Source organism: Aulostomus chinensis, chromosome 1 (assembly GCF_037954235.1).
Source record: "Aulostomus chinensis isolate RoL2024-O1b breed Wild chromosome 1, RoL_Achi_v1.0, whole genome shotgun sequence".
Taxonomy (NCBI): Eukaryota; Metazoa; Chordata; class Actinopteri; order Syngnathiformes; family Aulostomidae; genus Aulostomus; species Aulostomus chinensis.
Genome location: NC_141320.1, coordinates 56625382 through 56697470, shown reverse-complemented (window position 1 = coordinate 56697470; position 72089 = coordinate 56625382). Strand labels below are relative to the sequence as shown.

The 72089-nt window shown below is 44.2% G+C and overlaps 1 protein-coding gene and 2 non-coding genes across 5 annotated transcripts; all 3 read right to left on the bottom strand.

The window, feature by feature from the left end:
* Positions 1 to 15539: 15539 nt before the first annotated feature.
* On the bottom strand, positions 15540 to 15611 carry trnaa-agc (transfer RNA alanine (anticodon AGC)). Its single transcript has one exon. It is a non-coding gene; the product is annotated as a tRNA-Ala (tRNA).
* A 12369-nt stretch (positions 15612 to 27980) lies between these two features.
* Positions 27981 to 33409, bottom strand: LOC147272338 (uncharacterized). 3 transcript variants are annotated; one of them, XM_086209998.1, is made up of 8 exons: positions 33221 to 33409; positions 29821 to 30057; positions 29632 to 29740; positions 29481 to 29551; positions 29285 to 29371; positions 29116 to 29194; positions 28851 to 29009; positions 27981 to 28738 (listed from the first exon to the last, which is right to left on the bottom strand). In XM_086209998.1, exons 1-6 carry the CDS (start codon positions 33302 to 33304, stop codon positions 29141 to 29143), a joined length of 642 nt encoding a protein of 213 aa, XP_086066124.1. In that variant the 5' UTR covers positions 33305 to 33409; the 3' UTR covers positions 27981 to 28738; positions 28851 to 29009; positions 29116 to 29140. The 3 variants fall into 3 exon arrangements, with proteins under 3 accessions (XP_086066124.1, XP_086066130.1, XP_086066123.1); XM_086210004.1 differs by having other exon boundaries at positions 28851 to 28991; XM_086209997.1 differs by having other exon boundaries at positions 27982 to 28738; positions 28851 to 28997; positions 33221 to 33405.
* A 35678-nt stretch (positions 33410 to 69087) lies between these two features.
* trnaa-ugc (transfer RNA alanine (anticodon UGC)) lies at positions 69088 to 69159 on the bottom strand. The gene has a single exon. It is a non-coding gene; the product is annotated as a tRNA-Ala (tRNA).
* Positions 69160 to 72089: the final 2930 nt, after the last annotated feature.

The following is a 72089-nucleotide window of genomic DNA, read 5'->3' as shown; positions in this document are numbered from 1 at the left end:
AGGTTTTTAGCAAGTCTCACCACATCACTGGAGCATCTTTTCTTAGGTTCGTAGCAATTCTTATTACATCACTTTCAGCATCATTTTGAGTTTAGTAGAAACTCACTACATCACTGTAGCATCATTTTGAGGTTATTAGCAAGTCTCACCACATCACTGGAGCATCTTTTCTTAGGTTCGTAGCAATTCTTATTACATCACTTTAGCATCATTTTGAGAGTATTAGCAACTCTCACCAAATTACTGAAACATCATTTTTAGGATCGTTGCAACTCTTACCAAGTTCTTTTCAGCAACACTTTGAGGTTAGTAGCAACTCTCACTACATTACTGACAGCATCATTTTGAGGGTCATAGCAACTCTCACCACATCACTGTAGCATCATTTTGAGGGTCATAGCAACTCTCACCACATCACTGTAGCATCATTTAGAGGTTCGTAGCAACTCTCACTACATTACTGTAGCATTATTTTGAGGATATTAGCAACTCTCACTACATCACTGTAGCATTGTTTTGAGGATAGTAGCAACTCTCACCACATCCCTGTAGCATTGTTTTGAGGTTCGTAGAAATTCTCACTGCATTACTGTCAGCATCATTTTGAGGTTAGTAGCAACTCTCACCACATCACTGGAGCATTATTTTAAGGTTAGCAACAACTCTCACTACATCACTTTAGCATCATTTTGAGGTTAGTAGCAACTCTCACTACATTACTGACAGCATCATTTTGAGGGTCATAGCAACTCTCACCACATCACTGTAGCATCATTTCTTAGGTTAGTAGCAATTCTTATTACATCACTGTAGCATCATTTTGAGGATAGTAGAAACTCTCACTACATCACTGTAGCATCATTTTGAGTTTCGTAGCAACTCTCACTACATCACTGTAGCATCGTTTTGAGGTTTGTCGCAACTCTAACCACATCACTGTAGCATCATTTCTTAGGTTTGTCGCAACTCTCACTACATCACTGTAACATCATTCTGAGGATAGTTGCAACTCTCACTACATCACTGTAGCATCATTTTGAGGTTTTTAGCAATTCTAACCACATCACTGTAGCATCATCTTGAGGTTTTTAGCAACTCTCACCACATCACTGTAGCATCATTTTGGGATGAGTAGCAAGTCTCACTCCATCACTGTAGCATCATTTTGAGGTTTAAAGCCACTCTCACTACATTACTGTCAGCATCCTTTTGAGGTTTTAAGCAACTCTCACTACATCACTGCAGCATCATTTTTGGGATAGGAGCAACTCTCACTACATCACTGCAGCATCGATTTGAGGTTTTTAGCAACTCTCACCACATCACTGTAGCGTCTTTTCTTAGGTCAGTAGCAACTCTCATTACATCACTTTCAGCACCATTTTGAGCTTTTTAGCAACTCTCACCACATCACTGTAGCATCTTTTCTTAGGTTAGTAGCAACTCTAACCACATCACTGTAGTATTATTTATTAGGTTAGTAGCAACTCTCACTACATCACTGTCAGCATCTTTTTGACATTTATTAGAAACTCTCACTACATCACTGTAGCATCATTTTGAGGTTAGTAGCAACTCTCACTACATCACTGTAGCATCATTTTTAGGTTCGTAGCAACTCACATTACATCACTTTAGCATTATTTTGAGGATAGTAGCAACTCTCACTACATCACTGTAACATCATTTTGAGGATAGGAGCAACTCTCAATACATAACTGTAGCATCGTTTTCAGGTTTTTAGCGACTCTAACCACATCACTGTAGCATCATTTTGAGGTTTTTAGCAACTCTCACCACATCACTGGAGCATCATTTTGAGATGAGTAGCAACTCTCACTCCATCACTGTAGCATCATTTTGAGGTTTAAAGCCACGCTCACTACATTACTTTCAGCATCCTTTTGAGGTTTTAAGCAACTCTCACTACATTACTTTAGCATCATTTTGAGATAAGTAGCAACTCTCATTACATCACTTTAGCATCATTTTGACATTAGCATTAACTTTCATGACATCACTTTAGCATCATTTTGAAATTAGTAGCAACTCTCATTACATCACTTTAGCATCATTTTGAAATTGGCATTAACTTTCATGACATCACTTTAGCATCATTTTGAGATTAGAAGCAACTCTCACTACATTACTGTCAGCATCATTTATAGGTTTGTAGCAACTCTCATGACATGACTTTTGCATCAGTTTGAGGTTTTAAGCAACCCTCACTACATCATTTTGCATCATTTTTAGGTTCGTAGCAACTCTCACTACATTACTGTAGCATCATTTTTAGGTTCGTAGCAACTCTCAATGCATTACTGTCAGCATCATTGTGAGGTTCGTAGCAACTCTCACTACATTACTGTAGCATCATTTATAGATTAGTAGCAACTCTCACTACATTTCTGTAGCATCATTTCTTAGGTTAGCAGCAACTCTCACTACATTTCTGTAGCATCATTTCTTAGGTTAGTCGCAATTCTTATTACATCACTGTAGCATCATTTTGAGGTTCGTAGCAACTCTCACTGCATTACTGTAGCATCATTTTGAGGTTTTTAGCAACTCTCACCACATCATTGTAGCATCATTTTGAGGTTTTTGGAAACTCACTACATTATTTTAGCATCATTTATAGATTAGTAGCAACTCTCACTACATTTCTGTAGCATCATTTCTTAGGTTAGTAGCAATTCTTATTACATCACTGTAGCATCATTTTGAGGTTCGTAGCAACTCTCACTGCATTACGGTGGCATTATTTTGAGGATAGGAGCAAGTCCCACTACATCACTGTAGCATCATTTTGAGGTTTTTAGCAACTCTCACCACATCATTGTAGCATCATTTTGAGGTTTTTGGAAACTCTCATTACATTATTTTAGCATCATTTTTTATTCGTAGCAACTCTCACTACATTACTGTCAGCATCCTTTTGACATTAGTAGAAACTCTCACTACATCACTGTAGCATCATTTTGAGTTTCGTAGCAACTCAAACTACATCAATATCAGCATCGTTTTGAGGTAAGCAGAAACTCTCACCACATCACTGGAGCATAATTTCTTAGGTTAGTAGCAATTCTTATTACATCACTTTAGCATTATTTTGAGGTGAGTAGCAACTCTCACTACATTGCTTACCATCACTTTTAGGTTTGTAGCAACTCTAACCACATCACTGTAGCATCATTTCTTAGGTTAGTCGCAACTCTCACTACATCACTGTAGCATCATTTTGAGGATAGGAGCAACTGTCACTGCATCACTAGCTTTATTCTGTGGATAGTTGCAACTCTCACTACATCACTGTAGCATCATTTTGAGGTTTTTTGCAATTCTAACCACGTCACTGTAGCATCATTTTGAGGTTTTTAGCAACTCTCACCACATCACTGTAGCATCATTTTGGGATGAGTAGCAAGTCTCACTCCATCACTGCAGCATCATTTTGAGGTTTAAAGCCACTCTCACTACATTACAGTCAGCATCATTTTTAGGTTTTAAGCAACTCTCACTACATCACTGTAGCATCAGTTTGAGGATAGGAGCAACTCTCACTACATCACTGTAGCATCATTTTGAGGTTCGTAGCAACTCTCACCACATCACTGTAGCGTCTTTTCTTAGGTCAGTAGCAATTCTCATTACATCACTTTCAGCACCATTTTGAGTTTTTTAGCAACTCTCACCACATCACTGTAGCATCATTTCTTAGGTTAGTAGCAACTCTCATTACATCACTTGAGCATCATTTTGAAATTAGAAGCAACTCTCATGACATCACTTTATCATCATTTTGAGATGAGTAGCAACTCTCATTACATCACTTGAGCATCATTTTTAAATTAGTAGCAACTTTCCTGACATCACTTTAGCATCATTTTGAGATTAGTAGCAACTCGCTCTACATTACTGTCACCATTATTTTGAGGTTCGTAGCAACTCTCACGACATCACTTTTTCATCACTTTGAGATTCGTAGCAACTCTTACTCCATCACTGTTGCATCATTTTTAGGTTCGAGGCAACTCTCACTACATTTCTCTAGCATCATTTCTTAGGTTAGTCGCACTTCTTATTACATCACTGTTACATCATTTTGAGGTTCATAGCAACTCTCACTGCATTACTGTAGCATTATTTTGAGGACAGTAGCAACTCCCACTACATCACTGTAGCATCATTTTGAGGTTTTTATCAACTCTCACCACATCATTGTAGCATCATTTTGAGGTTTTTGGAAACACTCACTACTTTATTTTAGCATCATTTTTTTATTCGTAGCAACTCTCAGTACATTACTGTAGCATCATTTTGAGGTTCGTAGCAACTCTCACTATATTACTGTCAGCATCATTTTGACTTTTTTAGCAACTCTCACTACATTACTGTAGCATCATTTATAGATTAGTAGCAACTCTCACTACATTATTTTAGCATCATTTCTTACGTTCGTAGCAATTCTTATTCCATCACTGTCGCATCATTTTGAGGTTTGTAGCAACTCTCACTGCATTACTGTAGCATTATTTTGAGGATAGGAGCAACTCCCACTACATCGCTTCAGCATCGTTTTGAGGTTTTTAGCAACTCTCACCACATCATTGTAGCATCATTTTGAGGTTTTTGGAAACTCTCACTACATTATTTTAGCATCATTTTTTGATTCGTAGCAACTCTCACTGCATTACTGTAGCATCATTTTGAGGTTGGTAGTAACTCGCAATCCATTACTGTCAGCATCATTTTGAGGTTAGTAGCAACTCTCACCTCATCACTAGCATCAGTTTGAGATGAGTAGAAACTCACTACATTACTGTAGCATCAGTTTGAGGTTTTTAGCAACTCTCACCACATCACTGTAGCATCGTTTTGAGGTTTTAAGCAACTCTCACTTCATCACTGGAGCATCAGTTTTAGGTTTTAAGCAACGCTCACTTCATCATTTTATCATCATTTTTTGATTGGTAGCAACTCTCACTACATGACTATAGCATCATTTTTAGGTTAGTAGAGACTCTCACTACATCACTGTAGCATCATTTTGAGGTTCATAGCAACTCTCACCACATCACTGTAGCATCAGTTTGAGGTTTTAAGCAACTCTCACTACATTACAGTCAGCATCATTTTGAGGTTTTAAGCAACTCTCACTACATCACTGTAGCATCAGTTTGAGGTTTTAAGCCACTCTCACTACATCACTGGAGCATCAGTTTGAGGTTTTAAGCAACTCTCACTACATCACTGGAGCATCAGTTTGAGGTTTTAAGCAACTCTCACTACATTATTTTATCATCATTTTTTGATTGGTAGCAACTCTCACTACATGACTATAGCATCATTTTTAGATTAGTAGAGACTCTCATGACATCACTGTAGCATCATTTTGAGGTTTTTAGCAACTCTCACCACATCACTGTAGCATCAGTTTGAGCTACGTAGAAACTCACTACATTACTGTAGCATCAGTTTGAGGTTTTACAGCAACTCTCACTACATCACTGTAGCATCATTTCTTAGGTTTGTAGCAACTTTCACTACATTTCTGTAGCATCATTTTGAGGTTAGTTGCAACTGTCACCACATCACTTTCATGATCATTTTGAGGTTTTGAGCAACTCTCACCACATTACTGTAACATCATTTTGAGATTCGTAGAAACTCTCAATCCATCACTGTAGCATCATTTTGAGGTTTTAAGCAACTCTCACTACATCACTGTAGCATCATTTATAGATCAGTAGCAACTCTCCCTACATTTCTGTAGCATCATTTTGAGATGAGTAGCAACTCATTACATCACTGTCAGCATTATTTTGAGATTAGTAGCAACTCTCACCACATTGCTGAAGCATCAGTTTGAGGATAGGAGCAACTCTCACCACATCACTGTAGCATCTTTTCTTAGGTCAGTAGCAACTCTCATTGCATGACCGTCAGCACCATTTTGAACTTTTTAGCAACTCTCACCACATCACTGGAGCATCATTTCTTAGGTTCGTAGTAACTCTAACCACATCACTGTAGCATCAGTTTGAGGTTTTAAGGAACTCTCTTTACATTACTGCCGCATCATTTTTAGGTTCGTAGCAACTCTCACTACATTTCTGTAGCATAATTTTGAGGTTAGTAGAAACTCTCACTACATTACTGTCAGCATCATTTTTATATTAGTAGAAACTCTCACTACATTACTGTCAGCATCATTTTGACTTTTTTAGCAACTCTCACTACATTACTGTAGCATCATTTATAGATTAGTAGCGACTCTCACTACATTATTTTAGCATCATTTCTTACGTTCGTAGCAATTCTTATTCCATCACTGTAGCATCATTTTGAGGTTCGTAGCAACTCTCACTGCATTACTGTAGCATTATTTTGAGGATAGGAGCAACTCCCAGTACATCGCTTCAGCATCATTTTGAGGTTTTTAGCAACTCTCACCACATCATTGTAGCATCATTTTGAGGTTTTTGGAAACTCTCACTACATTATTTTAGCATCATTTTTTGATTCGTAGCAACTCTCACTGCATTACTGTAGCATCATTTTGAGGTTGGTCGTAACTCTCAATCCATTACTGTCAGCATCATTTTGAGGTTCGTAGCAACTCTCACCACATCACTAGCATCAGTTTGAGATAAGTAGAAACTCACTACATTACTGTAGCATCAGTTTGAGGTTTTTAGCAACTCTCACCACATCACTGTAGCATCGTTTTGAGGTTTTAAGCAACTCTCACTCCATCACTGGAGCATCAGTTTTCGGTTTTAAGCAACGCTCACTTCATCATTTTATCATCATTTTTTGATTGGTAGCAACTCTCACTACATGACTATAGCATCATTTTTAGGTTAGTGGAGACTCTCACTACATCACTGTAGCATCAGTTTTAGGTTTTTAGCAACTCTCACTACATTACTGTAGCATCATTTTGAGGTTCATAGCAACTCCCACTACATCACTGTAGCATCAGTTTGAGGTTTTTAGCAACTCTCACCACATCACTGTAGCATCATTTTGAGGTTTTTATCAACTCTCACCACATCACTGTAGCATCAGTTTGAGGTTTTAAGCAACTCTCACTACATTACAGTCAGCATCATTTTGAGGTTTTAAGCAACTCTCACTACATCACTGTAGCATCAGTTTGAGGTTTTTAGCAACTCTCACCACATCACTGTAGCATCAGTTTGAGGTTTTAAGCAACTCTCACTACATTACAGTCAGCAGCATTTTGAGGTTTTAAGCAACTCTCACTACATCACTCTAGCATCAGTTTGCGGTTTTAAGCCAGTCTCACTACATCACTGGAGCATCAGTTTGAGGTTTTAAGCAACTCTCACTACATTATTTTATCATCATTTTTTGATTGGTAGCAACTCTCACTACATGACTATAGCATCATTTTTAGATTAGTAGAGACTCTCATGACATCACTGTAGCATCATTTTGAGGTTTTTAGCAACTCTCACCACATCACTGTAGCATCAGTTTGAGCTACGTAGAAACTCACTACATTACTGTAGCATCAGTTTGAGGTTTTACAGCAACTCTCACTACATCACTGTAGCATCATTTCTTAGGTTTGTAGCAACTTTCACTACATTTCTGTAGCATCATTTTGAGGTTAGTTGCAACTCTCACCACATCACTTTCAGTATCATTTTGAGGTTTTGAGCAACTCTCACCACATTACTGTAGCATCATTTTGAGATTCGTAGAAACTCTCATCACATCACTGGAGCATCATTCCTTAGATTCGTAGCAAAGCTCATGACATCACTTTTGCATCATTTTGAGATTCGTAGAAACTCTCAATCCATCACTGGAGCATCATTTTGAGGTTTTAAGCAACTCTCACTACATCACTGTAGCATCATTTATAGATCAGTAGCAACTCTCCCTACATTTCTGTAGCATCATTTTGAGATGAGTAGCAACTCATTACATCACTGTCAGCATTATTTTGAGATTAGTAGCAACTCTCACCACATTGCTGAAGCATCAGTTTGAGGATAGGAGCAACTCTCACCACATCACTGTAGCATCTTTTCTTAGGTCAGTAGCAACTCTCACCACATCACTGTAGCATCTTTTCTTAGGTCAGTAGCAACTCTCATTGCATGACTGTCAGCACCATTTTGAACTTTTTAGCAACTCTCACCACATCACTGGAGCATCATTTCTTAGGTTCGTAGTAACTCTAACCACATCACTGTAGCATCAGTTTGAGGTTTTAAGGAACTCTCTTTACATTACTGCCGCATCATTTTGAGGTTCGTAGCAACTCTCACTACATTTCTGTAGCATAATTTTTAGGTTCGTAGCAACTCTCACTACATTTCTGTAGCATCATTTTGAGGTTAGTAGAAACTCTCACTACATTACTGTCGGCATCATTTTTATATTAGTAGAAACTCTCACTACATTACTGTCAGCATCATTTTTATATTAGTAGAAACTCTCACTACATCACTGTCAGCATCATTTTGATATTAGTAGAAACTATCACTACATTGTTGGAGCATCAGTTTGAGGTTTAAAGCAACTTTCACTGCACTATTTTAGCATCATTTTTAGATCCGGAGCAACTCTCACGACATTACTGTCAGCATCATTTCTTAGGTTAGTCGCAACTCTCACTTACATTACTGTCAGCATCATTTTGAGATTAGTTGAAACTCTCACTACATCACTGTCGCATCATTTTGAGGTTCGTAGCAACTCTCACTAAATAAGTGTTAGCATCGTTTTGAGGTAAGCAGAAACTCTCACTACATTACTGTAGCATCATTTTGAGGTTTAAAGCAACTCCCACTACATCACTGTAGCATCATTTTGAGGTGAGTATCAACTCTCACTATCTTACTGTAGCATCATTTTGAAGTTTTGAGCAACTCTCACCACAACACTGTAGCATCATTTTTAGCATCATAGCAACTCTCACGACATGACTGTCAGAATCATTTTTAGGTTCATAGCAACCGTCACCACATCACTGTAGCATCAGTTTTAGGTTTTAAGCAACTCTCACTACATCACTGGAGCGTCATTTTTAGGTTCGTAGCAACTCTCACTACATCACTGGAGCGTCATTTTTAGGTTCGTAGCAACTCTCAATATATTACTGTCAGCATCATTTTGATATTTTTTGCAACTCTCACTACATGATTAGCATCATTTTTAGGTTCGTAGAAACTCTCACCACATCACTGTAGCATCATTTCTTAGTATCGTCGCAACTCTCATTACATCACTTCAGCATCATTTGAGATTTTAAGCAACTCTCACTACATTCCTGTCAGCATCATTTTGAGGATAGTCGCAACTCTCACTACATCACTGTAGCATCATTTTGAGGTTTTAAGCAACTCTCACTACATCACTGTAGCATCATTTTGAGGTTTTAAGCAACTCTCACTACATTACTGTAGCATCATTTTGAGGATAGTAGCAACTCTCACTACATTACTGTAGCATCATTTTGAGGTTCGTAGCAACTCTCACTACATCACTGTAGCATCATTTTGAGGATAGTAGCAACTCTCACTACATTACTGTAGCATCATTTTGAGGTTCGTAGAAACTCTCACCACATCACTGTAGCATCATTTCTTAGTATCGTCGCAACTCTCATTACATCACTTCAGCATCATTTGAGATTTTAAGCAACTCTCACTACATTCCTGTCAGCATCATTTTGAGGATAGTCGCAACTCTCACTACATCACTGTAGCATCATTTTGAGGTTTTCAGCAACTCTCACTACATCACTGTCAGCATCATTTTGAGGTTAGTAGAAACCCTCAATAAATGACTGTAGCATCATTTTAAGGATAGTAGAAACTCTCACTACATAACTGGAGGATCATTTCTTTTTCTTTCTTTCTTTTTTTGGAGCATGATTTCTTAGGTTAGTAGCAATTCTTATTACATCACTTTTGCATCGTTTTGAGGTTTTTAACAACTCATTCTAGATCACTGTAGCTTCATTTTTAGGGAAGCAGAAACTCTCACTACATCACTGTCGCATCATTTCTGAGGTTCATAGCAACTCTCACTACATTACGGTAGCATCATTTTGAGGTTTTTAGCAACTCTCACCACATCACTCTAGCATCATTTCTTAGGGTAAAAGAAACTCTCATTGCATAACTCTAGCATCATTTTGAGGTTTTCAGCAACTCTCACTACATTACTGACAGCATCATTTTGAGGTTAATAGAAACTCTCACTACATCACTGTAGCATCATTTTCAGGTTAGTAGAAACTCTCACTACATCACTGTAGCATCATTTTCAGGTTAGTAGCAACTCTCACCACATCACTGTAGTATCATTTCTTAGTTTCGTCGCAACTCTCACTACATCACTTCAGCATCATTTGAGATTAGTAGCAACTCTCACTTAAATACTGTGACATCAGTTTGAGATTTTAAGCAACTCTCACTACATTACTATAGCATCAGTTTGAGGTTAGCAGCAACTCTCACTACATCACTGTCAGCATCATTTTGAAGTTAGTAGAAACCCTCAATAAATGACTGTAGCATCATTTTAAGGATAGTAGAAACTCTCACTACATGACTGGAGGATCATTTCTTTTTCTTTCTTTTTTTTTTGGAGCATGATTTCTTAGGTTAGTAGCAATTCTTATTACAACACTTTTACATCGTTTTGAGGTTTTTAGCAACTCTCACTACATTACTGGAGCATCATTTTGAGCATCGTAGCAACTCTCGCTACATTATTGTAGCATAATGTTGAGGATACTAGCAACTCTCACGACATCACTGTAGCATCGTTTTGAGGTTATAAGCAACTCTCACCACATCACTAGAGCATCATTTCTTAGGTTAGTAGGAATTCTTATGACATCACTGTGGCATCATTTTGAGGTTTTAAGCCACTGTCATGACATCACTATCAGCATCATTTTGAAGTTTTTAGCAACTCTCACCACATCCATGGAGCATCATTTCTTAGGTTAGGAGCAATTCTTATCACATTATTGGAGCATCATTTTGAGGTTTTTAGCGACACTCACTACATCACTGTAGCATCATTTTTAGCATCATAGCAACTCTCACGACATGACTGTCAGCATTATTTTGAGGTTTTTTCACAACTCTCACCACATCACTTTCAGTATCATTTTGAGGTTTTGAGCAACTCTCACCACATCACTGTAGCATCATTTATAGATCAGTAGCAACTCTCCCTACATTTCTGTCGCATCATTTTGAGATGAGTAGCAACTCTCACTACATCACTGTAGCATCATTTTGAGGTTAGTAGCAACTCTCACTACATCACTGTCGCATCATTTTGAGGTTTTTAGCAACTCTCACTACATCACTGTAGCATCATTTTATCCTTGAGATTGGGGACCAATAATTTTAATGTCCATTTTGGGGACATGTACTGTACACAGACACACAGATTTATGAAAGTCACTTTCAGGTGCCTGAAATTCCTTTGGGGACTAAAGTCTAGAAAAGTAATTTGAACATTTGTGTGTACTTTGTTTTGTGATGATAAGATTTACACCGACCAAGTCAGCCATATTGGCACCACAATCCAATTGGCATGTCAATAAGCATCACCCAATAAACCAAGGTCTTCTGTCTAAATGTATGTCACTGAAACATACTGTATTGTATTGCCTCACACTTACAGCATACAAGGATGCATGGCGTGGGTGGAACTGCCTGAATCTCTTCTGCAATGGAAGTTTGGTCAACCGTGTGGAACATTCCTGCACGATCCCCTTTGAGTGTGAAAGTAGCATCAACACAGCACCACGTGGTCCACCAGCAGCTTGGATTTCTGCTCCTTGTCTTGTAGTTCCACTTGACTTCTCCAAGGGAAGAGACTGCAAATAGTCAAGAACTCTGGGAAATTTGGTGGCTGTGGCCTCCTCAAATTCCACATTGATGTGGACACCAGTTCAAAGTTTGAAGTGCAGTTATCAACTCTGCACTGAAGTTGTTTCGTTAAAGGATAAATGATTTCCATTGTCCAATGATTTGTTACCATTCCAATCCTCTTAAGTGATGGACTGATACTGTAAATATGCAGAAATTCTCTATTGTTCAAAGTACAGATTCTGTGTTTATACATTGTTATAGATTTTATACTTGGAGAAACCAGAATCTAAAAGGAAATAACTGTAGAAAGTTGGCTCAGTTTCATAAAGTAACAACTAAATAGCTTCAATTGACAGTGATTGACCTTAAACTTGGCTATTTTGATGGACTGTGCTTGCTTTTCCACTGTCAAATGAACTTTTTTAATGGGAAATTCCTGCTCATAGACTGGTTTGTTTCATAAATGAACCAGTAAGAGCCCTGAACTTAGAGAAGAACCTGAAAGGTCCTTGTTCTTCATGTGTTTTTCCATGATGGGCCTGTTTTCCTGCAGTTGAATGCACATTTATCAACAATTAAAGGGCACCTAGAATGAAAATCATTGTTTTTGTGTTTTTGGTGTTTCTTCAACATCCCCCAGTTGTGGGGAACACACACCAAGTGTGAGGCAGTGTCATAACCTCTGTTTGAAGTAGCTCCCCTGTTTTGAATCGCCGTGGGAAAATGGTCCAATGCGATTTTGGCTGAAGTGTTACGTCACAGTTCAGTCAGTGCCCCCCCCCCCCCCCCCTCCCACTCACACACACTGAACCCACCCCTTTCACACACACCCCTTTGACATATTTCGGGAGGGGGGGGCGATTATGCGAGCGAGCCGAGTGAGCGCAGCCCTCTTGTGTCGCTCGCTAGCGTGACACAAACTGGAGCCTGCAGCAGCAGCACTGACTGAGCAGATTGATTGAAGGAATGGCCTCGATAGAATTGAGACCTTTGTTTTATCTGTGCTATCTGTCGCTAGCTGGCCTGGCCTGGCTTGAGGGGGAAGGAATCTCGCCAGCCAGGCAGGCTACCAAGGGGCCAGGCCACCGGGAAAACTCCCGGTTGTCCCGACGGCCACCCCGCCACTGCATATACGGCTGGATCCGCGAATGGGCCGTGGCTACTTGGTATCTTATCTTACGAATGTTGTTGTATGATATGGATTGTTGTCAATTGACAGTAGCAGTCACACTTAGCACCGGCAACAATTAGCCAAGAAAGTGCTTTCTTTTCAGTGACAGTGAGGGCAGCCAATCACCGAGTAGTAGTTAAATGAGGTTGCCAGATAAACAACGGCAACTGATCTCCGTCAACTCATGCACTTGCATAAATAATGAGGTTGCCAGATGAGGTCAGAAACGACCCCAATAGGGACAAATGAGGCATTCTAAACCCAACATGGTAACATCGCGGTTTCAGAGAGCCTTTAGGAAGCTTCTGAGCCATCACAGACCCAACCATTTTTTGTGGGGTTACATATCACACCACAGAACAAGAATTAATACCCCCTCAACCTCTCTATGGCACCTTTAATGTACTGTAATTTAATGAGTTGGGACTGTGAAACCTTCTGTGTATTTTTACAGTTTATTCCATGTAATTTTGTGGAACAGTTCATTACTGTAATTTGACGGTGTTCATCTGGAAACTCTGCTGTCAGACTTTTTACTGTTTTTTTACAGTTTTTTTTCTTGACAGTGTACACAGAGGTCTGTTGGTTGAGCCGGGGCATTTTTACAAGCTGCTACCCAAAATGAACGCATTTCTTCATTCAAAAGACAAAACGGTCCCAGAGCTGATTGACCCAGAATGGAAATGGCACCTCGCATTTTGTGTCTGTGTCCCACAACATTGTCTGGCAGACAGTTGACCTGTCAATCACACACAGAGTCCCGCCCCCACACAGCTGAGAAACGCAGCTCTCAGCAGCTGCCTCAGTCACACAGAAGATAGACGCGTTTCCTGGTTGGCGAGTGCAGACACAACTTCTCTGAGTGCAGGATTCACTTCTCTCATTGCTGTTTGTTCACTCTTGAGGTTTTATTCCACCACCAACCTGCTTCTGTCTGGAAAGAAATAACTGGAGTGCACATCAACAGACTCGATGTTTGGACACGGACGAATGAAGTTTGGCTTTTTGTTTCTTCCATCAGATCAGAGCTGATAGGAAAAACAATCAGGTGGTTTATTAAACCAGCAGTGAGCTGGACTTCAGCCCAGGTCCTCAGTCCCACTGTCAGTTCACTTCAACATGAACGAACAAAATCCAACCCTCACCTGGCCTGGAAATAAATAGCAATTACATAACAACCCCTTTATTTCTCTCCTGTTCAGGTCCAGTTGGACTCCATCCATCGTCCATCGTCATCTTCCACTTATTCCTCACTATTAAGGGTCGCGGGGGGGTCTGGAGCCTATCCCAGCATCTACGGGCGAGAGGCGGGGTTCACCTTGGACAGGTCGCCAGTCCCAGTTGGACTCATTCATCTCTATTTGGTAGGATTTCACTTCATGAGTTCAGAAGCATCTTCACATGAGATGCTGGTTCCTCACATTGATTGATCGTTGAATTCTGTGTTTGATGTCTGAATTCTGTGTTTGATGTCTGAATTCAGTCTTTGATCTCTGGGTTCTGAGCATTGATCTCCTGCTTCAGTCTTTGATCTCTGACTGATTCTAAACTCATCAAAGGATCACATCAGCATCTTGGTCCAGACTCCAGATGGTGGTTTTACCAAGTTCACCACAGTCCTTGTTGCTGTCTGCTGTTGGGTCACAGCAAAGTAAGGAAACAGCCTGACGGTCCTCAGGAGGAAAATGAACAACCTCCAAAGATGGAGGTGAATCTAGACCTGCTCATGTTGGCCATCCTTGATGAACTTGGGCGGTACTCTGGTGCAGGGATGAGGTCATGGAGCTGATCTGGGAGCAGTCCTGATGTTAAATGCTGTGATGAAGGACAGTGTGGAGGCAAAATGGACAAAATGAGCCAACATGAAATAAAGTTGTAAACCTGTTTGAAGTCTTATTTTGTGTCTGATGGACATTTTTGAAATCACTAATGATTTTTTGACTGAACATCCTGGATCCTGTGGTGTCTGATGAGGAGACAACTTGAGTACAAAGTTGGAGAAGAGGGTTTTTGGAGGGGAGATGATTTTTGCAGTGCTACAAGTCAATAAAATGTCATCATGTTTCAAAATGTCCTCACTAAGATGGTTATTAATCCCTCATTCTCAGCTGCTACAGCCTTTAAAGAAACCCTTTGACTGGTGGATCTAACAAAGATCAGATGTTGTCTCCTCTAGAACATCAACAGCTTAACGTTGTGGGCAGGACTCCTACCTGAGCAGGGAGACCCCAATGGATTTCTAGTCCTGATAGGGAGAGGGAGCCTCCTGGGTGGGGAACCTGATAGGGAGTTGGACGATCCGCCCATTGTGGGTGATTGACAGGGCAGGTTTGATCCATGTTTTCATTTCAAAAGTAATTTTGAATATTTGTGGAAAGTTCGCCCACCTTGAACATGTAGAAGATGTCTTCTGATAGTTAATCGACTGTTGTCACATTTAAGGATCACTGTAGCAGGTAAGATGAAGGCTACACAGGACCAGCTGGAGATGCCGGGGATTGAACCCAGGGCCTCACACATGCTCAGCATGCGCTCTACCACTGAGCTACATCCCCTCTGGTAGAGTCACTGTTTAACTGGTGAATGAATTTCCAGTTGATTTTAGGAAACCTAGAAGTTCCTCAGGTGCCATCAATCTTAAGTCTCTCCTTCACTTTGTGTGTGGTTCAAAGTCAGTGGTTTCATCAGAGCTCAACAACAGAACAAGCTGAAGTCTTCTGGAGAACGAGGGCACCGATCCCACCACCTCTCACATGCTAAGCTAGCGCTCTACCATTGAGCTCCTTCCTCTGCTCAGCAACATAACAGATAATGCAGGTTGACCTTCAGGCTGCTGGGAGGTCAACACCTGAAATATTTCCAGGATTCTGTCGTGTTGGTAGAAACAGTTTGAGGGAAGAAAACCCTCAAACATGATGATGTCATTATTGAAGGCTTTACTGCTCCAAACCTTTGCTTGTTCTTCTGGGGTTGTGAGAGGTTCTGAGTGATGCATGGAAACTGAAGGTTTAGGCATCAGTTCAAAGTAGCAGGAGCTTAAGGGGACATTTCAGATTTGTTGAAGTTGAGTCCTACTGCCTTCTTGTTCATGACGATGGTGATGTCAGAGTTCTTGCTCAGAACGATCCATGCTGTTCCTCCTATTAGTTCTGGAAAGTTGGAGCAAAACGTCATGCAGGGTCACAGGGTCACGTGTTTTGTGTTATCAGCAGATTTAATCTATAGAGTGAGTGGCGTGTGGTGTGTTTGTCAGGAGCTTAAAGACCAAAGTTGTTGACGTACAAGAGAAGTAAACACGTCAAAGCTGCTTCATTTTAATGAGTGAAACTGAACATTAAGAGAAGAGTGACAACAAAAATGGAGTCAAGAAGTCGTCTTTAAAACACACACACACACACACACACACACACTCTCACAAACACACACACAAACACACACACACAAACACACACACACACACACACTCTCACAAACACACACACACTCAGAAACACACACACACACACACTCACACACACACTCACACACACAAACACACTCACACACACACACACTCACACACACACTCACACACACACAAACACACACACTCACACACACACTCACACACACACACATACTCTCACACTCACACACACACTCTCACACACACACACACACACACACACACACACTCACACACACACTCACACACTCACACACACACAAACACACACACACACACACTCACACACACACAAACACACACACACACACACACACACACACTCTCACACTCACACACACACTCACATAGTCATATACATGCAGTCAAATGCCAGTAAATTCGGAGTATTTTTGAATCCATTTTCATTTCACTCTTCTCTTTATGTTGCCCCCTGCTGGACAATAGTTTTAAGGTTAATGTGGAAAAAAAGCAGACAATAAATACGACTATTATTGAAATGTCGGCGACTTCATTCGATCTGAAAGTTCATTGTCATGTCAACAGGCTTAAAGTCTACCTCCATCAGCTAAAGATGCCCCTGGATCATAAAGCACAGCTCGACTGCTGGCTAACATGCAGGCGTGGGCCCATCACTGAAATCAGCAGTCATGAAAAACTGTGTTGGCCTCCAGACCCAAGCTTGAAGAGGTTTGAAAACTGGACCCAGGAGAATTTTAACTGAAAACCCCTGCTCTGGAGGATCTGAGGGATGCATGACTGCCCTCTGTTGACCTGTTTAATACAGGAATATCTGAGAAGTACTGAGGACGGCAAAGGGTGCTGATTGGCCAGCAGCCCCACACAGGTCAAAGGTCACCCCTCACGGCGGACCAGTTTATTATAATAGTCACGACACCATCCGTTACAGTTGGGTTGGGTTCAGGCTCTTCAGCGCTTCTTATTTTTCCATGAGCTCCTCCAGCTGCTGGTCCGTCTCTCCTCTTTTCTTCCTCTTCTGCTTACTTTTTTGTTTCTTTGTTCTTTAACTTTAAACAGAACTTCTCCTCTCCCCCTTTTCACGGTCACAATACTGTTGACCTCCCGTGAGCCTTGAATCTCCATCCTGACCAGCAGACAGAAGCCACCTTGTGCTTGAGAAGAGCATCGCGAATCCCAGTGGGAGCCACAGTCGTTGAGGTGGAGGCTTGGTAGGCCGTCCCCCCACCAGGTCGTTGGAGAGGTTCCGTACATTGATGAGAACAATCCAGCTGAGAACGTAAGCAGGTCCTGTTGGTTGTTGTGCTGTCACAGTAACAAAGACCAGTGCTGCGTCTGTTCAGGCCTCAACTCCTGTCTCACTGCCAGCTCCACCTGACTCCTCAGACTCTGCTCAACCTCCATTCAGGAGTTTTCTTTGTTTGGAGGTCACTAACCCTTCATCCTGAACACCTTCTCACCTGCTACCTTTGCCGTCCACTTGAGTCTCAGATAAATCTTATGATTCATGTCTGATCCTCCATGTGCCTTCATTGCTTTACTGGTATTATTCCTCTGTCTTACGTGCTTCCTTGTTTGTATTCAATCCTCTTAAAATTCCAGGAAGTGTTTCAACTGGTTTTTATATTTGTATGTAAGCCTCTGACCCTCAAAGAACTCACTGATAAGCTGGAACCTGAGACTGAGCGTTTCTCATTGGACTCTAAATTACAACCAGCGGTGCCCTGAGTAACAACTGTGTTAGCATCCTAAAGCTACATCATCACCACCAGCTGATCAAGTCACTACTCTGTACACAAGTCACTGTAACCTAGCAAAGTTGAACCTAGAGGAAAAGTACAGTTGAAGCCAGATGCAAACAGATGTTGATGTTTACTCTGTAGTCCTGGCAGCAAGTGTCCTTGGAGACGTCACTCCAGACACTCGCAGAGCTGACAGAGATGGTTTGACACAACTCATGATGTTACTGCACTGTAGAGCAGCAAGAAGGGAGAGAGGAGGAACAACTTGATTGAATAAAACAAAGACAAACAATCAAAGAGAGTCAGAGCAGAGGGAGCGGCCCTGAGTCACAGTTAATGGTGGAGTCTGATGATCCATCATTCATCTCCTTTAAATGCTGTCAGGGAGGGAGAGCCGTCTGCTGGTGGTGGTGTTCATTCCTCAGTGGGAGCCTCTATGGTTGATGTTCTACTGCCCTCTGGTGGTGAGGCAGTGGGGATGCAGGTGATCTGCTGGTCTGGTTGAACGTGAGTGGACAGAAACCTTGTTGAGGTGACTGGGAGTTCCTGACTGTGGTGAGCTGCCTTGCTTCTCCTCAGGTCTTCATGGTGGCTTTCTGCTGGACTGTTGTTGAAGGGAACATGGCATCGTCTGATTTTCAGCTCTGACATCTGGACAGTGGACAGATGTGACATCATCATGGTCTCACTGCCTGCTTTGTTCATGGATCAATGGAACGTTGTGTTGGAACCTTTATTGTAGAACTGCTATGAGCTGAGAGCTCAGTGTTGTTGGAACAACGCAGCTCCACATGGGACTGATGTGATGAAGAGGTTTTTATTGAGCTGAAGCTGGAGAGCAACAATCAAAATGGAGCAGCAAACATAATGTCTGGTCTCTCTCTCTTCTCTTCCCCACCTCTCTGTCTCCTCTCCTCCCTCACCTCCATCTCTCTCCAGCCCTTTTTAGACAGAAAATGTACCAAATTTGCGGCCTGGTAGAGGCGGGAATTTGCCGTCTTGTCTGTGTGAAATGGAGGCGTAATATTCCTGTTTTTAAAAAGACACCCTTGGTGGGCATCAGCACTTGATGTGATGTGCAGCTCACACAACCTCAGTCATTAACAACGCAATGACTGAGGTTGGCAGAGCGGGGCAACAACAGACTCTTGAACTGAAACCCAAGATGGAAACCATCTCGGAGCAGTTGGCCGCTCTGCGAAGAGGAGAGTGATGTTGAAGAACAGAAATGTAGCTTTACAATTTGGATTGGACTGAAAGAGAAGACAGATTGGAATGTTTGCTCGTCTGCCCAAACCCACAGCTTCCTTATCGGCTGCCCCATTGTTTATCCTCCAGGAGAACTCCTTCTGCCTTGGTGACGTAAATGGCGCGTACTATCCTCCCCTCCCCTGTGTGTTCTTGACCCCTGCCTCTGCCCTCTCCACCTCCCTCGGGGTGGCAGCGCCGACCTTGTAGTCTGGCTGCAGGCCTCACTCTCACTTGCCTCCATTGGGACAACGGACTGTTCAAGTTTAGCGTACATACACAACAAATGTATATGTGCTGTCGTTAATTCTGAAGTGTACCATTATTACGATTGACCTGTAATAATTGTGACTGTTGTGATCGCTGTATCAGGCATTTGAGTGTGGAAGTGGAATTTCCCCTTGGGGATTAATAAAGTATCAATCTATCTGTCTATCTTTAGTAAATCTGATTCCTCTGTCTGTAGTAACAGGACATGAACCACAGTCCTTGAAGGGAGCTGTCATTAAACCACTGCTTCAGAAGCCTCTTCTAGACCCTGAGGTTCTAGCCAACTATGGACTGACAGCTAACCTCCCCTCCTCTCTAAAATCCTGGAGAAAGCAGCTGCTAATCAGCTGAGTGACTTCCTCCATAACAAGAGTTGATTTGAGGGTTTTAGTCTGGTTTTAGAGCCCAGCCCAGCACAGAGACAGCACTGGTAGAAATGACTGGATATTTGTGTGTAAGCTGTAACTTCAGTCCACTACTATTGACTAGAGGAGAGGTAAAATTACGCCTGTGATCTGAGGTTTGACCCACAAAAAGAAACGCGACACATGAAAAGTTTTTGATCCATAATGATTCTATCAACAACTCACGCCAGCACTAGAATTGCAGATAACGTCAGCAGGACCAGACCCAATGGGTCCAAAACTGTCTCCAGTTGCTGGTAGCACCCTGGGTGAGCTGGGAAGGCCAAAGGTCCAAAAAAGTGAACCTCCCCTTCAAGACTGCAGCTGCTCCAGAATGCAGCTGCATGTGCATGGACAGGAACTAGGAGGAGAGACCACATCACCAATCCAGAACAGCGTTCAAAATCCTTCTCCTCACTCTTAAAGCTCCTAAAGGAAAATTCCAGCTAAAAAGGAACCTCAGGTGTGTTCTTGTGTTTTTGTTATTTCGCACGACTGCAAATGGAACCCAGTTGTGGTGCATACTACTAATTAGCTCCCAACACAGGTCGTGGGGGCAGCAGATAAGCAGACAAATCATAACAATAACATCCACTCAAAATAGCAGAACACCTCTGTGGTGATCAAGTAGGGCCTCTACATGTCAACAAAAGCACTGAGAACTTTGAAAGAGTACAGAAAGTTTATTACATGACGGAGTTATAAGGACAGTTATAAGGTGTGTGGACAGCTGTTACACTTTAATTCACCTGTAGAAGAAGAAGACCTTCACTGTAAAAAAATTAATCCTGTGTGTTACTCCCGGGTGGTCAGGGACTAACGTCAGTCCTGGTCCTGATACATCAGAAATCCAACCAATCCGTCACATAGCAACCGCATATTTGTTTCACTAGTGCCCAGCGGCACAGAATTCTGCCTGAGCCGGACCACTGTCTGTGTGGGTGCCTGTACTTAGCATATACTGCATGTGTACTACTACAAAAAGGTACTTCACCAAAGGCTCCTGCAGTGTCATTTTCAGCAGGCTGCCTCCCACAACCCAAAGACATGCTAGAGACATTATCTGGATACTCTTGATCAACTTTAGAGACAGGGCGGGGCAAATGGTTTCTCCCCATTGTGTGTTCTCATGTGTCTTTTGAGATTTCCATTGTCTGTATATTTTTTGCTGCAAATTGAGCAGGAGAATGGTTTCTCCCCAGTGTGCATTCTCATGTGAGATGCTAGATTTCCCTTTTGTGAACATCTTTTTCCACAAACTGAGCAGGAGAATGGTTTCTCACCAGTGTGTGTTGTCATGTGTGATTTCAGATGTCCCTTTACAGAGAATCTTTTACGACAAACTGAGCAGGGGAATGGTTTCTCCCCAGTATGTGTCCTCGTGTGTGTTTTCAGACATTCCCTAACTGAGAAACTTTTGCCACACACTGAGCAGTGGAATGGTTTCTCCCCAGTATGGGTCCTCATGTGTGTTTTCAGACGTTCCCTAACTGAAAATCTTTTGTTACAAACTGAGCAAGGGAACGGTTTCTCCCCTGTGTGTGTTCTCGTGTGTTTTTTCAGATGTCCCTTGACTGAGAATCTTTTGCCACAAACTGAGCAAGGGAACGGTTTCTCCCCTGTGTGTGTTCTCATGTGTTTTTTCATATGTCCCTTGACTGTGAATCTTTTGCCACAAACTGAGCAGGGGAATGGTTTCTCCCCACTGTGTGTTCTCATGTGTGTACCTAAACCACTTCTAAATCTAAAAACTTTACTGCATGTTGAGCACCTAAAAGGATACTCATCCTCACTGACTTCTGTCTCAGATTCAGAAGGACCAAAGGTCACGTTCCTGATGATTTCTGATTCTCTTTCAGTCTTTACTTCTTGTTCTGTTGAGCTGCAATGAGTCCCTTCCTGTCCTGGGCTCAATTTCTGAAGCAAATTCCTCCTTGAGCCAAAGGGTTCCTTGTGCTCAGAGGAGGCCGTGTTATCAGGTCTGACCCAATCATCCTCACTGACTTCAGTCTCAGCTTCAGAAGAGTCTGACATCTGGTCTTCAGTCTGGGGTTGTACAAGTGGATCTGGATCTACCTTGCTGGCTGGTTCTGGTTCTGGTCCTCCACACTCTTCTCCATCAGCTTCTGTTTTCAGAGGATGAACTGGGCTGCTGCTCAGAGACTCTTCTTTCAAGTTCTCCTCAGTTAGACTCTGGTGAAGCTGTGGGAACTGAGGTTTCTCTTCGTCTCCTTCACTCTTCACAGGGACCAGAGTGAAGGGGAACGTGGTGATATCAGCCTCCTGCTGCCCTTGAAGCTGCCCTCCCTCCTCACTGGTCCAGAGCTCCTCCCACTCCTCTTTAATGTGTGGGGGCTCTGGGTCCTGCAGCTCAGGGGGAACCTCTTCTTTCATCACCAGCAGCTGCTCCACATCTGCAGGACACAAACAGCAACATCAGAAATCTCTTCATTTGACTCTGAAACAGCGGAGCAACAGACAGAAACAGAAATCAACTCAATGAAAAGAGACGTCCTGCTACTGACGACCAGTCAGCAAACTGGACAAAAATCAGAATCGAATCGTGAGAGAGTCAAAGATTCCACCCCTGTTACTTAGTATTGGTGTTTCTCTTCCACACAAATACCCAAAAGCAGTAGCAATCCAGTGAACAGGTTCAAGGGTCTCAGCAAGATGGCGGCGGCAGGGATGCATCCCAGAAACCTGACGGCGCCACCTACATGTTGATTAGGAAGCAGCCAAGATGGCACCCAGCAGGTCCTGAGCCTGGTGAGGTTTCACGGTTCTAAAAACACTATTAAACACTTCCATGTTGTTCCACTCCTGCTCAGTCAGAACACAAGGACCCAGATTATGGACACAACAAGACCAGAGACACTTGCTGGCTAGCATTAGCAGGAGTACCGCCTCCCAGTTTCCTGGTCAGTGTGTGGGGTCCAGGGACGTCCTCTCCACTGGGAAAAGTGGGACAATTCTTTATGGCCGGTCCAGCCCAGGCCAGCTGGGCAGTGAACAAAAATTTTTTTTTAATAGGCCTGTATAGTTTCCATTATAGGAGGAACGGTGGTGCAGTGGTTCAGCCTGTCGCCTCACAGCAACAAGGTTCTGGGTTCAAGCCCCTGCTCAGGCACAGGATCTTTCTGTGTGAGTCTGCATGTTCTCCCTGTTCCTACGTGGGTTCTCTCCAGGTTTTCCGGCTCTGCAAAAAAGAGGTTTAACACAACGCCAACCCTTCAGTTTGGTAAATATCGGCTATATTGAGAGCTCTTATAATTCTGACTTTATTTTGTAAGTTGATCTCAGAATTGGACCGTCCAGTTAAGATCATTTCTGTTGTTGGTTCTCAAGATCTGGATGGATGTTCTATGTTATTGATTTACTTTCTAGTGATCAGTTTTGGTTTTCAAGACTTGGTGAAGGGATTTCTCTTTAAGAACCTGGCCGACCCTTTTTAGTTTTGTTGCTATTGGCAACAGTGACGAGTGTTCTTCTTGGTTTAAATATATTTGATGCAGGCCATCCAATGAAGGCAGATGTCAAGACTTAGTTGTTGTCATCTGATGAGAGATATATTTTTAGTTTTCTTTTTCATTTGGCCCCGACGGACTGCCACCTCCTCCTGGTCAGGGGTTTGGGGCCTCAGGGACCCTCAGAGTTCCACCAGCAGAAGCTAAAGCCCTGTTCAAACTACGCTACTTTTTGTTAGCGACAGGCCCTGCTGTTCACACCATCGACGCTCAATCAGGCTGCTGTTCACACTACAAGATTTGTCGGCGCACAGGAGTGTTCAGACTACAGGATTTTCCCCGTCAGGAGGCGTGGCCAACTGCACAGCTGACCAGGAAACTCTTGGACGCAGCGCACGCCCCTTTCATTGTAAACATGGAGGCGGAGCAGAACGCAGCCCTCCAGGTCCTTAGTGCGCTACCATGGAGCCAAAAATCCTGTGTCCAAGGATGTGGTGAACCCTTCATAGAATCCATGCCCCTCCTCATTGTTGTTGTTGGCTCTGCGTCACTCCCCCACTGCCAGAGCTCCCATGTCTGCTGTCATTGGCTGCAGCTCCGTTTACGTCACTGCCACAAGTCCTGATATCCAGCAGTGCTGGTGTCCACTTTTTGTCACCAACTTCACATGCGACCTCCCAGTCCACTGTCTTGGATCTGTTCACCCTCATTACTGTAGTGTGGTGGTCATTAATGCCTCAGCCTGATTGGGGGAGGGAAGTCACTGACGCCTAAAATCTTGGAGTGAACTGGGCTTTAGCCTTCATGTGGGACCAGGTTGGACCGGTCTGAGGGTGAAGGTCTGACAAAGTGCAATCCAATTACATGACAACAACAGTGATCCAGAGACCCACCTACCCCCCCCCCCCCCCAACACCATCACACCCTTTCCCGCCTCAGTCGCCACCATGTGCCCCCTTACAAATGCCTGTCTAGAACCGGCCCTGCTGCAGCTCCACTTCCTGGGCTGAATGAGGGGCCCAGCAGGTCCCTGGGGGACTCACCTGCTCTGTCCAGCCTGACTCGGGGCTTCAGCACGGCATCGAGCAGCAACCTCTGCCGGCGGTTCTCCCGCTCGTACTCCGCCACGGTTTCCTCCAGCAGAGCCACGATCTGCTCCGCGGCCGCCGCCAGCCGCTCGGTGAGCAGCGCTCTCAGCCCCGGGACTCCAGCCGCTGAGTCTCCTTCTCCCAGCTGCAGCAGGAAGTCTTCGGCGGCGGCGAGGATCCGCTCCTGGACCGACACCCGCAGCAGCTGCGCGGCGCACATGTTGAGGTTCTACCGGCGCCACTCAGCCTTCAGGAGACAAAGACCGAGGCCGGGGGTTCACGGACGTCTCCTTCTTTCCTTGTTGTTTGAAAACGTCCCGCTTCTTCTTTTTCTTCTTCTTCTCCTTCCTATTCTTCTTCTTCGGTTGTCATCCAGCTTATTGGTGCATTACCGCCACCTTCTGTTCCGGAGTGTGGACCACACAGTAACTTCCAGTCTTCCTATCCTAACCAGATCTACTACAATATTCTACCATCATGTCTATCATTAAACTCCTCATCCCACTCCTGTGTCCCCTACTTCCTCCCTGTTCTTCTACCCCCCCCCTCCATCCATTCATTTCTCTCATGACCACCAGTCTCCCTCCAGAAAGCTCTCAGCACCCTAACCTGGGCTCTCACCCAGACTCAGGAATCTTTTTGGTGTAAACTCCTGCACCCCTGAGTCCTTCAGCTTCTTCCTCCTGACTCTCTCTGCTCCTCATCCCTTCTCCACCTCAGAAATCCCTGCTCCACCGACTCCTCCTCCTGACATCCCTCACACAAGCCTGTCTGGTGCTTCCCTATCAGTTTCAGTGGTTTATTTTGTGCTCTGACAAGTCAAGACTAAGGAGATGATTGTGGACATGAGGAGGGAGAGGAGACCTCAGCGGCCACTGCTCATCCAGGAGCTTGAAGAGGAGAGGGTGAGCAACTTCAAGTACCTGGGCGTCCACATCAGCGAGGACCTCACCTGGACACTAAACTCCACACAGCAGGTGAAGAAGGCACAACAGCGGCTGAACGTCCTGAGGAGGCTGAGGAAATCTGGCATGTCACCTAAAAGCCTCAGCAACTTCTGCAGCTGCATCGTTGAGAGCATCTGAGCAGCTGCATCACAGTGTGGTACGGCAGTGCTGCTGCTGTGGACCACAAACGCCTGCAGAGAGTGGTGGAGACTGCTGAGGAGACCACCAGGACTCCACTGCCCCCCCTGCAGAGAGTGGTGGAGACTGCTGAGGAGACCACCAGGACTCCACTGCCCCCCCTGCAGAGTGGTGGAGACTGCTGAGGAGACCACCAGGACTCCACTGCCCCCCCTGCAGAGTGGTGGAGACTGCTGAGGAGACCACCAGGACTCCACTGCCCCCCCTGCAGAGTGGTGGAGACTGCTGAGGAGACCACCAGGACTCCACTGCCCCCCCTGCAGAGTGGTGGAGACTGCTGAGGAGACCACCAGGACTCCACTGCCCACCCTGCAGAGAGTGGTGGAGACTGCTGAGGAGACCACCAGGACTCCACTGCCCGCCCTGCAGAGAGCCAATGAATCTTCTCACTTTGTAACACGTGACACCACATCAGTGCACACCAACAGTGATGCACACAATCCAGACCTGTTCTTTTCAGTCCAGGAGTTTGACAGTTTCCTATTTTCCTAGATTAAAAAAACAAACAAAATACAAACAGTTTTATTTGATTTTTTTTATTTGAAATTCAATGAACACAAAACATTTCATTGAGATCATCAATTTTCAGTGACAAAAAAAAAGGAAAAAAACATTCAGACACATTAAAACAGAGGTTACAAGAAAGAAAATTAACAAAAAACAAAACAGTTAACAGGAAAAAGGAGGCACATTAAAACAAAGGCTGCAATAACAAAAAAAACAAAAACATTTTAAATTCTTATGTATATATTTGACACACACACACACACCTGCAGACTAGAGTCAGGACCTCTTCCCGACCCCAAAGGGCAGGGAAGCAACCCTTTCGTCCACTGGGGTGAACCCCAATGTACAGGCAGAGTCTGGGGGCTATCAGAAAGCCCACCCCGACCCTCTCACCCTGAGCAAAGGAGAGTCCAACGCCTCTCAAGGACTTGGGTTCAGGAGCCGGAGCAATGTGTGGAGGTGAGGCCGACCATGTCTAGCCAGGAACGCTCCACCTCCTCCACCACCTCCAGCTCCAGCTCCTTACCCACCAGAGAGGTGACATTCCATGTCCCAAAAGCCAGCTTCCATCACCAGGGATCAGACCACCAAGGCCCCCACCTTGGTCTGCTGCCCTATCCACACTGCACCAGACTCTTCCGGGTCCTCCTGCAGGTGGTGGGCCCATGGGGGGAAGAGACCATATATGCAGCTCGGGCTGGGCACAGCCCCACCCCATGGGCAAGGGCATGGCCACCAGGAGCTCGCCCATGGGCCACTACCCTGGGGGGGGGGGGGGGGCCCTGTTAACCCTCAGGGCCAGGTACTCAGTCTCTTGGCCCTCTTCCTGTGGGTCTTTTGAACCATTCTTTGTCAGGCCCTTCACCAAGAACCAGTCTGCCTTGGGAGACCCTACCAGGGGCAAAATGCCCCCAACAGCACAGCCCAGATTTCTCTCAGGTGTCCAGTGTCTCTCTCTGTTCATCAGGTGGATATCTTTGTACACGTAGACCATCATCAGGTACACACACACCTCCATCATGTTCCTCAGGTATTTAGCTGGTGATCAGGTATTTGTCTAGAAAGATGATCACCAGGTGAAGATCTAGAAAGACATTCAACAAGTTTACATCTGGATGTAGAGATTTTTGGGACATTGGTCAACATGGTTTTTGGTCCAAGTCAGCAGATATCCCATGATGCTTTTGACTGAGTGTCTCCGCCTGGAGGATTTGGCGTCACCTTTGAGACCTTAAAAAAGAAGCATTTAGATCCGTCCCTGATGGTGGTCCACATTTCTATCTAGATATGTACCTGATGGTGGTCCACATTTCTTTCTAGATCCGTCCCTGATGGTGGTCCACATTTCTATCTAGATATGTACCCGATGGTGGTCCACATTTCTATCCAGATATGTACCCGATGGTGGTCCACATTTCTATCTAGACATGTACCTGATGGTGGTCCACATTTCTATCTAGATATGTACCTGATGGTGGTCCACATTTCTATCTAGATATGTACCCGATGGTGGTCCACATTTCTATCTAGATATGTACCCGATGGTGGTCCACATTTCTATCTAGATATGTACCCGATGGTGGTCCACATTTCTATCTAGATATGTACCCGATGGTGGTCCACATTTCTATCTAGATATGTACCCGATGGTGGTCCACATTTCTATCTAGATATGTACCTGATGAACACATCAAAGTGTGGAGGGATGTATTTAAACTGATTCAGACAGATGAAAACCTGTGGGGACGGTTATTTACCCCAAGAATCTCTGAACAGACACAAACCTAACGCATGTCTGCAAATATCGACATGTGGAACATGAACATCTAAGAACATGTGGATTTCTACCAGGTGAAGGGCTGAGGTTGGAAGAAAACCTGAGAGCAGCCAGACAGACAGTGGACGGGAGCTTTTTTCTAGGTATCAAGGTTATTTTCCCTCAAACAAACTCCCTTAAAAAACCAAAAACAAGCACAAAAAGAAAGAAAAAAACCATCTGGACCCATTAAAACAGAATAAAGTTACAATTGTTGATTAACAAAAAGGACAAAAACTATTTAAAACACAATCAATTGGATTTTTTTTTTAAAATTAGACAAGCATTTAAAAAGATGAAAAGAGGCTCCAGTCGTTCTCATGGTTCACCTCAGTGGTTCAGCCTCTCAGGCCAAACTGTCCTCGGCTCCTTCCAGCAGCCTGTGCAGCCCCTGGGGCCCCGGTGAGGACTTGGGGGGCCATCATCTTCAACTTATCCCAGCCAGGTGAAGAAGAGACGCACGGATTCCAAGGCTCACTGCTCTGCACGTCACTTCCCCGCCACTTGAGGAAGACCTCGGTGTACATGACATCTTCTTCAAAGAGGACATCAAAGACCGACAGGAGCAGCACTGCGGGGACGCAGCAACAGAGCAGCTTTTATCATGGACTGATTTAGGGGCTTTGGAGCCAAAACACAAGACTCATCCCACCCTCCAGGGAGGTCAGGAGGTCAACACTCACTTTTGGGGTGATGCATCTCTGCCATCAGCTGCTAGAGGGCCAAGAGGGCCTGAAGTTGTTTGGGTCCATCGGTCAGAAACCTCTTGAGAAGCCTGACTCTCTTAGTCAGCCGTCCTGCATCCAGACAGTTGCGGTGCTCGCCTGAAACTAGCAGATAAACTGGTGGAAAACTTCTGAGTATTCAATTCCATGTCAGCAGGGTCACGACCCAGAACCAAATGAGGACAGTCAAAAAAAACAAACAAAACACATGAGTCCCACGTACCGACGACGGCAGACCTGCACAGTCGTCAGCAAAGCTCTGAGGAACTCCACAGAAGCGGTCTGGCTTTCATCCAGGTTGGCTTGAAAAAGAGAGGAGGACAATCCAGGTTCACCATGATTGACCAACAGACCGATGTGGTCCCGTCACCCCACAACCAGAAAACACACACCTGCACCCAGTCCCAGATCTGCTTGTTGCTGGCCACGTCCCGCAGCAGCCTGTCCAGATGCTGCCTCATCTCTCTGGTGGTGAGGCTCTGAAAGACCATTAAAAACAGTTTCAAAATGCTCTTCAGCAACTCGCCGATTCAACAAACCGTCAACAACTGAAGTAATCAGAGCATGAACCCCAGACAGCCTGCTGACCTGCTTCCTGACACACTTGGTCAGGTCCCTGGATGAAGCAGCAGGGGACAGGTGGCCACGTCCACGCTTGACTGGAGGGAAAGAAAGACAATAAGGGGTTGAAGTTCAGTCCCGATCCTGTGAGATAGAGGCTTTAGCTGAAAGTTCCTACCTGTGACGTCGGCGCTACGACGCCCGTCCCTCCAGCTGGACACTCGGCGGGAGGGTCGCCAGCGGCCCCACGTGTCCCCTCGGCTCCTCGAATGGTCCCCTGCAGCAGGCTAGCAAAACAACATGAGATTTCAAGTCCAGTCACCAAGACTTCAGCCAGGACGGGCGGTGACAATGACTGGGACTTTACTGTTGGGATACTGTGTGCGGCGTCCTCTCCCTTTTGGGGCTCCTGCCTCTCATCATGAGGTGGGCTGCACCACCGATTTCCATTTTTGGAAGGGTTCCCCATGGCTCCTCCCCGTCTGCCTCCACCCTGTTGCTGCTGGATCTTGGAGCGGTCCCTCAAGGTCTCTCTCTCCTGCTCCTGGTGGATTGGACCAGTTCTCTTTGGCCCCTGGACCTCTTGAGGGGGAGTCAAGTTCACCTGCAGCACAGAGGAGGAGCAGGTTATTAACCATGTCATGTCTGTCCAAGCAGCCATGTTGGTTTTTCCTTTAACTTGTCACCCGTTGATATTTACTGCTAAACGGGTCAGCATCAACCTTTCTAGGGTGCACAACACCTCACTTGAATTATTAGAACAAACAAGAGCTGATCCACTGAGGGATGATCCCTTGATAGTGATTCACAGGGTTGTTTGGAGCTTCAGGAAACTAAGCCTTCATCATCACATCTCAACTTTTACCACCCAGTTAAATTAAAAGGATTCTCAATGCAGACGTTCACTTTCCTAAATGTTCTGCTGCTAATCTTCACAATTCACTCTCCAGGTCAAAGGACAGGAAAACCAAAAAACAAAGAGGTTCAAACTTTGAGTGGTGTATTATGTTAATGTTAAAAGCTATATAACAGGTGGCGTGTATTCCAGAGTTAGATTAGTGCAAGTTAACATAATTGTTCACATAGGTTAGATTAGCGCAGTTTAGCATAATTGTTCACATAGGTTAGATTAGCGCAGGTTAACATAATTGTTCACACAGGTTAGATTAGCGCAGGTTATCATAATTGTTCACACAGGTTAGATTAGCGCAGGTTAACATAATTGTTCACACAGGTTAGATTAGCGCAGGTTAACATAATTGTTCACACAGGTTAGATTAGCGCAGGTTAACATAATTGTTCACATAGGTTAGATTAGGGCAGGTTAACATAATTGTTCACATAGGTTAGATTAGCAAGGTTAACATAATTGTTCACATAGGTTAGATTAGGGCAGGTTAACATAATTGTTCACACAGGTTAGATTAGCACAGGTTAACATAACTGTTCACATAGGTTAGATTAGTGAGGTTAACATAATTGTTCACATAGGTTAGATTAGCGAGGTTAACATAATTGTTCACATAGGTAAGATTAGCGCAGGTTAACATAATTGTTCACATAGGTTAGATTAGCGAGGTTAACATAATTGTTCACACAGGTTAGATTAGGTCAGGTTAACATAATTGTTCACACAGGTTAGATTAGCGCAGGTTAACATAATTGTTCACATTGGTTAGATCAGCGCAGGTTAAAATAATTGTTCACATAGGTTAGATTAGGGCAGGTTAACATAATTGTTCACATAGGTTAGATTAGCGCAGGTTAGCATAATTGTTCACATAGGTTAGATTAGCGCAGGTTAACATAAGTGTTCACATAGGTTAGATTAACGCAGGTTAGCATAATTGTTCACATAGGTAAGATTAGCGCAGGTTAACATGATTGTTCAAATAGATTAGATTAGCGCAGGTTAGCATAATTGTTCACATAGGTTACATTAGCGCAGGTTAACATAAGTGTTCACATAGGTTAGATTAACGCAGGTTAGCATAATTGTTCACATAGGTTAGATTAGCACAGGTTAACATAATTGTTCACATAGGTTAGATTAGCGCAGGTGAACATAATTGTTCAAATAGATTAGATTAGCGCAGGTTAACATAATTGTTCACATAGGTTAGCTTAGCGCAGGTTAGCATAATTGTTCACATAGGTTAGATTAGCGCAGGTTAACATAATTGTTCACATGGGTTAGATTAGCGCAGGTTATCATAATTGTTCACATTGGTTAGATTAGCGCAGGTAAACATAATTGTTCACATAGGTTAGCTTAGCGCAGGTTAACATAATTGTTCACATAGGTTAGATTAGCGCAGGTTGAAATAATTGTTCATAGGTTAGATTAGCGAGGTTAACATAATTGTTCACACAGGTTATATTAGCACAGGTTAACATAATTGTTCATAGGTTACATTAGCGAGGTTAACATAATTGTTCACATAGGTTAGATTAGCGAGGTTAACATAATTGTTCACATAGGTTAGATTAGCGCAGGTTAACATAATTGTTCACATAGGTTAGATTAGCGCAGGTTAGCATAATTGTTCACATAGGTTAGATTAGCGAGGTTAACATAATTGTTCACATAGGTTAGATTAGCGCAGGTTAACATAATTGTTCACACAGGTTAGATTAGCGCAGGTTAGCATAATTGTTCACATAGATTAGATTAGCGCAGGTTAGCATAATTGTTCACATAGGTTAGATTAGCGCAGGTTAGCATAATTGTTCACATAGGTTAGATTAGCGCAGGTTAACATAATTGTTCACATAGGTTAGATTAGCGCAGGTTAACATAATTGTTCACATAGGTTAGCTTAGCGCAGGTTAACATAATTGTTCACATAGGTTAGATTAGCACAGGTTCACATAATTGTTCACATTGGTTAGATTAGCACAGGTTCACATAATTGTTCACATAGGTTAGATTAGCGCAGGTTAACATAATTGTTCACATAGGTTAGATTAGCGCAGGTTAACATAATTGTTCAAATAGATTAGATTAGCGCAGGTTAACATAATTGTTCACATAGGTTAGATTAGCGCAGGTTAACATAATTGTTCACATAGGTTAGATTAGCGCAGGTTAACATAATTGTTCACATAGGTTAGATTAGCGCAGGTTAACATAATTGTTCACATAGGTTAGATTAGCGCAGGTTAACATAATTGTTCACATAGGTTAGATTAGCACAGGTTAGCATAATTGTTCACATAGGTTACATTAGCGCATGGTAGCATAATTGTTCACATAGGTTAGCTTAGCGCAGGTTAGCATAATTGTTCACATAGGTTAGATTAGCGCAGGTTAACATAATTGTTCACATAGGTTAGATTAGCGCAGGTTAGCATAATTGTTCACATAGGTTAGATTAGCGCAGGTTAGCATAATTGTTCACATAGGTTAGATTAGCGCAGGTTAACATAATTGTTCACATAGGTTAGATTAGCGCAGGTTAACATAATTGTTCACATAGGTTAGATTAGCGCAGGTTAGCATAATTGTTCACATAGGTTAGATTAGCGCAGGTTAACATAATTGTTCACATAGGTTAGATTAGCGCAGGTTATCATAATTGTTCACATAGGTTAGCTTAGCGCAGGTTAGCATAACTTTAACTGACTAATAATCCTATATTTTCCCCCTGAAACCATGCAGTGTTTTCCTCCACCTTCATTTCATTGACAATTCTTGAACTTTAAGGTTGTTCGAATTGTTGCGTCACCTTCAAAGGTACAAGCTCCTACATTTGCGGTCGACTCACCTGGACGCGCTCTCCCGCCTTGTATCGGAGCAGAGACACATTCTGGTTGGTCCTCAGACGGAAATCAGTGCAGGAAAAAGCCATTAATGGTCCAAAATTAAGTGCAGACCGGTGCTGACGACAGTGTTTGGTTGTCACTGCCGCCAGCAACGGCCGACTGAGGAATGCTGCGTCACTTCCGGGTCTTATACTCTCGATTTCGAACGCAGACGCATCAAAGGAATGATGAGAATTAAAACATTTGAATGATACCCGCGGAGTGGGCGGGGCTTAACATCAAAGAGGCTCAGATTCTGAACAGCACCATCTGCTGGACGACTTTAAAAGTGCAACTTGAAACTCTGGACTCAACTCAATGTGTGGGAGATTTGAGAGCGTCTGCAAGTCAATGTTTACTTTGATATCCTCGCTTTATTGTGTGATTCTACTGATTCTACACTGAATTTAGTAGAATAACCACCTAAAGTGAGTAGATGGAACAATACAGCGAAATGAAGACAAATACATTTGAATGGACCGCTCAGCACCACAGTCCTGTCCTTTTGATACCATCATCAGAGACCGGCTCATTCAGGTTTGATGTGGGTTTTCCACACCTTCAGGAACATTTTTGAATCACCAAACATTCACTGAAACGTCTGTTTAGACAAGAGAACAAACCTAGAAACCTGGTCTCTTGCTGCCCTCTACTGGCGAGATACCCCAGGAGAGGAGAACATCAGAAATATTTGCTCAGGTTGTGTTTGCTTTGACATGATTGAGATTTATTGAACATCAATCAAAATTGCTGGTTTCAACCAGATCCCTATTGAAAATCCACCTTTTCTTCTCCCTCTGATGGCACTGCTTTTTTTCCAATTTATTGAGATCTTGACATGAAATTTGAAGTCAAAAGAAAACTTGTCTGACTTCAAATAAAATCCTCTTCTGAGTCGAGAACCTGTAGCGTTGCGCCTCTGTCCGGCTGGTGAAACTTTTATTACTTTTTGAGAACATAGAACTTGAAGAGAACAATGACAGCAAGGACCCAAACTCACAATGTCATTCCAAAAGGATCAAATCGTGGATCTTTTCTCTGGAACCTCAGAGTTCTCCAGACTGACACTGTTGAGATGTGCTCTCGTTTCATTTTGGTTGTTAAATATGTTGTGATTTTTTGGGTTTATTAATTTACCCCAGTTTGTTCATTCTGACGTCATACGTCACGTGACCCCAATCAGGAACTTGCCCACAGGTCTGCTGTGTCCCTCACCAATAAAACAGGTGAGCCCGTGCGTGCAGGTGTTCTCTCAGCATGGTACAAGTTGGTGGTGTGCAATGAGTGTCCTCCGTTTGACGTAAACCACTCTGCTAACAGGTTACGGGCCCAGAATGATCCCAGGACACACAATTTGAGTGACTTGCCAGGTGAAAGTCGCAACTTGTCCTGCATGCACCTGAGCAGAAAGGACACAACACTGTTAGTGTGAAACAAGGACAAACAAAAGGACAACAACAGCACGCTGGCTGAGCGCAAAAGGGAGACAGATGTCTGGGAAGGTGGGGTTAAACAGGTCTCACTGGGAACACTGGCCTGGTGCTCCCAGTTAGTGGTCAATGACCAGGCTGCTTCAGACCTGCAAAGACACAAACACACCCACCTAAAAATAATTGCTCACCTGAGAGGATTCTAAAAAGTCAGACTTTTCAAAGTCAGATTCTCTTCTCAGGCTCATCAATCCTGAGACTCAGACTCAGACAGGAAATGGAGTTCCTTCTTCTTCTACCATCTTCAAGGAGTTCTGGCTCCAATCCAGGTGGAGGTTCTCCTCCATGAGTTCTGGAGGTGAGGGATTAAAGGTCAGAACCTGTGTTTTAGAATGGAGAATTTATATCCAGCAGAGCTTCTCAGTGTTTCAAAGAGTTTTATTAATGCAGGTCATGTGTTAGGGGCTCACTTCAACATGTTAAAACATCATCAGTGTCCAGCGCCACCTTGTGTTCTTCTCCATTTATGTGGACACCTTTAATATTTGTGGTCTCTGAACCACTGTAGGAGGGGCTCGATATAAAGAGCTGGAAGCAGCAGGGAGGGGTGTCATGTCTCAGAGTCTGTCTTTTATTTTGTGTCCTGGTCCTGGTCTGGGGGGACCAGGGCCACACACGATAGAGAGAGAGCTCCCTCACCTTCCACTCTCAAGAAAACCAGCAAACTTGACGGTCCAAAGACAAAGTAGCAGTTGATTTAGCTTCGGAGGTGAGCAGAGCCAACACAACAAACCAAACTAACCAAGATCCCTGCCTGTCCTGAAGACATAAATGTAAACCAAAAGACAGTGAAGAACCGAACTCCTGATCCAAGAACAGAGAACAATGACAGGAAATAACAAAGCTCCTCCCTCCTGCTTCTGCCACTGGAAGCCAAAGTACAATCAACAATTCTTTACTCATGACTGACTTCTCCAGAGGGTTCACAAATGGCTCACAGCACACTAGGCTGCTCCAGGAGGTCCAGACATGTCCCTGAGCTAGAAAACACTTGACACATGGGAGGGGGGTCATGTCTCATGGTCTGTCTTATTTTGATATCCCATTTGTGTCCTGTTCTTCCTGTTTTAGTTTGATGTCGAACCTCCCCTCTCATTTTCAGGTGACTTCACTTCCCCTTGTCTTCTGTTTGCCTGAGTCTCTGGGTGCATCCCAAGAGACGTCAGGACTCTGACAGGGACGACCTCAGCAGAGACTCCTCTGTTCAGAGGAAAGGAGAGCTGAGAGAAGACTTTTTGACATCACTCTACATCCTGAGGGACGATCGTTTACAAAGTTCTATTTAATATAGGACACATAAAATCAAACAATGTGAAGCAGGCTGATGAACAATAAATCAAATATAAAAATGCTTTATTTTAAGATCTAGAATATCTTGTGAATATCTGGAGCTTCATTCCAGCAGCAGACCTCCTCAGGTGATGACTTCATATTTGACATGTTTACCATTCAATGAGACTCATTGTCAGTCCATTGAAATCTACTGGTGTTCCTGGTGAGTTGATTTAACAACATGAGCTGACAGAACCTACGTTCAGGTAGGAACCACCACATCCAGGGGTCTGGACCTTTGAGCAGGCAGAGCCATCAAAGTAGCAGACTAAGCTAGCAGACGTTAGCATTGAGAAGAAACTGATACCTGAGCCTACTTTTGGGTCTGGACCTTTGAGCAGGCAGAGCCATCAAAGTAGCAGACTAAGCTAGCAGACGTTAGCATTGAGAAGAAACTGATACCTGAGCCTACTTTTGGGTCTGGTCAGGTGATGACACAATAAAATTACATTGTTGTCAGACTGACGCCTGCTCAACACTGACCAAACACCACCCTATTGCATTGTGGGATATTTCTGCTTGGTTTGTGTCCATCAATACACACAAAGAAGTTTGACTCATGCTGCCGTGACCCGGATTCGAACCAGGGTTGCTGCGGCCACAACGCAGAGTACTGACCACTACAGGATCAGGGCCTCCTCAACAACAGCTTGAGCTTCTATGTCTTTGTCTCAGGTGAGATCAAAGAAAGAATGCTAAGATCAAACACAAAACTCTGAGATCAAAGATTGAAGTTCCCCAAGGTTCAGTTTTAGCTCAGACCCTCTTCAAGGTGGAACCAGCAGAGGAGCTCAGTAGAGACCACTGGACAGCAGCAGGACAGAACACAGGCTCTCCACAATGGCAGGAGACAGGAAACAGGTTTGGACCATCTGGGCTTCTGTCCACTTTGATGTTTTTCAAACATTGAAGGAAATTGTAAAAATCAACATTGTGGTAAATGTTGGTTTGCCAGTGTGTTTACATCAGGATTTCTATTTGAGAGTGTTTGCTCATCTGTTCCAGAAGCTTCTTCTAGAGTTGACCCTGGATGAGTGGAGGGACCTTTTTGACCATCAGGACTGGTTTTTGATGGCCTGATGGTGCATCGGGGTCATCATGGTCCTCCACCATCTGCAGGGGTTCCTGGACTGTTGTGGTGTTTGTGGGAACTGCAGGGGGGAGCCCTCAGACCTGGAGAGGAAGTCCTGACACCAGCAGACCCCTCACCACCTGCAGCCTTTTTCCAGCTCCACCAAACCTACCATTCACTGCCTCCTCATCATCTGGGCATCAAAAGCAGCTCAGACCTGCTGCAGCTCAGAGACCTCAGCCATTTTTAGGATGTCTCCATGATTCTCCTTCACAGGATTTTCATTCACAAACAAGAGAACTGTCAAATACCACAACAGTTTTCAGCTTGCTGCTAAACAGTACTTCAACTACCATTCCACTGTGTAATGGCAGTGACTGATGTGTACTATATGCAGTACTAATCAAGTACAGCCCTGACTGATACTTTATCTCCAGTGAGAGGAAGGATAAGAATGTTGAAATGGACCCAGCAGGAAGAGAATCTCAAGTCATGGCAACTTTACTGAGCAGCACTCAGTTAAGTTCAGGAAACACCAGACAGTTTTACCACCTGTCAATGAAGTAGTCAGTAAAATAAATACTCCACTGAACAGTAGTGGAGGGAGAGCAGAGCTGGAAATGAGACCTTACTGGAGGGAATTAATCTAGAAATGTTAGAGTTCTTTCAGTTGAAGACATCAGAATTGGGAGGGATGTTCTGGACGTTTTCATCCATTTTTATTTCATCCAGATAAACAAATCATGTCTTCTACTTGGGCAGAACACGCCTTTAAAAAGTATTTAGAAAGAATCAGTTTGTTTTAGGAGATATTCAAGCTACAGCTCCTCGTTCAGAATATAATATTTAGGTGTTGTTAGCAATAATACTGCAGGTTATCGGTGATGACGGCCATATTGTTGATCATATTCATCTGGACTCTACCAGGAGTTGGGGCACCAATCAAGATGAGCTCTCATGAGACTAAAGACGTCCTCACAGTCCTGCTCCAAATGGCTGTTCTGACCCTCCAGTCCTTCAGGACCACTGGACCCACGAGTCCTGATTCCAGATGATAGCTGATCAAATGAAGCAAGAGCTTCCAGCTGTTATGAAGGTTCATTCACTTCAGTGAGAACCAGCAGTGCAGTGAGTCCAGACTGATTTGACCAAATCCACCGTCTTGGAGACCCTTTGAGATCAACGTGTCCGATAGCATCAGTTTATCAGCTCAGTGGATGAGGGCATGGGGCTCATTCAGGTTTCCAGTGGTCAGCAACCATCTGGTTCTGTCAGTGAGAGATTTGTTGTTGAAATGTTTCAAAGAGTCTTGAACCAGCTGGTGTTTGGCTCCACCCTCATAGATCCCAGGGAGAACAAGGGGCCCAATCTGCTTCTAGAAGATGGTGCTGACAATGAAACCATGCTCAGGTAGCAGGTTTAGATCTGATACAGGTGCTTCAAGAAGTCCTGAACCTCTGCTCTCAGAGGACAAACTGGTTTGAGGACTCACCTGGTGGTCCAGAGCTTGAGATGAAGCTGCAGCTGCTTCACTAGAGGAACACACAGAACATGAAGGTGGAGCAGTTTGCTGAACATTGCTAGGAACGCTATGAAGGTGCTTGTGAGAACCTGCAGATGTGAGGAACCGATGCCTCCAGCCTTGCTGGTACAGAACAATCAGAACTTGGGTCCAGGACAGGAACCAGGTTCAACTCTGTATCAGAACTTGGGTCCAGGACAGGAACCAGGTTCAACTCTGCTGACTGCTGCATGGAGTTTCTGACACATGAAACAACTCAGCCTGGTTGGGCCTCCCAGGGTGAGAGTGCTGCTGGCTGCTTCAGCAGTCGGGCTCTCAAGCCCCTCCCTCTGGGACTCCTTCATTTCCATCAATGTTCTCCTCTGTTGTTGCAGAAATGAGGAAGAATTCACCACGGCAGCATCAGGAGACAAAAGAAACCAGAATGAGCTTTGAGAAGTTGGTCACACGCAGCAAGGGAGGGGTCTTCCTGAGATGGGAGGAGCTGCTCATCCACCCAGATGGAGAAGCAGTTGATCCTGCTCTTCTGACGCCAGAAGGAAGAGAGTGAGGTGAGCTGACCCTGCTGTCATGGCAACGTGGAAACATTCCACTCCATCAGCGGTGCCTCCATCAGATGCACTCGTCTGTAGGAAGATAGAAGTGAAGACAAAATAATAGAATAAAACAATAAAGTCTACATGAATGGAGTGATGAAATGATCACATGACATCATCAGCTGAATGTATGATGTCATGCTGCTTCTGTGGTGAGGTCACTGCCAGGAGAGAGAACAAACGACTGATGAGATGGAGAAAACCGACACATGAAACAGGAAATGATGTCACTCACATCAGGCTTTGAGAAATCTGAGTAGTAGAAGTCAGTTTTCTATGGAACGTTTCCACACAAGAAAAATATCCAACATTCATGAAATCATCTGCTGTTCTCCATTGGGTCACTAGGGGACAGCACCTACCTGCAACTCCTGGGAGCCCTCAGTCTCACCTCATTTTCAGGCTCCAACTAAAATGAAGCTTCAACTCTTCTGAATCCTCTCCACCTGTCAGATCTGTTTGAAACTTCCAGGTTTGATCAACATCCCAGTCTGAACACATCTACAGGTCAGTAGTGACCACAGCGCCACCTACTGGCAGCAGGAAATGACAGATTTGACACTGAGATGTCCTCATTTAGCCTGTTCATGGTGTCCTGCTCAGATGTGGTCAGACCCACCCTGAGAGTTTGGGGAGAACCCTTGAAGCCTGGGACTTCAGGTCAAACGCTGAGACCACGGCGTGATGAAGAGTTCTGATGATTCATCAGCACAATCAGACTCTGAGAACTCCTCCCTCCCTGGTTGATCTGAGTCAAAGTTCCCATGTCTGATCAACTTCCTGTCCTGATGACATCACTGCTGCAGGTGAACAGTTAGCATTGCTCTGTTTGATGAAGCTGCGTTCAGGGAATGAGGAAGTTTCCCTTTGTGTCACTGCTTCTCTACTAATCTGATCTCTGATCAGTTCACCAAGAAGAGTCTGGGGTCAGGGGCTTGATGAGTAGAGCTGTCAGGAGGAGGCTGCTCTGATTGGTTCCTGACACTGAAACAAGGCCTTCATATATTTATGATGACATCACCAATAGGAGCCTTCCCAGTCTGTCAGGGGGTAGAATTCAGTCAGCACCAATGACATCAGAGTCAGAGTTTAGACATCAGAGACAGACATCAAAGCCTCTCCTTTAATACAACAAATATACTGTCATATTTTGGAAACTCTACTGCAATTAATGGTGGGAATCTTTGGACACCTCACGATTCGATAATTAAAATTCAGGGGCTACGATTCAATCACAAAATGATTATTGATGCATCTTAAATTTATGTTTATTGATGCACTTTTTCACATTTTTGCAACAATTTTCTAAAAACAATATATTTGGAATAAAAACAAGAGTTGAACTCATTTCTATTGTATTTTATTTTGCTGTTGAAAAAAAACACATTGGTACCTTTTGGGAAGCCTGGAAATGAGAGGAAAACGTAGCTCATTCCCACCTCACCCGTCAAGAGGGTCCCCAGAGACGGAGAGGTGGAGAACTACAGTACTTCTTAACTTCTTCCTGAGCCCTGGCACAGGCAGACCTGCAGGGCTGTTGCACTTGAGCATCAGTAAAGTTCTGTCCCAGCAGGCTCTCCAGCCGAGATGACGACAAAGTCCTTCTTTTGGGAGCTCGGTGGTCCTCCTCCCTCACAGCAGGGTTTGTTCCTGGTCCTCTTGCTCATCTTGCTGTGGGTAAATACACAATGAGAGCAATTGTAGTTCTTTATGATCAGGCTGCACTGACAAGTGGTGAAAGACTCTGCAGCTGCTCCAGGATGCAGCTGCACACATATTGACAGGAAATAGGAAGAGAGACCATATCACCCAGTCTTAGCTTCGCTGCACCGGCTTCCAATAAAATCCATCTTTTCTAGCTCTTAAAGGAAAATTCAGGCACAAAATGAACCTTAGGTGTGTTCTTGTATCATTATTATTATTATTATTATTATTGTTATTATTATTATTGACAATTGCAGGGATTTGGTTATACTGGTACTGGTTTTCGGTGCATACCGCTAATTATCTCCTAATGCAAGTTGTGGGGGCAGCAGATAAACACACAAATTAACAATAACATACACTTAAAGCAGCATAAAGCCTCAGTAGTGATAAAGTAGAGCCTTGATGTGGAAACAAAATCACTGAGAACTTTCAGTGTACAGAACGTTTAATACAAGACAAGTCTATAAAGAACAGTTAAAAGGAGTGTGGATGGCTGTTTACACTTTAATTCAGCTGTAGAAGAAGAAGAAGAAGAACTTCAGTGTGAAAATTCATCCTGTATGTTACAGCCGGCCCTCCCGGACATCGGAAGTCCAACTAGTCCGTTGCATAGCAACCGTGTATTTGCTTCAGTGGTGCCCAGCAGCCGGCCTGAGCAGGACCACTCTGTCTGTGTAGGAGCAGGCATGGGCAGAATGGGCAAAGAAGTTTTTCCATTGTGTCGTCTCAAGTTTCCTGATCTGAGGAGCTTTAGCAACTAACTCAGCAAAATTAATGTCTCTAAAATGTGTGTTTTCATGTGTGTTCTCATAATTATTTGCTGTGTAAACACATTGTCTACACAGACCATAATCCACTCACTTTCCTTCAGGGTTCAGTGCCAGGTCGTGACAAATGGTTTCTCTCAAGTGTGCAATTTCATGTGTCTTTTCAGATTTCCTTTTTCTGAGAATCTTTTGTCACAAAATGAGCAGGGGAATGGTTTCTCTCCAGTGTGCAATCTCATGTGTTTTTTCAGACTTCCCTGAACAGGGAATCTTTTCCCACAAACTGAGCAGGGGAATGGTTTCTCCCCAGTATGCGTTCTCATGTGTCTTTTCAGACATCCCTTTTCTGAAAATTTTGTGCCACAAACTGAGCAGGGGAATGGTTTCTCTGCAGTATGTGTTCTCATGTGTCTTTTCAGACATCCCTTGTCTGAGAGTCCTTTGCCACAAACCGAGCAGGGGAACGGTTTCTCTCCAGTGTGCATTCTCATGTGTCTTTTCCGATGTCGCTTTTCTGAGAATATTGAGCCACAAACTGAGCAGGGGAATGGTTTCTCCCCAGTGTGTGTTCTAATGTGTAAAACCAAACTCTTTCTGTAATTAAAACCTTGAGTGCATGTTGAGCACCTAAAGGGACGCTCATCCTTACTGACTTCTGTCTGAGATTCAGAAGGACCAAAGTTCACGTTCCTGATGATTTCTGATTCTCTTTCAGTCTTGCTGGCTGGTTCTGGTCCTCCACTCTCTTCTCCATCAGCTTCTGTTTTCAGAGGATGAACTGGGCTGCTGCTCAGAGACTCTTCTTTCAAGTTCTCCTCAGTTAGACTCTGGTGAAGCTGTGGGAACTGAGGTTTCTCTTCGTCCCCTTCACTCTTCACAGGGACCAGAGTGAAGGGGAACGTGGTGATATCAGCCTCCTGCTGCCCTTGAAGCTGCCCTCCCTCCTCACTGGTCCAGAGCTCCTCCCACTCCTCTTTAATGTGGGGGGGCTCTGGGTCCTGCAGCTCAGGGGGAACCTCTTCTTTAATCACCAGCAGCTGCTCCACATCTGCAGGACACAAACAGCAACATCATAAATCTCTTCATTTGACTCTGAAACAGTGGAGCAACAGACAGAAACAGAAATCAACTAAGATCTGTTATCACGTAACTTCAAACTGAACATACTTGAATGACTGCAGATGTGTATGATGGTGTCTCATTGACTAATAAAAGTAGGGCTGCATTTCAAAATAAGAGCATATTAATATAGCTGTGCATGTTCAAATCAAGTGCTCCATTTCAGAAAAATAACACAAAGGAGCCAAAGCTTGAGTTTCTCTTGTCCTGTCTCACATCTTGACTCAGTCTCAATCTCACAGAGAGGAAATCCCTCAACAGGTGAACCCTTGACTTCCTTCCCCTCTTGTGTTCTGCTCCTCCACTTCTTTGCTCACTGACAGAATTGAGCTGACAGGATTTTAAACCTGGGCCTGAATGGAGTGGAGGGGCTCATTAGTGAGCCTGGAACGATCCTTAGTTTGATGAAGAGGAGGAGAAACCTGCCTGCAGTGGTTATGAGGAGCCAAACAGGACCAAACACAAAGATACTGGCTGACACAACTGGACCGGAGACACTTGCTGGCTGGCATTGGCACGATTCTACACTGGAGCATCACTTGATAGCCAACCTGGCGAGTCCAAACTCAAAGGAGCAGTTTTTTGAGGCGCTGGAATAAACAGACAGACATCGCTATCGGTCGATGCTGCTGGGAGCGACACAACACCGGTTCTCCTGGTCAGTGTGGGGGGACTCACCTGCTCTGTCCAGCCTGACTCGGGGCTTCAGCACGGCATCGAGCAGCAACCTCTGCCGGCGGTTCTCCCGCTCGTACTCCGCCACGGTTTCCTCCAGCAGAGCCACGATCTGCTCCGCGGCCGCCGCCAGCCGCTCGGTGAGCAGCGCTCTCAGCACCGGGACTCCAGCCGCTGAGTCTCCTTCTCCCAGCTGCAGCAGGAAGTCTTCAGCGGCGGCGAGGATCCGCTCCTGGACCGACACCCGCAGCAGCTGCGCGGCGCACATGTTGAGGTTCTACCGGCGCCACTCAGCCTTCCGGAGACGAAGACCGAGGCCTTCCGCTTCTTTTCTTCTTCTTCTTCTTCAAAACGAGCAGAGTCCAAGCTCTGTTCTCTGTCCCACTCCAGACTCGCTAACGTTTCCTTAACTCGCTAACCTGGTAGCAGCGGTAGTGATGAGTCGAGTGATCCAGGATTTCGTTTTGAAAAACGCGTATTGATGACGTACTTATGACGTCCAAAGCCTCGCCGACCGGCAGTGACCACGTGACTGATTCAGGACCTGGTTCTCCGGTTTGGCGTGAGATTCTAAACCACTAAAGCCTGATTTATGCTTCTGCGTCGCGTCGACGCGTGGTGACGTCAACGTCGAGGACTGTGATTGGTCCGCTCAAAACGTCATTTCCGGTTCAGTCGCAGCACAACACCGCCATTTTCACAGTTTCTGTGGTGAAAGCTCCAAGAAAAAATGGACCAAGCCGAAGAAAGGAGTATTCGCGGCACTACAAAGACTGACAAATGGCCAACAATTGTTGTCTGTGACCGGAAGAAAACCAAGGAATCCGACAAGAGCCCCGTAAACAATACAAAGACAAAGCCACACCCCCTAGCGGCTTGGCGGTGAAGAGCAGAGCAACGCGTTCCCTCGACGCAGAATAAACCAGGCTTTCCAGTCGCACCTGTCTTACGCCCCCGTGCCAGATAAGGACCCCCATCAGGCTGTGCCACTCTGGAGGGAGCGCGTCTCACAGTCAGTCAGCGGAACCATGCGGATCCGGGCCGGAGCTGTGGGAAGGAGCGCCAATTGTATCGGGTTGTTGTTTTCTGGACTGCAGCAGAACAGGAGCAGCCGGGACTGGAATGTAGAAGTAGGTTATCTTGAAGTTGACTCAGTTATGGTGAACGATATTGTGGTTCAACACTTTCATGAGCTTTAAGGCAAACATATTTCATGAGGAAACAACGCCGGAATTGGACGGATTTCAGCGGCACACAACAACGTATCCGATACACCTCATTGGAAACCTGGTGGTCTAAGACTAAGAAACACCAGTCACCATGAAGAAAGGAACTTTTAGCTGAGTACTCATGTTCTTTTCTGCAGGTTGAATGTCGCATTTGTTGGACAGAAGCGTCTCATCTCAACAAAAGCACCTCTTCAGTGCTGAGGCATGATGGGGCCAGGCATGAGAATGAAGTCCCAGATCCACCAGGATGAACTCAGGTATACAGCCACTCTCCAACTGACTCACAGGTGCTTCATTGATCATTAATTCCTATTCATTTCTTCTCTACTTCATCTTTAACCATCCAGCTTCCAGGAAGCAGATGCTGGATGAGGCTCTGCTGAATTTCATCCTGAAGGACTGCCAGCCCCTCAGCACTGTTGAGAGGGAAGGGTTCAGGGAACTGGTTCAGGTCCTTGAGCCTCATATGTTTGCCAACCAGAAAGGTTTGTGTGGAAATGATCTAAAGCAGTCGTTGATATCTCCAGTTTATTTCATCTCTAATTTCAATGTCTTGATTTACTCTGGGCGTCATTTTCAGACCATCAAACAAACGGTGGCCAAAAAGTACCAGGAGGAACGGGAAGGAGTGAAAAAGGAAGTCCAGCTGCCATGTGGACATCTGTGGACATGGAGGCTCCCTTGGCTCTGACCTGTCACTGCATTAGTGAGAATGAATGTGTTGGGAGTGCAAGACTTTCCACAAAGTCACCCTGCTGACAGTTTGGCCCCAGTCCAAAGAGGCCTGATGGAGGACTGGGCCATCACCAACAAAGTCAAGTGTCTTGTGAGCGACGCAGCACCAAACATGACAGCATCCACTAGACAGCTCCAAATTCACCACTCAGTCTGCACTGCACATCGTCTGAATCTAGGAGTCAGAAAATCCTGTGATCAGATCCCCCACTTCCATCATCAGACACAAAGCCAGGAACACTGTCACATCCTTCAGATCAGCACTACAGCCAAGGAGAAGCTGGCTCAGGTGCAGCAACAGATGGGAGGGCCAACCCTGAAACTCATCAGTGAGGTGCCAACACGCTGGAACAGCACACACAGCTGTCAGGGCTGCATGATGAGAGGGAACCAGTGTGGGAACCTCTGGCCTCTCTAAGACAGATTTGACTCCACTGACAGCTGAGGAGTTCACCACCATAGGAGAAGCACTTCTAGTAAACAGAGGTCATTCTAGTAGCCTGGTCCCTCTGTGGTTGAGCTATAATTGTAGGAAATATGGTCATTATTCAATGGTGACATCTCTCTGCTGAATAATGTAGAACTGAACAGATCCACTGGACCTTCTTTTTCCAAACAGCAGCATGCAGCAGCTGTCCTGAGTGGAAAACTGCACATTTCTGTTGGTGAGAGTTCTTCAAGTGATGGACTTTGTCTCTCAACAGAAGCTGTGTGGAAAAACCCTGCAGCTACGAGCGCTTCAGATTCTGAGAGTGATTCTTACGCCATTGGCTGGTTTAACCTGGCGTCTGACCGTGGAGGTGGCCGAGAGGAGCGTGACATGGCTGCACAGGTAAATCAACTAAAGCAGAGTTAGTCTTTGGCAGCAGGCCAGGCCGACAAATGCTAATGTCTCTGACTGACTGACTGATGAAGTTGGACCATTGGTCAGACACAATGATGCATGACCCCAAATAGTGGCCTGGGTCTTGATGAAGCTCACGTTACTGTTAGCATCATTTTGATGTCATGAGCAACTCTTACTACATCACTGTTGCATTATTTTGAGTTCATGAGTAACTCTCACTACATCACTGTAGCATCTTTTTGAGGTTTTTAGCAATTTTTACTGCATCACTGTGGCATCATTTTATCCTTGAGATTGGGGACCAATAATTTTAATGTCCATTTTGGGGACATGTACTGTACACAGACACACAGATTTATGAAAGTCACTTTCAGGTGCCTGAAATTCCTTTGGGGACTAAAGTCTAGAAAAGTAATTTGAACATTTGTGTGTACTTTGTTTTGTGATGATAAGATTTACACCGACCAAGTCAGCCATATTGGCACCACAATCCAATTGGCATGTCAATAAGCATCACCCAATAAACCAGGTCTTCTGTCTAAATGTATGTCACTGAAACATACTGTATTGTATTGCCTCACACTTACAGCATACAAGGATGCATGGCGTGGGTGGAACTGCCTGAATCTCTTCTGCAATGGAAGTTTGGTCAACCGTGTGGAACATTCCTGCACGATCCCCTTTGAGTGTGAAAGTAGCATCAACACAGCACCACGTGGTCCACCAGCAGCTTGGATTTCTGCTCCTTGTCTTGTAGTTCCACTTGACTTCTCCAAGGGAAGAGACTGCAAATAGTCAAGAACTCTGGGAAATTTGGTGGCTGTGGCCTCCTCAAATTCCACATTGATGTGGACACCAGTTCAAAGTTTGAAGTGCAGTTATCAACTCTGCACTGAAGTTGTTTCGTTAAAGGATAAATGATTTCCATTGTCCAATGATTTTTTTACATTCCAATCCTCTAAAGTGATGGACTGATACTGTAAATATGCAGAAATTCTCTATTGTTCAAAGTACAGATTCTGTGTTTATACATTGTCATAGTTTTTATACTTGGAGAAACCAGAATCTAACAGGAAATCACTGTAGAAAGTTGGCTCAGTTTCATAAAGTAACAACTAAATAGCTTCAATTGACAGTGATTGACCTTAAACTTGGCTATTTTGATGGACTATGCTTGCTTTTCCACTGTCAAATGAACTTTTTTAATGAGAAATTCCTGCTCATAGACTGGTTTGTTTCATAAATCAACCAGTAAGAGCCCTGAACTTAGAGAAGAACCTGAAAGTGGAGGGGCGTGAGTTTATGTAAGACATACGTGTCTGGAGAAAGTTTATGTAAGACATACTGGTCTCCAAGTAAACAGGGTATTGCTAGTACAAGGTCTTAAGTTCAGGTCATATGAGGACGGGAGGACTGGATGTTCCAGTAAACCTGTACCCCAGTATCTTGCCAAACAGGATGCACCTTGCTGAAGAGAAGCACGTACACACACATGAGTAATGACGTCAACAAAAGGTATAAAATGTGAATGCAAGTTGTAAGGAGGGTTCTGTCTGTATGTAAGATGTGAGGTGGTTGATCTGTGCATTAAACCCGCAAGAGGCTGTAAGACGATCCGTCGTTGAGTCTCGTTTGTCATCTCAACTTGAATGAGAGATCCGAGGTCAACTCCTACAAAGTGGCGAGCCAGCCAGGTTTTGGCAGAGAGATCCAGCTACGCATCTACGCCTGTCTTTCCACACAAGTGAAATCCTCAAGCCGGCACAAAAAGGTAGAGAAGTTTAATTCTCATTATTTGTTTTAGAGTGCTTTCACTGTGTGGTCAGACATAACGTTCTTGCTTGGGCTCTCTCAAAACAAAGAATCTAGACGTGATGGATTATCTACATTCTCTTACTCACATCTAATATCTTGTGCACAAGATAGCTGCTCTGAAATATTTGTTGTGTCAATTATATGTATGAAATTGTGTAAGACAGACAAATTAGGAATTGGATATAATTGGTGTGTTGAGCAGCCAGGGGGGAGAACAGCTGTCTGTCAGCTGAACTGTTGTTGAAACGCATACAGAGATGCGTGATGTGAGTTGTTGTTGAAACGCATACAGAGATGCGTGATGTGAGTTGTTGTTGAAACGCATACAGAGATGCGTGATGTGAGTTGTTGTTGAAACGCATACAGAGATGCGTGATGTGAGTTGTTGTTGAAACGCATACAGAGATGCGTGATGTGAGTTGTTGTTGAAACGCATACAGAGATGCGTGATGTGAGTTGTTGTTGAAACGCATACAGAGATGCGTGATGTGAGTTGTTGTTGAAACGCATACAGAGATGCGTGATGTGAGTTGTTGTTGAAACGCATGCAGAGATGCGTGATGTGAACTATTGTTGAAACGCATGCAGAGATGCGTGATGTGAATTATTGTTGAAACGCATACAGAGATGCGTGATGTGAGTTGTTGAAACGCATACAGAGATGCGTGATGTGAGTTGTTGTTGAAACGCATACAGAGATGCGTGATGTGAATTATTGTTGAAACGCATACAGAGATGCGTGATGTGAATTATTGTTGAAACGCATACAGAGATGCGTGATGTGAATTATGGTTGAAACGCATACAGAGATGCGTGATGTGAGTTGTTGTTGAAACGCATACAGAGATGCGTGATGTGAGTTGTTGTTGAAACGCATACAGAGATGCGTGATGTGAGTTGTTGTTGAAACGCATACAGAGATGCGTGATGTGAGTTGTTGTTGAAACGCATGCAGAGATGCGTGATGTGAATTGTTGTTGAAACGCATACAGAGATGCGTGATGTGAATTATGGTTGAAACGCATACAGAGATGCGTGATGTGAGTTGCAACGTGATACGCATACAGAGATGCGTGTGTGTGAATGTGTTGTGAAATGTGAGTTACGCGTAGCCGTTTCCCGGGCAGAGATATTTGTGAAACCCAGGTGAGGTTTTGGCTGAAATTCTATATGGGGGAGCTTGGTCCGAACGGTGACAAACCCATTAGGACGGGGGCTCATGTTGAGTTTGTAGTCGGGAGGCCGTGCTTTTATGGGCTCGAAAGGCGATAAGCTTAACGATTGCAAGCTTAACTAATAATCAGTATATGTGGAGAAATCCACTAGTTTAGGGGAAAGCAGTTAGGACGATGGTTAGGCTGGAGGGTAAAATACACATAAAGGTCATAATCACACTAACTGTGGGACTCCTTGCCACAAGTTATTTCAGTCACTAGAAGGGAACAGATTATTGTAGACATGGTGATATATATATGAAACAACTTCTCAATAGATAAAGTGAGAAACAACCTAAAACATACACTGATCAGGCATATGAAGCAATTGGGCACCGGAGATACCGCAAAACTAGAAGGAAGGGTGGTGGATCATCACGATCGCCTTCATCCTCCCCAGAATAAGACACGTTTCACAAACGTGATCGTCTTCACAAGCACTGCCCATGCGGTAACTCCGATCAAATAATATAAAATCGTAGAGAAAACTAAGTTGAAATTGGCATGTAATACTTAGTATAATACATTAAAAAAAAAAAGACTGACTTTTGATCACTTATGACTGACTTTTTCTCTGTCTACTATTTTGTTGAGTGTCTGTATGAGAGGAAAACAGCTGTTGTGTGTGTGTGCATAACTGTGTGTGCATAACTGTGTGTGCGTGGTTGCCTGCGTATGTGTGCTTGGGTGTGAGCGGCTTTGTGAAAAAAGGCAGCTGCCGTGAGTGCGTGTGTATGAGAAACGCGGGTGTGAAACCTAACTTTTGAGCTTATGATCATTTGTGCTGCATGTTGAAAACTGCATATGCTTTGTCTTGTGCTGACTATAAACCATAAATCAGTGAATGCTTGAAAATGTGCAAAATAGTTTAAACTATGTTTAAAGTCCTCAATAGTCAATTGTAGATGCAAAACAACTTGACTAATCATCGACAGGTTTTCACGATGGGTGGAAGCAGTTCCATCTAAAAACCTAGGCTCAGAAACAGTGATTAAATTTCTGACAAGAGAAGTCATTCCAAGGTTTGGTATCCCATCAGAAATAAGTTCTGACAACGGTTCTGCATTTGTACAAAAGGTTGCCAAAGGCGTTCTTCAGCAGTTTCGTGTCAAACAGAGACTATCTGCAGTGTACCATCCACAGAGCAATGGTATGGTAGAGCGAATAAATGGAACACTAAAAGCAAAAATCAGTAAAATCTGTGCCAGCACAAAACTGAACTGGGTAGATGCTTTGCCGCTTGCACTAATGAGCTACCGCATGCAAACTCACAGGAGCACGCATCTAACACCACATGAAATGCTAACAGGCCGACCTATGCCGGCCCCACAACTGCGTGGCCCGTATAAGGGACCTCCGCTTGAGCAACTGCAAGTCGAACTAAAAGACTATATGAGTCAACTAACTGCAATACATAGGTCTATCTACCTTCAGGAGAAGAAAAAAGAGCCAGATCTTGACCAGGAGGTCAAGAAACCTGTCGTGCCTGGTGACCAGGTGTACATCAAGATCTTCAGACGAAAGTGGCACGAACCACGACGGGAAGGACCATATACGGTGGTGAGGGCGACTCCAACGGCAGTTCAAGTCGAAGGAAGCACAACGTGGTATCGTCTGAAACACTGCACAAAAGTCCCCGGAAAAACCAAGGGCGGTATTGAGTTGGAAAACAGAGATAGAAAAGATGGCAATGTGGGGCGTTCTGACAGTTGTGAGCATTCTGATTTGGATGCCCATAGGAATAAAGGAGATGTCAACCTCAGTGACACTGTCAAAAGCCCAGGAGACCAGAGCCACAACAGAGACTCACCCGTGCCACGGAGACGCCGAAGCACATGAATCAGATGAGTGTGATGCAACTACACCATCCCACACTCTGAACCCTAAGCCGACACTCTCAGCTAAGCTCAGACACATAGCTATCCTACACACACTGATGCATGCTAAGAAACGTGGTAAAAGGAGAGTACATACAATGTGGAAGTGGCAGGCTAGTATGGACATACCAGACACACTCGGTAAAGGGGAGTTAACATATGAAGCAGTTGTCATGTCAAATGATTATGAGCGTTCTCATTTGTGTGGGGTTAAAAAGGCTCAGATGATAACAGTTTGGGGACTGGAAGTATGTAAAATTACTCTCACAGTAGCTGAAAACATGGTAATTACAGTTAAGTTAAGCACAGAATTTGATCCAAGCGATGCGTACTATGTCCTAGTGCGTGTGGGGAATAACAAAAATAACACTCAATTGCAAAGGTCACTAGTGCTAAACAGGGAGGAGACTCCCGACCCTGAAATTTTAGGAGTTGTCCCACTTAGGACTGAGATAATTAATGGGAAAATAAGGGTGCACATTCCACCACAGGGGGTAGCAGACAACTTGAAGAAGCGTGATGTACGTCTCTTGGAAATCGAAGAGGTCGAAACAGGGACTGAAACGAATGTACTATGCGGTTGGATTAACAAGCATAATGAAAACACAACAGGTTGGGAATTGGATCAGTGCGGTATGGCGGTATTTGAAGAAGCAGGTGAGTGGGTAGTTGAACTGAACGAGACTTTGTATGAGCTAAATGGGAAGTATGCTTTAGAATTAATAAGTACGTTCAAAGATGGACGGGCAAGTAAGCGAGTGCATCCATGGTATGTTCCTGACGGGAAGGAAGTGACCAACCAAACTATCAGTATTGGGAACAGGGATACAACGACCCAGGCAATAGGCCAAATCAAACACCACCATGTCAAAGTGCACACGCCCGTAGCTCCTGTTGTGATCTCGACACCAACTACTAAATCACCTAAGATCGCCAATACCATAGGTGATGTAGCTATAAAGCCCACAAACATGCTTAAAACCACCTTGCCGTCAACTGTAAAAGTACCAGGTAAAGTAACACCCATAGCCACAGCCACACCGAAAGTAGTTAAACCGGTAGGGGTAGCTACCCCTAAGAACGTTCTTGTAGCCAGGATCCCAGCAGAGATGAGTCCAGCTCCAACTCCAGCCAAAACTTCACCAGTCACAACCGCAATTCCGTCCGCAGCCACAATTTCATCAATTCCGTCCACAACTGAAGTTCCATCAACCGTGGCCCCCAGACAAATTGCAGCCATAACCTCATCAGGTAAAATCTTAACTTGGCCAGTAGTTGCTAAAACTAAGACCCTCACACTTTCAACCAAAGCTACATACAAGGCTATAACCACATCGAAGCCAACCATAACCAAATTTCTGACGGAGCTGACCGCAACTAAATCTCCAAAAGAGGTAGCTAAAATGACAACCATAGCAGAGCCAACTAAGACGTTAAGAGACACAATTTATACAGATTATGACGACTACAGTGAGTTTGAAGACCATCAGTGTACAGAAATAGCTAAACCCAGCCAGAGAAGTGTAAGATCATACGCTGATGAGCGCTGGGAAGCAGCTAGCCACAATAGGTGGTATCAATGGGCCATGTTCACTGTGAAACAAATGACCTCAACTGAGTGCATAATATGTTCTGAGGCACCCACAGCGCTTCCTACTGTGATACCTGAAAAATACACGCATGATGAATGCGCGAGAGTTCAACAACATAAATGCAGGAGCGGAGAGTTTACCCCCAGATCTGATGTGGCAACCTTCTTCAGACTTCCAATGTGTGGTGTTAAGTGTAGACTCTTATACGGTTCTAGAGCTATTCACACTTACCTAGATACATGTGTAGACTGCACATTTAAACAAACGTGCGAGGAATTTTCAATCACAACATCCCAAAATGAGCCACCCACAAATTATAAAATAGATGAAATAGCGGAATATGAATGTTTTGCCAGTGGAGGATTCACTAACACGAAAGGAGGGATTCATGTGGGTAACACAGCAGTTAATTGGAAAGTAACATGGGTATTGTCTTGGTTTCCAGAGGCTAACATGAGTGATCCATTTGTAACTAGACCAGCGTGGTTTGAAAATCCCCAACCAATAAACCAAACGTGTGAGAACATAACTATGACTTTGCCTACTGTGTACCTTCTAAGTAATCAAAATTTTCCTGTAGCTGATAGCTATTGGATGTGTGGAGATGACATTGTACGTAAACACAGTTCCACCACGGTGGATAGGACTCTGTACATTAGCGCGACTAAAATTACCAGCAGTTGTGATGTATGATGGTATAAATGATATCCTCGAAATTGAAGAGAAAATCGCTAAACTAAACAGACACAAAAGGCAGATCGACGATACTAACACATACACTGACGCTCTGGGTCTACCGGCCGGGATCCCAGATGAGTTTAAAGCCCAGGATGAGGTTAGAGCTGGACTGGAGTCTATACTTCCCTGGATCACCATCAATAAAGATGTTACGTGGATAAATTACATTTACTACAATCAACAGAGGTTTGCTAACATAACGTCTGAAATACTCCATGCTTTTGGTAGTCAACTGCATGCAACTAGCATAATGACTCAGCAAAATAGACAGGTTCTAGATTGGTTGACAGCTGATAAAGGAGGAGTTTGTCAAATGTTTGGAAAATATTGTTGTACTTTTATCCCAAATCACACAGCTCCTGATGGAATATTTTCTGTTGCTATGGACAAGTTGACTAAACTTAAACTGGAGCTTAGAGAGAGTGCTGGAAAGGGGGGAAAGATATCATGGGATTGGTTAGACCAAATTTTAGGAAAATGGGGAGCCGTTTGGGCTGAGGCAGGACTCAGTGCCTTAATAGTCTTAATACTAGTTCTCTTTTTGACATGTTGCATCATCCCCATCGTGAAAAGACGCTGCACACGGGTTATGGACGAGCATATGATGATGACGGCTGGACTCCAACGGGCTCAAATGTTGAACATGATGACTCCCGTGCAAATGGCACAAATCTGCTAGAGGGAGGCTGAGGATGGGAGAATTCCGGACTTGTTTCCCAATCCTAACTTCTTACAGGACTCTGATGATGATGGACGGAGCACAGAGTGAGGTAAAATTAACTGTCGTTTGATTAAAGGAGTGAATCGCATAGGATGATGGACTGTGGATTTGAAGTCCATTGAAGAAGGAATCCCGTGGAGCAACGGATTGTGGACTCTTAATTTGGTATAATCACATACAGTGAGACATTATTTTGGTTGAATTATGCTTTTTTCTTTTTCTGCAGTCCTTTTATTTGCATTATCAGCACCACTCTCATAACTCATTAGTATTCAAGTTGGTTAATCATGTATGTTATATGTTTTGGTTTATGAATGTACACTGTGGTGATGAATCGCTTCTCGTAGAATTGTGAAGGTTCATGATGAAGGTCGCTAGCGGGGGGGCCGTAGAGGAATCTCCTGCTCAAAAACAGCCGGGCAGGTTTTCGCCTCTGCAAAATGTGAACCTAATAGGTGAATGGTAAAAACTTGTGCGTGTCTATTGTGAAGCGGAATATTTAATGTAAATATCAAATACGATATTTAAGGGGGGATTATGTAGGGGCGTGAGTTTATGTAAGATATACTGGTCTCCAAGTAAACAGGGTATTGCTAGTACAAGGTCTTAAGTTCAGGTCATATGAGGACGGGAGGACTGGATGTTCCAGTAAACCTGTACCCCAGTATCTTGCCAAACAGGATGCACCTTGCTGAAGAGAAGCACGTACACACACATGAGTAATGACGTCAACAAAAGGTATAAAATGTGAATGCAAGTTGTAAGGAGGGTTCTGTCTGTATGTAAGATGTGAGGTGGTTGATCTGTGCATTAAACCCGCAAGAGGCTGTAAGATGATCCGTCGTTGAGTCTCGTTTGTCATCTCAACTTGAATGAGAGATCCGAGGTCAACTCCAACACAACCAAGCGTGAAAGTGAGCCTGCATTGTCTGATCTGGAGCTAACAGGGAATTAGCAAGTTAGCAACTGTTCTAGAGTTGCTGCTGAGTTGAATTTGAATTTCTTTGTTGAAAGGTTCCAGTTTCTATGAGGTCAGGGCAGATTGGTGTGGATCTAAAGGTCCCTGTTGATCCCAGGACATTGTTTTGACTCATTTGAACATTTTCAAACCCTCGTTGCTCAGATTTTACATGAATTTGATCATGACTTTAGACAAATGTTCTGTTTATTAATTAAATAATCACTTCAGTTATGAATTTAGTGAGTCAACCAGACTTGGTCCATGACAAAAGTTAGTCTGGTTATTATTCAGTTTCCAGTCAGTAGGGACACACACACACACACACACACACATACATACACACACAGCCTGTCTTCAGTATAAAATGGTCTGTCAGGTTCTCTCACGTTGGAAGATTTCTCTGACTCCATTGTGAATAAAGAGATTCTTCATCTGCCACCTGAGTCTTGATCCACTGATTCCTCTGATCCACCTCTTTCTGCTCCAACAAGGCTGACATGGATCAGGTGGGTCCATGTCATCCAATCAGGAGGTTTCTCCTCTCAGTTAATTTTCTTCATCCCAGTTTAGATTGATTCTTCTCAGCCTGATGAAGGAGCATCTGATCAGGTGTTTGACTGCTTGTTAGTTGTAATTCCATAGACTTTGAACTCAGATGTTATAGAATTAAGAATGCAATGGCAGTCCTGCCAAGTGACATCACTGACATGACAGGATGGCCCAGTCATGTGACTGAAGGAGCTGAGAGCTTCTACACATCATTGTTGATGGTGTCTTCCACCATAGTCAGCAGCCACAACTCCTCTATCAACACCTGTCAGAGACCTGCTGGAGGCCCCACTGAGGTTTGAACTGGGATCACTGGATTCAGAGTCCAGAGTGCTCACCATTCCACCATGGAACCATCAAAGATGAAACGTGTGAGACAAACTATGGCACTAATCATGTATGAGGGACTACAGTGGTTTTCTGGATCTAATTTCCACAAACAAATGATGATTTGGGTAAAGGTCTGACAAAGTCTGACAAACATACCCTGATTTTTTCACAAACAAATTGTGATTTTTAGACAGTGACACAGGGCTCTTATTTTGGAGGGCCATCAGGATGTGAAATATCCCAGACGTCTGAGATCAGAGTGTTCACTTTGATCTCAGGGTCCTGAATTTGGAGGTTCTTCCTTTGGTCTCCAAGTTCTAACTCCCATCTGACTGAATCCTTTTTTTAATGAACTCCTCAGACCCTGATGATGTCAGGAAGAAATCCAGACATTCAGTTCTCATCTCAGCTGTTCTGACTGAGACGTCAAGCAGTCAGGAAAAAAGTGTTACGACCCAAAGAGGGACCTTTACAGGAGCTAACAAAGTGTCTTTTTTCCTAAACTACTTGAGGAACTGGTGAAACCAGTAAAATATGCATTTGTGTGTGCAGACCAGTGGGGAGCCTGGGTGAGTGGAAGGATGTTTACCACCAACACACAACCCAGACTTTAGTCATGTGATGAGATGGAGACTCTGATGATGAAGTTAATGGACAAAATGTGAATTGAAGGATGAACACAAATGGGTTTTTGAACCAAACACATTTCTCCAGCAGACTTTGATCCAACATTTGTAGTTAGATTTTGGTGGCTGCTCCATGTTGGAGGAAACCAGGCGATGTTTGAACGTCACAGGGAAGCTCCTTTGCCTCTTCTGCTGCCAGTTCAACCACTCACTCCCCTCAGTGGAGAGCAGCTTCAGCTGGGTTTGGAATGTACCACTGTGGATGCATAGGAATGTGGAGAAAATGTCCTTTGTCAGAAGTGGGATTTGAACCCACGCCTCCAGGAGAGACTGTGACCTGAACGCAGCGCCTTAGACCGCTCGGCCATCCTGACAGAAACTGAAAGCTGCAGACTTCAATATTAAATGAATTCATTCACTGACAAAGTAGGATTTTTGTTAACATTAAACACAGTCTGAGTTCATGGCAGGAAGACATGAGTGTGTGTGTGTGTGTGTGTGTGTGTGTGTGGTGTGTGTGGTGTGTGTGTGGTGTGTGGTGTGTGTGTGTGTGTGTGGTGTGTGTGTGTGTGTGTGTGTGTGTGGTGTGTGGTGTGTGGTGTGTGTGTGTGTGTGGTGTGTGGTGTGTGGTGTGTGTGTGGTGTGTGTGTGTGTGTGTGTGTGTGTGTCAAGTCACAACAAAAGTTCTCTGGCCCATAACCCAGAGGTCGATGGATCGAAACCATCCTCTGCTAAAGGAACAAAATAAAATGAACCTGCATCTTTAGAAATGTGTTTCTGTTAAAAAGAAGTTCATAAGGATATTTTCTTCCTCCACAATCACCAACCATTGTGAGAGTTAACAACAGTCCACTTTCTGACTGAAGCAAAAGTAGACTTCAAAAGGTTTTTCTGATTCAACATAGCAGCTAAATTTCCATTTCCATTTCCTGAACAGGACAGGTTAAAAAAAAGGGAATGTCATGACTTCCTCTGTATGTTAGTATATGAACGACTAAAAATGTTCATGCCCAGTTTAAAGTTAGAATTGAATTGAAAATACAAAAATCTCAGTGTTGTAAACTGTTTCAAACAAATTCTACTGTTGAACAGTTCAAGTGTTTCTAATTCAGATTCAGATTCAGATTCAGATTCAGATGACTTTATTTATCCCCGAGGGGCAATTAAAGTACGGTACCACTGAGCATGACATTAAAAAACAATAGAAAAAAAGAGGGACATGACAGTGGGAATAAATCAGAGAATAAAAATAAGATTAAAGATAAAATACAATAAATATACTACATACAGTATGTACACAATGTAAAATGAAGAGTAAGGTGACTGGAGTGAGTGAATAAAGTGCAGACAATGTAAACAGTATAAACAGTGTAACAGTGAATGAAGCTGAATGTGCTCTCTTATACTTTCCTCTATTGTGTTTCTTTCATGTCCTCCTGAGATCAAAGACAGAATTCTAGGTACAAATAAATACACTATCAAAGCCCCCTGATGACATCATCATTAATTATCTCTTTGATCTGGAGGCTCTTGCTTTAATCTTGGCTTTGAACTGACGAATGTTTCCTGACAGGTTGCTGTTTTCACTCCAGAGCAACCAGTAGTTGATCCTATCAGACCAGTCTGATGAACGAAGCTTTTCACTATCAGTGGAATCACTGGGGAAAGAGACTCCTCCTGTCAGATGAAGGCTTCACTGTGTTGAGGAGGGTTTGTTCAGATGATTCTAGAAGAATATATCAAAACCTCATCATTGAACATGAACATTAATCACTAATGACTGTTTCAACTGAACCTACTGGATACTGTGGTGCCTGATGAGGAGACAACTTGGGTATAAAGTTTCAGAAGAGGGTTTTTGGAGGGAGATTTAGATGAGATGGTTTCCAAATCAAATCGGTTGTCACAAGGGAAAGTCTGCATTAAAACACTTATCAGTATCACTAAAGGAGGCAGATAACATCTGCCACAAAACATGTGGCACTCTGAGCAGGAGAGAGGAGAACAAGAGGGAGAAGCCATCGTTAGCTTAGAGTGGAGAATTTACAAGGCAGAAAGACTGTTGCTACAAGAATGGTGGTCTTTTAAACTTCAGCCAAATAAAGCACTTAGGTATTAATTTTTGGTGGGTAATTAGTCAACGAAATAAGGAATTAGCAGGGATGATCACACTTTAGCTAGCACAATGAAGCAAGGCTCTACGTTCAGCAACACAGAAAAAGGAGTTGAGGTCACACGCTTCCTGCAACCAAGGTCAAAAATCCAGGACGGACGAAGGGGAGGACGACAAGACAAAGACACAAGAAACAGAGATAATAACCATAAACTCCATAACAACCATAACAAATATAACCATACAGAACATATATAACTAATATAACAAGAAAAGCATTAAAAAATATGTCACCTCTGGTCAAATACCCTGATTTGCATTTGTGTCTGTCAGCATTTTCATTTTCATGTTAAAGCCTCCTCCAGAATGAGGGGAGGAGTCATGGGCAGTTTTCTGTGTTGTCTGCAAACTGAATTACAGGAAACCTGAACTTCCACTGTCAATGTATCCAACTGATTCATAATTTTTTGATCTATACATAGACAGCTTGTAGTTATTGCCCACACACACACACACACACACACACACACACACACACACACACACACACACACACACACACATTTTGTGAAACAACTCAGGAGTCATCAGGTGTTTTACTCAGAGGGATTCATTCATGATAAATGAGCATGGAGGAGACCCAGTAATCATCAACACAAGCGTCACATGAGCAGGTCACCACCCACTTTTATTGATTGGTTCTTGTAAGAATCACTCCTAACGCCATCAGGAGGTCATTTTTTGTCTGCCCTGTCTCAACTGTTGGAGCACAGCTACAGCCTGAACTCTGCCACTACCTTATCCCTCCCTACCAACGTCATACAGACCCACTATCTGGACTAGCCTGACCCCCCTGACCCTCAGTCACTCGTAGTGCCTCCCACCGGAGGGAATAGGAGCATCTGTGAGCTCTGACTGTTGGGATGCACATCCATGTGATGGAAGAGCTGTTTTAAACAGGGAATCATTTGACCTCGTGACCTGTGAGGGCAGGTACAGAGGGACGATTCCATCATGAAAAATAATATCACTAAACAAATGGGTCTTTAGCTTCTTTCTGAAGGCGTCTTCAGCGTCCTCATGTCCAGTGGGAGAGCGTTCCAGAGTCTAGGAGCTGCAACCTGGAAGGTTCACTCTCCTTAACTGAGGCTGAATCCCTGTGGTCAGGGAGGATAAGGGACCCCACAGGTGTCATTAAAGTGCTTCAGACTGCAAAGGACTCAGCTAATCAAGCTGGGATCAACTGCTGTGGTGATCAAGGTATCATCATATATAACAAACAAAGAAAACAAAGTTGAGGAAAAGCACACAAAGAAAGAACGATGAACATAAACAGAGCATCTTCTACACCAGATGTCACACGGCTCAGTAGACCTCTGGTTTGACCCATAGCAGGTCCAGTCTCCAGGGTGCCCCCATCATTCTGCTTTTCAGTTGCAGGACATGCAGCAGAATCCCATCGCTCCTCTGCAGAAGAACATATGAGAGCGTCTGCTTGCTCTTCTCTGACTGGACGTAGGGGAGAGTCTGCTTGCTCTTCTCTGGCTGGATGTAGGGGAGAGTCTGTTTGCTCTTCTCTGGCTGGACGTAGGGGAGAGTCTGTTAGCTCTTCTCTGGCTGGACGTAGGGGAGAGTCTGCTTGCTCTTCTCTGGCTGGACGTAGGGGAGAGTCTGCTTGCTCTTCTCTGGCTGGACGTAGGGGAGAGTCTGCTTGCTCTTCTCTGGCTGGACGTAGGGGAGAGTCTGTTTGCTCTTCAGAAGCTTGCTGGACCTTCACTTGAAGGTCATGATTTTCCTCTTTCAAACAGCTTTTTAAATCATGAAGATTTCCCAGGATTTCCCACTGAGCACTGTTCCTTTTCTTCTTTTGTATTCTCACTGCATATAGAAGACTCTGAACTTCACCGTTCAGACTGTCACTCTTTGTGGGGTCCTGGTCCTTCCTTGATTCAAGGTGGGCCAACTCTGCAGTGAAGGTCTCTGTCTCCTGAGATGCAGTAGAAACTCGTCTCCTCAAACATCCATTTTCTGCCTCTCTCTCCTCACTCTGGGATCTCAGCTGTTCAAGAGTCGTCTTCTTCTCAGTTCGTTCTTCTCTCATTTTGTTCTTCTCTGCCTGGATGGAGTTGAGCTCACACTTGAGGTCACACTTCTCCTTGCAAACCATCTTCACCTCAAGCTGAAGATTGTGGACTTGTGTGTTCAGGTCTCTGATCTGAGTCTGGTTCTCCTCCCTCACAGATTCAAGGTTGCCCACCATGGCAGACATGTTCTCTACCAGCTGATATGCAATAATCTTCTCTTGTCCAAGACTAGAAACCTGTCCCCACAAATTCTGATTTTCTGTCCATCTCTTGTCACACAGAGACTGAAGCTGATCAAGTGCACTTTTCTTCTCATTCAGGTCTTCCTCAAGACATTTCATCTCCACCTGTTCACTCTCCCTCAGAGACTGAACGTGGGTCAGCTCTTTTCTGAGCTCATTGTTCTCTCCATCAACCTTCCTCCCCTCACGCTGAAGACTGTGGACTGTTGCGTTCAGATCTTCTATCTGAGTCTGGTTCTTGTCCTGGACCGTTTGGAGGTTGGCCACCACAGCAGTGAGGTTCTGCAGCTCCTGGATTGCTCTTTTATTCTCCCGTTCAAGAGTAGAAACTTGTTCCCTCAAATTCTGGTTTTCTGCCTGTGTGTTGTCACTCAGAGACTGAAGCTGCTCAAGTGCAGCTTTCTTCTCAGTCAGGTCCTCCTGCTCTGTCAGCCTTAGAGATGGAGGAGCAGGATCACATTGACCAGGATCATTCAGTGGATAAATACAGCTCCTACTGAGATCCACCAGATCCCTGAATGCTCCAACTATACAATCCAATGGAGTCATAGCCTTCTGTCCTGGGTTGATCTGAAGATCTTGAGCCAGACTAAATCTCCTGGAACTGTCAAGTGTTTAAAGACCAAAACTGCCCCATAAATGTGGAGTCTGGATTCTTTTCTATAATGTGACGGCAATGACAGTCCTGCAAAGTGACATCACTGACATGACTTGATGACATCAGTCACATGACTGGATGACTTCAGTCACATGACTGGGTCATCCAATCATGTGAATGGATGACAGTGTAGATGCCAACATAGAGGTTGGGGAAATAGTCTCTGAGAATCCAGCTTGAACCCACACCCTCCTTGTTCTTCAAAAACCCAAACAGCGATCATCAGTCTCCCTCAAATCCTGTACTTGGGTTCAATGTTTCTGTTCCATTTTGCAGCAGTAGGTGTCGCTGTGATACCAGGTTCAGTTCAAGATTCCCAACTCCAGTTCATGTTGGTGACCTCAGTGGCAGGTAAAATGGTGCTTCAGTGGATCATGTGATCAACTCATGTGTGTCCTCACTGCTCCACAGGTCTGTCAAATGTTCTGTAAAAAGTTGGACCCAGCAGAGCTGCTAGATTAGGAGTTGATGGAGTCGTTGCAGATACCAGGGTCCAAAGTCCAGCTTGAACCTGGTTTGTGCAGTTCTTTGTCAAGCTAGCAGCCATTCTTTTCACTGCCAAGCTAAAGTGACTTCTGTCAACAAAGGTCAACATAAAAAAGGATATTTCTACTGGCAGTTCAAGATTTTGATCAAACTCCTTTTTCAGAGCTGGAACCTTCCTCTTGTGTCAGCTTTCTGTTCCCATCTCTATGTTAACGGTCAGTTCTGACCCACGTCTTCAATCAGCTGGAAAATAAACTAAAACAATTTTCTATCCTCCAAGTTGTTTCCATCTCTTGGTGACCTTGTTAGGCTTCCTTATCCATGGAAATATTGATTGATTGATTGATTGATTGATTGATTGTGTGTGTGTGTTTAGATGCATGTGTGACACTTCTGTGTGTTCTCTGCAGAAATGTTTCCTGCAGTTGAAGCACAATCCATTTGTCCTGCTGTCCTGACTGCTTGGGCAGTCCTGACCCTCTTTCTTTTGGAATCAGGTCCTGAGTGGGGTTGTGGCTGTGGCTGTTCTGATTGGTGTTGAGGCAGGGCTGCTGAGGAGGATGCTGTTGCACTCTTGGTGGATGTGGGTCCACAACACAAATGCATTCTATGCAGACACATCAAGGATGGTCTTTGTTTGTTGTGTTGTTGTGCAGGTCGATGGGAGAACGAGGCTGATGGGAGTCCCTGAAGCTCCCATGACTGGGAGAGGAGCTGCTGGCAGTGTTGCTGACAGTGCACTTCTGACTTCAGGTTTGGCTCTGATTGTTGCTTTATCATCTTATTTTGATAACTGGTCCAGACAGACCCTCACTATTTGATCATTCAGTGAAAAACATTTGTTGGTTTTATTTTGTTGAACTAGAGGTTCCTGACAAAGTCAAAAATCCTTGATACAATAAACAAATTGATGTGGTTCTTTGATGCATTTAGAACCTCCAACAGGTCACACAGGAGGAAGGTTAAATCATGTGACCATCATCATAACAGCTGTTGACCTTGTTTTAACTATTTGATGGTGTTTAATATCACCAGCTTGCTAACATGAACTAGCTAATGTTGCTAGCTAGCTAATATTATTTTCTAACTTCAGGCCTAAATTTGGGATTGACTGTTAAAATTGTTCACCTCACCTTTGTAACACCAGGTTTTGTCTTGATGATGTCATTGTAACTGCCTTTCTGATTCTAAAATATAATGCATCCAAGAATAAAAATGTAAAACTGCCCCTCCATGGAAACATCAAATTTAATATATTGACTTTAATGTCTGTCTTTGATCTCTAAACTCTGACTCTCCTGTCACTGGTGCTGACTGAATTCTACCACCTGACAGACTGGGAAGGCTCATATTAGTGATGGGATCCAGAAAGGAATGAAGGTCTTTTTTCAAAGTAACTTGTTATTTTGTTCTCGGTTGTCATGGTGACTCGTGGTATCAGGGCTACATTGATGATGTCATTTTGTCGTGGTTGTGCACGTGTGCCACTCAAAGTGAACACACTCACAGCTGATTGGACCAACTCAGATCAGCTGTTCTGAACCTGATACTCAGAGTTTCCATCTCAGTGTCAGGAGTGACTGAGGAGAAGAGTTTCAGAACAGCCACAGTTGGGGGACTTCCATCCAGCAGCCATTTTCTATCCCTGTAAGGGAGTGAAGGGATCTGGAGCTGCTGGGTTCAAGTGGATCCAGAACACAAGATGGAGGTCAGTCAGGACCCCAGAAGGAGACCAGCATCTGGAAGGTGGAGATGCTTTAATCTGACACCGTTGTGTCAACAGTTCTGAAATCTGAACAAAAGTGAACAGTAGTATTTCCACCTGCTACTCCTGCATGTATTCAAGTGAACAGGAACACAGATTCATGCTCAACTTCTCCTGTGTGTTCATCCACAGTCACTAAACAACAACAAACCAAACAAAGGGGTTTGCTAGCGTGGCTGCTGAGGTAGAAAGGCTCTGTACAAATTGAGTCCTTTTACCATTTCTTTCCTGCTTCTAGCAGCGCTGTCATCACTTCCTGTGACTGTGGGAGGGAAGGAGTCCCCCTGTTACTTCCTCTTCAACATGCCTTTAGCAGACCAACTCACTGACCAGCTCAGTGAGGTAGTGTGGCCGGGTGGTCCAAGGGGCTGGATTAAGGCTCCAGTCTCTGTGGAGGCGTGGGTTCAAATCCCACCACTGCCATCATGTCCCAGGTCACTAGAGAGGTGTGGCAGGTCTCTCTGTGCTGGAGGTGTTGGCTGCTTTTATCACTCTGGGAAGAAAATGTCCTGAACTTGAGGTGTTCTCCTCATCTTGAACTCTCCAAAACAACAATGTGCAGTGACGCTGAGCTGCCTTCAAGCCAACAACATGGGCACAGTGTACCCAGAGCATCAGGCTCCTCCCAGTATATGCAACACTGCCAGTGACCTCTGCTTCAGTGTAACGGTGACTCTCCAAACGGAAGCTGATCCAGGACCAGCTCAGGAGGAGCCATGGAGCAGACAGGCTCTCTGATTTAATGCTGCTGGATATTGAGAGGAACATCCCAGTTGACTCCAACAAGGCTGCTGATGTCTTCAAACCCAGGACCAGAAGAAGAGCCCTCCTCTGAGTCCACAGACCTGAGCATCGCTGCTCTGACTACCACGTTACCTCCTGGTTATCAAGGTGAAGTCAATAAAATAAATAATAATAATAATAATAGAAATAAATAATACTAAATCAAGGCCTGTTTAATAAATGGTGGAGCAGAGTGGTGCAGAGGCTGTGTGCTGGGCCCAGAACCCAGAGGTTGATGGATCAAAATCATCCTCTGCTAAAAGAAAGGAGCAAAATAAACCTGGTTGTTTTGAAATGTGGATCTGTTAAAAAGGGGTGGAAATCAGAATTCAAACCATTGTGAGAGTTAATAACATTCTACTTTTCCACTGAGGCAAAAGTAGACTTCAGGAGGTTTTAGTGATTCAACATAGCAGCTAAGTTTCCATTTCTATACTGATTGTCTGCAATGGTTCGTGGGGGTGGAGCCTATCACAGCTGACATCAGGTGAGGAGGGGGTTCACCCTTGATGGTTCGCCAGTCCATCCCAGGACCAACACACACAGACAACCATTCACACTCACAGTCATTCAGAGTGTCCAGGTAACCACGACCCTCTTGATGTCTTTGGACTGTGGGAGGAAGCTGGAGAACTAGAGAGAACCCACACAGAGACAGGGAGAACCTGCAAGAGGGGTGGAGATCGATGAGTCCTGGAGATGGTTCAATAATGCCCACAACTTTGGCACCAGGAAGACAGCAGGTGATGGCACCTGGGAGTTCAACAGACCTGATGATTGAACCACCAATCACAAGGATTTCAGCCTCCATTGTAAACAGAGAGTTTAGATGAGAGAGAACCTGCTGTCAGCCTCACCAGTCAGGGCAGTGGCAGAGGCAGCAGAGTTGAATGAAGCAGGACCACCTGGCAGGTCTCAGCTGGAGGTGATGTCATCACTGGCCTCAGTCCTCACCAGTGCTCTGCCTAGCAACAGGGACGATGGGGAGAAACCAGTAGAAGCACTCTGAGAGTTGGAGACAGCAGGAGGAGAGAGACCATGACAGAGTCACCCATGGGAAACTGTTGGATCCACTCAGGACCGGCTGGTCCAGAGAGGTCCAGGCACCCATAGCCACTGGATCAGTTTGATCTTTGAGCAGAGCAAAGTAGTTTGACACAGGAAGAAGGTCGTCTGGAGAGAAGAGAGGAAGAGAAATCTGTCTCCCTTCTTCTCAACGGACAAACACAGGAGAGGACGGACATCAGATGGACAGAGAGCAACACTGCTGGACTCTCAGAGCTGTGAGGGCGTCCAGCTGCAGCCAGGAGACAAACAGGGATGCTGCTTGAGGACATCATCCAGGAGGCTCTCCATGGTGTGGAGCTGGGGTCTCAGACTGGAAGCTCTGGCTGCTGAGTTGTCCAACCAGCCGTCACATCACCTCCTGAGCTCTTAGCCTCCTCTTGACCAGGTTCTGGATGCGGACTCAGCAGGAGACAGGAAAGTAATCAATGTTGAAGGAATTTCAAAGCATCCATCAACCTGCAGGACAAACTCCTTCACTGTGTGGGAGGTTCAGAGTCCCTGGTTTGATTGCAGCTTTCACCTGAGCAGGTGTTCATCCACATCTCAGTAACAGGGGACACTTTATCACAGCAGTGGACAAACATCAGCATTCATCACCCAGCAGCTCCTCTTATCAACAGAACAAGTTCAAGTATTCTGAGAAGGAGGGCATGGATCCCTCTACCTCTCACATGCTAAGCTAGCACTCTACCATTGGAGCTAAGTCCCTGCTAATGAGCAGCAGATGATGGAGGTTGACCTTCATGCAGGGTTGGATGACCTTCACCAGTTGGAGCTTCTCTGGTTGACCAACATGTGGAATCTCTTTCAATACTCCAGTGGTGGTTTAAGTGGTGACAATATGGGTTAGTGACTGGGAGTGAGTGAGTGTGTGTGTGTGTGTGTGTGTGTGTGTGTGTGCGTGAGTGTGTGTGTGTGTGTGTATGTGTGTGTGTGTGTGTGTGTGAGAGAGAGAGAGTGTGTGTGTGTGTGTTTGTTTGTGTGTTTATATGCAGATTTTTCCCTGGAACAACGGTTTTTATTTGAAGCAAGAGCCTCCAGATCAAAGTCAGAATTGATGATGATGTCATCAGGGCTTTTATTGTTTATTTATTTGTACCTAGAATTCTGTCTTTGATCTCAGGAGGACATGAAAGGAACTCAACTTTAAAAAGTATATGAGAGCATTCAGCTTGGTTAGAAAACATTTTGACTGTTCAACAGTAGAATTTGTTAGAAACAGTTTACAACACTTTGAATTAAATTGAAGATAAAAAAAACCCTTCCACACTTAAATCCTGTCTCTAACTTCAAACTGGGGATGAACATTTTTATAATCAATCTGTCTCGATGTGTTGGCCCTGCCATGGACTGGTGACCTGTCCAGGATAAACCCCGCCCCTCACCTGAAGGCTGCTGGGATAGGCTCCACCCCCATGAACCATTGCAGATCATCAATAACCAAAGCTACTAAGGAGGATTACAGAGTTAAGGAGTCAGTGACTTAATAGAGTCTAACAAAGGGTTGAACCTGAATGAGACAGTCACCCTTCAGTCCTTTTCCCTGTTTGAGGACATCACCATTGTGGATACGGTTCCCCCTATTCCTTAAGATAGCCAACTGAATCCTTCGCTCTTTAGAGCCTTTTAGGAATGCAACTGCTCCAGCCACATCTGGCCTATCTTTATGTTTAGACTCTAAATGACGAGCCATTTTATGGTCAGGTTTTGAACAAAATGCACAATAAAATGTTTTATTGTACAATCTGCTGCCATCGTGTTTTTTTTAAGCATAGGGATGGTATCTCAGGTCCCAGGTGATTTTATGCATTCAGTGTGCTTGGGTGCTGTAAGGAAACTTCTGGACATTTGGCTTAGGGGGCCTCTCAAATTCCCTTTACCTGCCGGCCTTGTCAACCGGATGTCTGACTGTTTGACAGGTTTACGCAATCATACTCCTGTAGAATTTGCCAGGAAACCTGAACACTGAGGGAACTTGATAGGTGGAAAGCAACCGGATTTAGGATGTTTTTACTGAACATTGGGCCTGTCATTCTACCTTCATACCTGGACGCAAACATCTACAAAAATGTCATGCTGCTGTTTTCTGGCATTGCCATTGTAGTCAGCCAACACTCTCTTCATTGCACTGGCAGTATTCTGAGACATTGCAGCAGATGTTTGATACACTGGACCAGAGAGGAAGACCTGCTCAGCCTCCTGCATGGACCAATTCTGCAGCTCAGTGATGACCACTAGGGATTCAGCATTGAGTTCATTTTTAAACTTTTTGGAGGAAACAACTGTAAATTAACCAGCAGTTACTGGTGATGCTTCACAGTTTCCAAGCTCAAACGGCCTCCTGCTTGTTGGACTCACAATTTCCAAAAAATGTAGACATCAAAAGTCAAATCATGTTTTTGTTTGGTTTTGTGTTGTTTTGTTTTTTACTGGAGGAAAAATTCAAATTGTGATGATGTGTCTGACTTAGAAATTGAACCCCCCAAAAACCAAAAAGTCTCCTTCTTCTTTGCCGTGATCTCTGAGCTGATCATGATTGCTCTCATCAAAAATCCTTGGCAGCCGACCAGTCACACACAGCCCCCCCCACACACACTGAGACATGCAGCAGCTCACAGTAACTGCCTCAGTCACACAGCTGATAGACTCCTTTCTATAACAAGATAAGCAGTAGAAAATAGATGGAAGTGATGATGAACTGATGAACAGGTGATTTGTCCAAAAGTCAACATCAGATTCATTTCCAATCTGTGGAAGCAGTTTCATCTTGAGGTTCCAGGTAAGAACAGCCAGCTGTGGGCTGACACACATCTCTTCAGGAGCACTTCTATGCTCCAAACTTGCCAGGTTGAATTGTGTCTGTATTCTGAGGGCAGCAGGAGGACGGAGGAGTGAGGACACACACATTTGGAACTGAGAGCAGCTGTGTGTGGGATTTCCGCTCCAAAGATAAAACCAGCTCCTTCATGCTGGCTATGAAGGCTCACAGTCACACTGACGCAGCTACAAATACTTTGATATGCAACAGACTAGTTTCTCTTCTGGTTGTTTGTTATCAACTGTTGTCACATTTATGGATCAATTTAGCTGATAAGATGAAGGCTCCAAAGGACCAGCTGGAGATGCCAGGGATTGAACCCGGGGCCTCATATATGCAAAGCATGCGCTCTACCACTGAGCTACATCCCCTCTGTTAGAGTCACTGTTTAACTGATGCAGCAAACACAAACACAGACACAACATTTTTATTCTTCATTTTAGGGATAAAAAGGAACTCAGCCTGTGATCTCAAAGGCTCTGTGATCTCAGGAGTTTCACTGTGATGTCAGCCCACACAGCCTTAGACCACAGAGGCAAGTCAGGCTCCAGGAAGCTGCAGCTGCTCCGTTCTCAGTCCAGTCCAGAGTGAAGGTTTCCCTCTCAGAATCTTTACAATCCAGCCCAGATCCTCACTGACTAGCAGGAGTCTTTGACCAGGAAATGAGAATTATATTGAACGTCTGCTCATCCTCAGAATGAAGTAAAAGTATTTGTGTTCCTAAAATAATGTCCAGATGCAAAGATCAATTATTAAAATTGATTGGCTCTAAATGGACCCATCATCACTATACAGTTGCAAACTGAGGACTGGAATATTTAGAAATCCACAGATGCTCATAACAACTGGTAGTACAAGTACACAGTAGAGACGACTGTAGGAAGTAGCAGTTGTGAGCCTTGAAGAAAATGCCCCCATCACATTGTCAGTGTTTCAGTGACTGGCATTGTGAAGAGACTGAGACAAAGTCACGTTATGAATGGAGGGCTGAGTTGGAGCAGAGGGGGGCAGGATCCTGGGGGTGGACTGTCTTTAGGAGGCTGAGGTGTCTGGTGGTCTTGGTGGACCCTCTGTATCTCAAGCTGAGACAACAGAGTCCTGTGTTCTTGAGTCATTGTCTATAGTCTCTGTTGTTGGAGAGCTCAGTGTGGTCCCTGATGGTCTAGTGGCTAGGATTCGGCGCTCTCACCGCCGCGGCCCGGGTTCGATTCCTGGTTAGGGAATGAGTTTCTCATTCAGGTTCAACCCTTTGTTAGACTCTATTAAGTCACTTACTCCTGCAAGGACAAACTCTGTAAAATATATCCATGGTGAGGCCTCCCTCAGGAACTAGAACACCAAAGATGAACTGCACTTCATCCGTAAAGCTCAGTTGTGTTGGTGTTCTATGAAGTACTGCCTTCAGAAAGGCACCAAGGATGTCCTGTTGGTCCTCACTGTCCAGGTAGACAGTCTCAGGAAGAGGATCACACATCTAAAACACAGTACAAATACATCCATCCATAGTCTTCCGCTTGTTCCTACACATTAAGGGTCACTGGGGGGTGGAGCCTATCCCAGCGTCAACGGGCGAGAGGCGGGGTTCACCCTGGACAGGTCGCCAGTCCATCGCAGGGCCAACACATAGAGACAGACAACCATTCACACTCACAGTCACACCTACTATCAATTTAGAGTAGTCAAAGTACAAATACATATTTATTTTTAAGAATCAATGTATTACAAGTACTTTCAGGAAAAAACTAACCAAAATGTTCTTAAAAAAACAAAACAAAAATGTTCTTAGCAAAAACCTCTTCACCGTGTGTGTACCGCACATCTGTAAAGTGAGTGTGTGAGAGTGTGTGAGCGTAAGTGTGTAACAGTCAGTGAGCGTGACAAGAACTCCTGAAACGCTTCATCAAAGTGCTTTCAAATCTTGTTCAACTGCAACATTCATCCATTCAAACCTGACCTCATCGGTTTGGCATTGTGAAGTTTGTCACTTCAAATCTTCATTCAAGACAATTTCACCTTTAATGCGTGGACTTTGGGGGACAGTTGAAGTCCATCCAGATCCAAGAGAAGTTTTTGAAACACTTCAGAAGTGTAGCACAGTCGTGGGGGACATGCAAGGTTGAGGGCACCCATCAGTCCCATTAGCAGTGTACGGACCTGGGCAGCATTCCTGCATGTAGGCAAAGTCAGAGTAGTCAAAATAGTACATCCAACTCTGTAGCGCCACCTAAGTAGAATACCAATGTTTGAGATCCTGCTTGTTCAGCATGAATGTTCCAGCAGTGGTCACCTACCTGTGTACTTTCCAACAGTCACCAGTCGCTCTTGGTGCCACCCCTGCTTGCGCCAGTGTCTCCAACAGTGTCTCCAACAGTGTCTCAGCAGCGCCGTGATCTTAGCAGGACTGATGAGCCTGTGGTTCAGGAACAGGTCCTTTCTAATTGTGCAGATGAGTTTTCTGTTCCAAAGCCTGGATCGTATGTTTTCATGATCTCTTTCAAAATAGTCATCAGATATTTCCTCCCCACGTGTGGTTGCTCTCACATGAATGCTTCATCACAGTCACCAGTCCACTGTGTGTTCATGGCAGCATTGAGCAGCAGTCAGACAACAGTTCTTAGACGCTCCATGAGTTTGGCTGAAAGTTCCCGATCCATGAACCCGTCTTCATGATCCAGGTATGGTCCTGCACACCCTGAAGCTTCCTCTGGTGGAGATTCCAGCTGCCTGGCCTCCATCTCTGAATACACTCGCTGGCCCTCAGCTTGTTTTGTTCCATACAGTCAAAAAGAAGCAGAAATAACATCACCATTAAACAGAGGTCAAACAGCCAGAGCAGCTCAAAGGCAGGGATGGGGTTCCTCACCCCTCCTCCCCTAAAACAAAAGGCACGTGGTCAATATGGGTGTTTGAAAGCAAAGGTCATGGGCTAGAAGTTTTAGTTGTTTACTCAATCAAATATTTATTTGTTAATGATATGATCATACAGAGAGGCTCACCGGACTTTTCCTCAACAAAAAAAGGTTTCAAATGTTGAAAAGCACTCTAGTAATTTATCATTGCATCAGTTAAAGACAACAATACATAAAGAAATTGCTTACCGTTGCAATCGGCCATTTTCCAAAAAACAAAGACTTCTCTCCTGGTGAAAAGAAATGAAGAGTCGTACGGTCCTCTGAGGTCTTGTTGTGTCTTTTGGTCAGAAGCAAACATGCAAACAAAGTGTGTGCCAAGTCGGCTGTGATGAATCTCCCAGTAAACCAGGGGTTGGGTTCCCCACACCTTCCTCCCCTCAAACAGAAGG

Bases quoted from the DNA above. Each gene is read 5' to 3' on its own strand.
- LOC147272338 (XM_086209998.1), bottom strand. From the start codon at position 33,304: ATGGCTTTTTCCTGCACTGATTTCCGTCTGAGGACCAACCAGAATGTG. The intron at 29,552-29,631 runs GTAGGAACTTTC...CTTTCCCTCCAG, and splicing joins TCGTAGCGCCGACGTCACAG to TCAAGCGTGGACGTGGCCAC. The intron at 29,195-29,284 runs GTGTGTGTTTTC...CTCTTTTTCAAG, and splicing joins AGATCTGGGACTGGGTGCAG to CCAACCTGGATGAAAGCCAG.